Below are 72,089 nucleotides of genomic sequence, written 5' to 3'. Positions count from 1 at the left end.
TGGGCTTGATTCACAAAGCGGTGCAAAGTGTTTGCACGCCTGTGAAAAGCTCTTTATCACGCCTAAACTCAGTTTAGGCGTGATAAGAAGAAACTCGCGCGATCTCCCGCGCGCAAAGTTTTGCGCGCGTAGCGCACCGCGCTGCGCGCGCAGTGTGCCGTGCTTCGCGCGCAGCGTCCATTGAGCCCTATGGGACTTTGCGCGCGCAGCGCGGTGCGCTACGCGCGCAAAACTTTGCGCGCGGGAGCTTCGCGCGAAGAGCAGCACAAATCGGTGATAACTCAGCTTTGCACCGCTTATCACGCCTAAAGTCTTTTAGGCGTGATAACTGAGTTATCACCGCTTTGTGAATCAAGCCCTATGTTAATAGCAAATTAATAGAGGTTAATAGCAAAGCCCCCTTACATGATAGAAACACCAAATTTGCAAGATATGTTAAGAACAATTTTTTTTGCAAAAAGACCTTATCGTTTTTGAGAAAATCGATTTTAATGTTTCAAAGGAAAAAAGTATATATGTAAATGCGATAAATACATTAACTGTCATTTACCACGTTTAAATGTATACTATTTTCCTTTGAAACTTTAAAATCGATTTTCTTATAAACTATAAGGTCTTTTTGAAAAAAATGTTTCCCCTTGTTCCCACTGTTCCACAACATATCCATATTTAACATATCCAGCAAATTTGGTGTTTATAACATGTAAGGGGGCTTTGCAATTAACTGCTAAAGTCGGCGGGTTTTCAGGTAATAATCACGGCTAAATCCGTGATCACGAGCCAGATTTGGACTACGATCACGAGTGCATTCGGAACTGAATCCGTGATCAAGATTGTGGCCGTGGAGAGCAACACTGCTTATCACAATGAATTGATCTGTCTTGTTTTTTCCGCCACTAATTAGGCTTTCTTTGGGTGGTACATTTTGCTAAGAATTATTTTTTTTCTAAATGCATTCTAACAGGATTAACCACTTAAGCCCGAAGGGTTGAAATTTTTTTTTACATCCGAGCAACTTTCACCCCCCATTCATTTGCCAATAACTTTATCACTACTCATCACAATTAATTGATCTATATCTTGTTTTTTCCACCACCAATTAGGCTTTCTGTGGGTGGTATATTTTGCTAAGAGCCACTTTACTGTAAATGCATTTTAACAGGAAGAATAAGAAAAAAATGGAAAAAATTCATTATTTCTCAGTTTTCAGCCATTATAGTTTTAAAATAATACATGCCTCCATAATTAAAACTCACGTATTGTATTTGCCCATATGCCCCGGGTATTTCACCGTTAAAATTATGTCCCTATCACAATGTATGGCGACAATATTTTATTTGGAAATAAAGGTGCATTTTTTCCGTTTTGCGTCCATCACTGTTTAGAAGCCCATAATTTATTAAATCATATTGATATACTCCTTTGACATGAATATTTAAAAAGTTCAGACCCTTAGGTAACTATTTATGTTTTTTTTTTTTTTTTAATTTAAACTTGTATGTGGGTATTTTTTGGTGTGGGAGGTAAACAGGGTTTTTTTTAATATATGTATAGGTTTATTCTTAAAGGGAAGGTCCAAACAAAATAAAAAAATGAGTTTCACTTAGCTGGGGCTTCTACCAGCCCCATGCAGTGATCCTGTGCTCTCGTAGTCACTCACTTCTGCTCCTGTCCCCCGGTGGCAGCTTGCCGACCTCGGAGGTCGACGAGACGCATTGCGTACATTTTTACGCATTCCCGCTAGTGCAGGAACATTAAGACATACATTTTTACGTATTAGTGGTGCAACGCGTAAAAATTTACGCATTGAACCAGTAACACATAAAAATGTATGTCAGAAACAATTGTAAAGTGTGGCGCCTAAGGAACTAGCAGCTGCTCTACCTAGAGTGGGGTGATCCCAAAGACCCCTGATTTGAAGATAAAACTGTAAAAACAATACTAGTATTGTTTTTACAGTTTTATAAAAATGTATGTGTTAATGTTCCTGCACTAGCGGGAATGCGTAAAAATGTACGCAATGCGGCTCGCCGACCTCCGAGGTCGGCATCCTGCCAGCGGGGGACTGGAGCAGCAGTGAGTGACTACAAGGGCACAGGATGGCTGCATGGGGCTGGTAGAAGCCCCAGCTAAGTGAAACTCATTTTTTTATTTTGCTTGGACCTTCCCTTTAAACCTTTTTTTTTTGGGGGTGTAATTTGCTATTTGGCCACAAGATGGCCAGAATCAAAAAGTCCTGGGAGCGATCGATCTCGCTCCCAGGCAGAAGAAAGGAGACCAGAGCTCAGAAGAGACGCTGTCGGCTTTTCTCCGGGGGGGTCCGATCAGCGAAAGGGATTTATAATCCCTCTCACTGATCGGTGGGCTAGCTGCCAGTAGCGGGGGCACGCACGGGGGGGCCCGCGGGCGCGCGCGCGACCCGCGGGAGTGCGCACAGCCCAACTGGACGAGAAATCTTGTCCAGTTGGGCTTAAGTGGTTAAGAAAAAAAATGGAAAAAATTATTTCTCTCTCAGTTTTTTGCCAATATAGCTTTCAAATAATACATGCTACCATATTTAAAACCCACATATTTTATTTGCCCATTTGTCCCAGTTATTACATCATTTAAAGCGGTCCCAAACCAAACTTTTTTTTAATTCAAAATATTTAGTTGCACCACTCTGACACATACAAAGATAAAGAAACACTCCTTCAAGCCTATGAGCATTTCAGTGCATGCTTTTCACCCTTTTCTTTTCATAACTAGGGGTATACAGGTGGCAGCCATTAGCAATTCCTCCTGTGCCAGACACCTGCTACTCCACCAGTTTGCCGGATTCTGTCCCGGCAATATGAAAGGAATGGAGGGGTTCCTCTATTAAATGTAAAATCTATATATATATATAATAGTGTAAGTGCCTCAACCTTCAAGCAAGAAGAAGGAGTAGCGCCCTGCCCCCAGGGCATGCCTCAACCTTCAAGCCAGAAGAAGTACTTTCCATGAGAAAATGTATGCATGCTCAAACAGCAAGTTTAACCCTAGCAAGTCTGGCTTTGCAAATCTGGCCTAATTGACTATTCATGAAGCAATGCTCATACAAATATGCATTTGCTTTCGCATGCCAAACTATGCAGGGTCCAAAAACCAATACCGCAAAGCGGTCGCCCTGTGGGAATTAGTTCATGCTACATTAGCACTATCCAGGAGCGCCATAGGGAGGCTTCCCAATGCCCCCGTACAACTGGGTTGTGAGGGGTTTACAGTAATGTAGGAATATAAAATACTAGCAGACCCGCGGCGTAGCATACGCCGCATAAGAGGGTAGCAGGCAGGAAGGGGGTATTGGGCACATCGGCGGGGAGTGGGGTCAGACCCCCCCCTAACCTGGGTCCCTCATTTGCGCTCCCCCTCCAGCTTAAGCGATGTGGAGGGGGATGGGGGTTCGGACGCCCCCTTCCTTACCTGGGTCCGCCGTCTGCGCTCCCCCTCCAGCTTAAGCTCAGCAGCAGCAGCAGCCACCGCTATTAGTAAGAGGCAACGGGCGGGGATAACTCACCTCTTCCGTGTTCCACTGTCGTCACTTCCTGCAATGCCACCCACTGTATTTTAAGTGGACGGCATTGCAGGAACTGACGACAGTGGAACGCACGCTGGAACACGGAAAAGGCGAGTCCTCCCCACCCACTGCCTCTTACTAATAGCGGCGGCGGCTGCTGCTGAACTTAAGCTAGAGGGGGAGCGCAGATGGGGGACCCAGGTGAGGGAGGGGGGTCAGACCACCCTCCCCGCTGCTGTGCCCAATACCCCCTTCCTGCCCGCTACCCCATCCAGCTCGGCGGCAAGTGTAGGACTGCCCCTGGGGGCAGGGCGCTTCTTCTTGCTTGCTTGCTTGGACCGGCCCTGGGGGCAGGGCGTTACTTCTTGCTTGGACCCAGTGGCGTTCCTAGGGCATCTGACAACCGGTGTTGGGTATTATAAGACACCCCCCCCCCAAAAAAAAAGCAAAAGGAAAGGAGCGAGTGTGGCATACTAAGCGCACCACGGCAGGTAATGTCAGGTATAGGTGCCCCCTGTATAGGTAATATAGTTGCCCCAGTATACATAATAAAGTTGCCCCCAGTATAGGTAGTATAGCTGCTGCCCCAGTATAGTTGCTCCCAGTGTAAGTAGTATAGCTGCCCCCAGTATAGTGCCCCAGGTGGGGTTGGCAGCGCTATAAGGAGGGGCAGTGGAAACATCGGCAGAGAGGGAGGAAATATCCCCCCTCCCTCACCTGGGTCCCCTCCTTCAGCGCTCTATCTCCAAAATGCAGCAAACAGGCAGGCAGGCTAGGAGGAGAATAACTAACCTCACTTCCGCGTTCCAGCCACTGGAACGTTGCATCGCCGTCACGTGCCACATCTCCTCCTCGAATGCCGGTCACTGTGCTTCCGCTCGTAAGGAATAATGCTTCCGCTCATCAGGATGCACCGTGGGCGGCATTGAAGACGCAGAAGTAGCACGTGACGGCGATGCAGCATTCCAACGGCTGGAACGCGAAAGGGAGGCGAGTTATTCTCCTCCTAGCCCGCCCGCCCTGCCGCATTTTGGAGGTAGAGAGTGCTGAAGGAGGGGACCCAGGCGAGGGGGGGGGGGGAATACTTCCCCCCTCCCTGCCACTGTCCCTCCTTATAGCGCTACTTTACCTCCTGCTCTGCCTACCACGGCTGTCGTGGCAACACCCCCTGGCTGTCAATCACCCGGTGTGCCACACCTCCCACCCCCAATGGTAGGAACGCCACTGCTTGGATCGGCCCTGGGGTCAGGGTGCTACTTCTTGCTTGAAGGTTGAGGCACATAGCCTATTATATATATACACAGTGGTGTGAAAAACTATTTGCCCCCTTCCTGATTTCTTATTCTTTTGCATGTTTGTCACACTTGTCAATGTTTCTGCTCATCAGAAACCGTTAACTATTAGTCAAAGAATACATAATTGAACACACAATGCAGTTTTAAATGATAGTTTTTATTATTTAGCGAGAAAAAAAACCCTCCAAATCTACATGGCCCTGTGTGAAAAAGTAATTGCCCCCCTTGTTAAAAAATAACTTAAATGTGGTTTATCACACCTGAGTTCAATTTCTGTAGTCACCCCCAGGCCTGATTACAGCCACACCTGTTTCAATCAAGAAATCACTTAAATAGGAGCTATCTTGACACAGAGAAGTAGACCAAAAGCACCTCAAAAGCTAGACATCATGCCAAGATCCAAGGAAATTCAGGAACAAAAGTAATTGAGATCTATCAGTCTGGTAAAGGTTATAAAGCCATTTCTAAAGCTTTGGGACTCCAAAAACATGGAACAGTGATGAACCTTCCCAGGAGTGGCCGGCCGACCAAACTTACACCAAGAGCGCAGAGAAAACTCATCCGAGAGGCCACAAAAGACCCCAGGACAACATCTAAAGAACTGCAGGCCGCATTCGCCTTAATTAAGGTCAGTGTTCACAACTCCACCATAAGAAAGATACTGGGCAAAAATGGCGCCAACCACTTTTAAGCAAAAAGAACATTAAGGCTCGTCTCAATTTTGCTGAAAAACATCTCAATTATTTAAAACTTTTGGGAAAATACCTTATGGACCGACGAGACAAAAGTTGAACTTTTTGGAAGGTGCGTGTCCCGTTACATCTGGCATAGAAGTAACACAGCATTTCAGTAAAAGAACATTATACCAACAGTAAAATATGGTGGTGGTAGTGTGATTGTCTGGGGTTGTTTTTCTGGTTCAGGACCTGGAAGGCTTGCTGTGATAGATGGAACCATGAATTCTACCGTCTACCAAAAAATCCTGAAGATGAATGTCCGGCCATCTGTTCGTCAACTCAAGCTGAAGCGATCTTGGGTGCTGCAGCAGGACAATAACCCAAAACACGCCAGCAAATACACCTCTGAATGGTTGAAGAAAAACAAAAAGAAGACTGGAGTGGCCTAGTCAAAGTCCTGACCTGAATCCTATTGAGTTGCTGTGGCATGACCTTAAAGAGATCTGCCTATACAGCCCAGCCTCTGTTGCTATCCCAAACCCCCCCAAGGTCCCCCTGCACTCTGCAATCCCTCATAAATCACAGCCACGTTGCTGACAAACAGCTTGTCAGAGCTGGCTGTGTTTATCTGTATAGTGTCAGTCTGCTGCTCTCCCCGTCTCCTGCAGAACTCCAGTCCCATTTCTGTCAAAATAATCCTGCGCTCACATGTATCTCCTCCACTCCGTGTTTGTATCATTCATAAGAAAAAAAGGGGGAGAAACAAAGACATAGCGTGATACTGTTTCAATAGCCTATCACTTATTGTATAAACCAAAAACCTTAATCCACCAACATTCAGTTGATATAGGTTCCCACCATGTGCTACCGCTGCCGAGCCACAGACAGCAGGAAAAACTTTATGCAGTAAGCACGCACTCCAAAATGTCCAAACAGTGAAGTAGACACCCTCACAGTGATTGAACCACAGATAGTCTCACTGGTCCTCACCATCTAAAGTAGCTGCCCAGACACAGACAGCAATAAAGGCATAGACCCACGAGTTCAGTTCACCTCCTCCTGTGTACAAGTTGTGACACCACCACCACTAGCCTCTCACCTTCTTGGTTGCTGTCCAGATTATAAGACAGCAGCCACACTTTAGCTATATCCCCAACACTTTCCACAGCGTTTCTTCAGCGGTACAGACAGATCTCCCAGCTTAAAAGGCTTGTTAGACCTAATGACTGAAGGAGCTTGACATAGTGTAAAACTGTATCATTTATTAAAAAATTAAAAGTAGTGCACTCACATCTTCCCAGTAAAAAATGCGCATATCAGCAAGACAGATCCAGCATGTTGACTCGCCCACGCCTCTAAGCTCCGCCCAACGCGTTTCGTACCTCCGTACTCATCAGGGGCTGGAGGCGTGTGGGTAATCGTGGTTTTTATATCCAGTATCCTTATTCCTTTGCCCTATCGGCATTGTGCCCATCTCAAAAATGGCCGCCATGGGACTTCCGCCCTTAGATTTACCCAGCAGCCTTCCGCTGCTTCCTGCCCAACAATACATTGCCCAATTACAAACGTCCACGTCAGACTGGGCGTGCCTCCGGTCGCCTGCCACTCAACAGCAGAGCTCCAAATCGCCCTCACTCTGGACATAGTGAGGCTCCGCCCCCCGCATCATTCCGTGGACGTCATATGGAATATACGAAAATCAGCTTGTAGAGCCACTTAAAAGCCAAGAGGCAGCTCCTATAAAGTACCAACAAGCTAAGTAAATGGCTATACCCTCTCCTCAAACCCCGATGGGCAAAACGATCTATTTAACACAGCATACACAAATCGATCATAGCATATTAACAATCTACCTAATACATAAGCCAACTAACTAAATATTAATCCGGCAACATTAATAATAATATACCTCCAGACAACATATAACATGTTCATGCCCATTGCAGTGCAAATATACATCAAAATGCAATTTTTAATACAATTTTTAAATAACTATGTTAGAGTTCCACCTATTATACTCCTCCCACAACCCCCAACTCATGGATACATAAGGACATATGCGTCCCCCAATAGGTCAAAGGAACGGGAAAAAAGAAGAAAAAAAAAAAAAGAAGAAAAAAAAGAAGAAAAAAAAAGAAGAAAAAATCTTGTTACAACCCCTCCATTTCCATGTTAATTTCTCTATTCCACAAAACCGCAGCCCTGTCGGGTCCCTTGCATGATGTTCAGAAAAATGTTTGGATAAATTATGTGCCTCATTACCTTTTTTAATATTCCGTACATGTTCCCCCATCCGCTCCCTCAATTTCCTCGTTGTCCTCCCTATGTATTGGTATCCACATGGACACCAACACAAATATACCACGTGATGAGTGTTGCACGTAATACAATCCCTTATCTTATATCCTTTACCATTACTCCATCCCACAAACTGCTGTCCTCTATGCCCCTGTGCCTCCCTACATCCCACACAGTTATGACAAGGAAAGAACCCTTTACTGCCCAATAGGTCTCCCCTTTGTACTCTTGGGCCATCTATGAAACTAGGGACAAGAATCTGCTGCAGATTTTGTGCCTTCCTATATATAAACCGTGGCTTTGCTGGTAATTTTGGTCCCAAAACATTGTCGGCCTTCAGTATGTTCCAATGCCTTTTAAATACCCGTTCTACCTCGTTATATCTAGAATTGTAATCCAGTAATATAGCATATTCAAAGTTAGCCCCTTCTTGTGTTCTGCTCCTACCATTTCGTAGCATCTGTCCCCTATCAATGTTCTCAGTCGCATCCCTGATCTGCAATAGTCTCTCTCTGTCATAACCCTTCTCAACAAACCTGTCAATTAACATGTCTGTCTGTTCTCTAAAGTCAGAGGTCTCTGAACAATTCCTCCTAATCCTATACATCTGACCTTTTGGTATATTGGTGAGCCAATTCCTATGATGGCAGCTGGAGTAGGGAATATACCCATTTCTATCGGTCTTTTTGAAATGTGTCCTCATCTGTAGTCTGTCATGCTTCCTATATAGGTCCAGGTCTAGGAAGCAAATTCTGTCTTGACTATATTCCGCCGTAAGCCTAATCCCTTTCTCATTAGAGTTAAGCCAGCACAAGTATTTCTCGAATTCCTCTGCACCATCACTCCAGATGATGCAGAGGTCATCAATATACCGAAACCAGTTTTTTACTGGCCTGCTCCTACCATTTCTTAATACTTCTCTCTCCCACTTGTCCATAAAAATATTGGCTACGCTAGGGGCGAACTTCGCCCCCATAGCACATCCCGTGGTTTGTCTGTAATAATAACCTGCATACCAAAAATAATTATGAAGCAACACAAATTCCAAAAGACGCAAAATAAACAGAATTTGCTCCCTTTTAAGAGTTCCATCGTCTACCAAAGCATGTTCGACCGCCTGCAACCCTAGGTCATGGGGTATTATTGTATATAAAGATGCTACGTCAGCAGTCACCAGTAGGTCACCCTCTTCTAACCGCAACTTTTCTACCTCCTGAATCATCTGTTTCGTGTCATCAATCAAGTGTGGAAGTTTTCGTACTATTGGCTGCAAAAATCTATCTATATATTCTCCTACTCGTTGGTTCAAGGATTCAATCCCACTTATTATGGGTCTCCCCGGGGGTTTCTCTGAATCCTTATGAATTTTCGGATTTTGATATATGACCGGAATTCTTGGGGTGTCAATCATAAGGTATTTAAATTCTGTGTCATTAATAATACCTGCCTCCAAACCCCCTTTCAGAATATTCCTTAATTTATCTTTATATCTCTTGGTGGGGTCCCCACTCAATTTTTCATAGGTAGATGCATCGCCAACTATTCTGTCCAACTCCTCCACATACTGCTCTTTCCTCATGACAACTACCCCGCCCCCCTTATCTGCCGGTCTTACTAGCAGATCTTTCCTTTCTGCCAATTTTAGGGCCGTCACAAGCTCACTATCCTTTCTCTGGTCCTCCAGTTTTTCCAAATCAGCTACTATCAAACGTTTGAAAGTTTCAACAGTACTTCCAGCACCATTTCCTCCTGGGTTAAACAGTGACCTATTGCGTAAGTCTGTATGTACATACTCCGTTGCTGCATTGCTCCTATTAATAGAATTCCCCTTTCCTATAAAATATTTCTTGACATTTAGTTTCCTCACAAATTTTTGAATGTTAATGTATGTCCCAAATTTATTCAATCCTTGTTTAGGGGCATACTTAAGGCCTTTGTCCAAAATCGCCACTTCTTCAGGTTTCAATTCAATCTGACTGATGTTAAAAATACCATTTCCCTTTATCTCCTTCTTTTTTCCTCTCCCCCCTCTGCACCCTCTTCTATTCCTCGCTTTCTTCCTCCCCCGCCCGGGTCCATCACCCCCTCCCCCATTCGTTGTCCCCTCATCTCGTCCCAGATCCTCCCAAAAAAATCATCCCCAACATCATTTAAAGGGTCATATCGGTTCAATGTGGGCACCTGTTCTGGGGTATTGAATTGCGTATTTTGTGGTTTCCAGTCCCGTCTAGGTCTCTGGAAGTTCGAGGGCGGTCTATATCCCGGGGTTCTGGGTTGGTCATAATGGCCTCTCCGTTCCCCACTCCCACCATAATTACCACCTTTCTCATATCCTGCTCCTCTGTTTCCTCTACCATGGTTTGTATACTGTGGTCTTGGATTTTCTCCCCACCTATATCCAACTTTTGGGGACCTGAATTGTACCTGACGGGGAATTGCCCCTCCTCCCCCTTGCACCACATGGTCATATGGGCGATACTCACCTGGAGGTCTTAGCTCTAATCCACCCGTATTGGCTGTTGTTTTCTCCATTCTTTCCTTTCTCCTCAACTGTTCTACCTGCCATCTATAAGCCTGTTTGTTCTTATAGTCTTGCCAGTCCCGTTGAAAACGGCCAACTTTTGTCTCACCGACTTCTTTGTCCGTTTTCACCAGGTTCTTAACCAATTCTTCTGTCCGCTGTCTAAACTCATTAGTATCCTTAAAGACCTCTAATTTAGTCTTCTGCTCCTCTATCTCATTTTTAATTCTCTCTGCTCTAGCATTTTTCCGTTTCAATAGAATTTTTAATAAATTTATTCCGCACTCATTCAGAAATTCTCCCAATTCCCTGTCATTTTCCTCTCCTTCCTCACCGTCATAAACCATAATATCCCATCTGAACCGCTTAGGGATAATCCCTTCCTTGATTGATTTTTTGAGACTAGCCATGTCCCACCAGGTATTGATCTCCTTGTGCATCAAAGTGTGCATATTCCTAAAACAATTGTCTACACTCCCATTCTGTGGATTACTTTCTTTGGTGAAGATGGTATCTAAATCCATCTGCCCTCTATTGAATACATTAAATAGCTCCATAGCGAGTGTGCTGCACTTCCAAATATGCTTATAAAATAGACAATTACTCAGTAAAAAGTGCGCTCCCTCACTCCTGATACACTCCCAAATTACAGGCAAAATATATACAAAGGTTATAACAAAAATAAAAGTATATATAAAAAAAAAAAAATGATAAAATAAAAATAAAATGTATATTTGGCTCAGTTCATCAGTTTACGTGTCCATGGATCGCAGAATCAGTCACCAAGCATGTAGTGTGTAATCCAATTTCTGTCAAAATAATCCTGCGCTCACATGTATCTCCTCCACTCCGTGTTTGTATCATTCATAAGAAAAAAAGGGGGAGAAACAAAGACATAGCGTGATACTGTTTCAATAGCCTATCACTTATTGTATAAACCAAAAACCTTAATCCACCAACATTCAGTTGATATAGGTTCCCACCATGTGCTACCGCTGCCGAGCCACAGACAGCAGGAAAAACTTTATGCAGTAAGCACGCACTCCAAAATGTCCAAACAGTGAAGTAGACACCCTCACAGTGATTGAACCACAGATAGTCTCACTGGTCCTCACCATCTAAAGTAGCTGCCCAGACACAGACAGCAATAAAGGCATAGACCCACGAGTTCAGTTCACCTCCTCCTGTGTACAAGTTGTGACACCACCACCACTAGCCTCTCACCTTCTTGGTTGCTGTCCAGATTATAAGACAGCAGCCACACTTTAGCTATATCCCCAACACTTTCCACAGCGTTTCTTCAGCGGTACAGACAGATCTCCCAGCTTAAAAGGCTTGTTAGACCTAATGACTGAAGGAGCTTGACATAGTGTAAAACTGTATCATTTATTAAAAAATTAAAAGTAGTGCACTCACATCTTCCCAGTAAAAAATGCGCATATCAGCAAGACAGATCCAGCATGTTGACTCGCCCACGCCTCTAAGCTCCGCCCAACGCGTTTCGTACCTCCGTACTCATCAGGGGCTGGAGGCGTGTGGGTAATCGTGGTTTTTATATCCAGTATCCTTATTCCTTTGCCCTATCGGCATTGTGCCCATCTCAAAAATGGCCGCCATGGGACTTCCGCCCTTAGATTTACCCAGCAGCCTTCCGCTGCTTCCTGCCCAACAATACATTGCCCAATTACAAACGTCCACGTCAGACTGGGCGTGCCTCCGGTCGCCTGCCACTCAACAGCAGAGCTCCAAATCGCCCTCACTCTGGACATAGTGAGGCTCCGCCCCCCGCATCATTCCGTGGACGTCATATGGAATATACGAAAATCAGCTTGTAGAGCCACTTAAAAGCCAAGAGGCAGCTCCTATAAAGTACCAACAAGCTAAGTAAATGGCTATACCCTCTCCTCAAACCCCGATGGGCAAAACGATCTATTTAACACAGCATACACAAATCGATCATAGCATATTAACAATCTACCTAATACATAAGCCAACTAACTAAATATTAATCCGGCAACATTAATAATAATATACCTCCAGACAACATATAACATGTTCATGCCCATTGCAGTGCAAATATACATCAAAATGCAATTTTTAATACAATTTTTAAATAACTATGTTAGAGTTCCACCTATTATACTCCTCCCACAACCCCCAACTCATGGATACATAAGGACATATGCGTCCCCCAATAGGTCAAAGGAACGGGAAAAAAGAAGAAAAAAAAAAAAAGAAGAAAAAAAAGAAGAAAAAAAAAGAAGAAAAAATCTTGTTACAACCCCTCCATTTCCATGTTAATTTCTCTATTCCACAAAACCGCAGCCCTGTCGGGTCCCTTGCATGATGTTCAGAAAAATGTTTGGATAAATTATGTGCCTCATTACCTTTTTTAATATTCCGTACATGTTCCCCCATCCGCTCCCTCAATTTCCTCGTTGTCCTCCCTATGTATTGGTATCCACATGGACACCAACACAAATATACCACGTGATGAGTGTTGCACGTAATACAATCCCTTATCTTATATCCTTTACCATTACTCCATCCCACAAACTGCTGTCCTCTATGCCCCTGTGCCTCCCTACATCCCACACAGTTATGACAAGGAAAGAACCCTTTACTGCCCAATAGGTCTCCCCTTTGTACTCTTGGGCCATCTATGAAACTAGGGACAAGAATCTGCTGCAGATTTTGTGCCTTCCTATATATAAACCGTGGCTTTGCTGGTAATTTTGGTCCCAAAACATTGTCGGCCTTCAGTATGTTCCAATGCCTTTTAAATACCCGTTCTACCTCGTTATATCTAGAATTGTAATCCAGTAATATAGCATATTCAAAGTTAGCCCCTTCTTGTGTTCTGCTCCTACCATTTCGTAGCATCTGTCCCCTATCAATGTTCTCAGTCGCATCCCTGATCTGCAATAGTCTCTCTCTGTCATAACCCTTCTCAACAAACCTGTCAATTAACATGTCTGTCTGTTCTCTAAAGTCAGAGGTCTCTGAACAATTCCTCCTAATCCTATACATCTGACCTTTTGGTATATTGGTGAGCCAATTCCTATGATGGCAGCTGGAGTAGGGAATATACCCATTTCTATCGGTCTTTTTGAAATGTGTCCTCATCTGTAGTCTGTCATGCTTCCTATATAGGTCCAGGTCTAGGAAGCAAATTCTGTCTTGACTATATTCCGCCGTAAGCCTAATCCCTTTCTCATTAGAGTTAAGCCAGCACAAGTATTTCTCGAATTCCTCTGCACCATCACTCCAGATGATGCAGAGGTCATCAATATACCGAAACCAGTTTTTTACTGGCCTGCTCCTACCATTTCTTAATACTTCTCTCTCCCACTTGTCCATAAAAATATTGGCTACGCTAGGGGCGAACTTCGCCCCCATAGCACATCCCGTGGTTTGTCTGTAATAATAACCTGCATACCAAAAATAATTATGAAGCAACACAAATTCCAAAAGACGCAAAATAAACAGAATTTGCTCCCTTTTAAGAGTTCCATCGTCTACCAAAGCATGTTCGACCGCCTGCAACCCTAGGTCATGGGGTATTATTGTATATAAAGATGCTACGTCAGCAGTCACCAGTAGGTCACCCTCTTCTAACCGCAACTTTTCTACCTCCTGAATCATCTGTTTCGTGTCATCAATCAAGTGTGGAAGTTTTCGTACTATTGGCTGCAAAAATCTATCTATATATTCTCCTACTCGTTGGTTCAAGGATTCAATCCCACTTATTATGGGTCTCCCCGGGGGTTTCTCTGAATCCTTATGAATTTTCGGATTTTGATATATGACCGGAATTCTTGGGGTGTCAATCATAAGGTATTTAAATTCTGTGTCATTAATAATACCTGCCTCCAAACCCCCTTTCAGAATATTCCTTAATTTATCTTTATATCTCTTGGTGGGGTCCCCACTCAATTTTTCATAGGTAGATGCATCGCCAACTATTCTGTCCAACTCCTCCACATACTGCTCTTTCCTCATGACAACTACCCCGCCCCCCTTATCTGCCGGTCTTACTAGCAGATCTTTCCTTTCTGCCAATTTTAGGGCCGTCACAAGCTCACTATCCTTTCTCTGGTCCTCCAGTTTTTCCAAATCAGCTACTATCAAACGTTTGAAAGTTTCAACAGTACTTCCAGCACCATTTCCTCCTGGGTTAAACAGTGACCTATTGCGTAAGTCTGTATGTACATACTCCGTTGCTGCATTGCTCCTATTAATAGAATTCCCCTTTCCTATAAAATATTTCTTGACATTTAGTTTCCTCACAAATTTTTGAATGTTAATGTATGTCCCAAATTTATTCAATCCTTGTTTAGGGGCATACTTAAGGCCTTTGTCCAAAATCGCCACTTCTTCAGGTTTCAATTCAATCTGACTGATGTTAAAAATACCATTTCCCTTTATCTCCTTCTTTTTTCCTCTCCCCCCTCTGCACCCTCTTCTATTCCTCGCTTTCTTCCTCCCCCGCCCGGGTCCATCACCCCCTCCCCCATTCGTTGTCCCCTCATCTCGTCCCAGATCCTCCCAAAAAAATCATCCCCAACATCATTTAAAGGGTCATATCGGTTCAATGTGGGCACCTGTTCTGGGGTATTGAATTGCGTATTTTGTGGTTTCCAGTCCCGTCTAGGTCTCTGGAAGTTCGAGGGCGGTCTATATCCCGGGGTTCTGGGTTGGTCATAATGGCCTCTCCGTTCCCCACTCCCACCATAATTACCACCTTTCTCATATCCTGCTCCTCTGTTTCCTCTACCATGGTTTGTATACTGTGGTCTTGGATTTTCTCCCCACCTATATCCAACTTTTGGGGACCTGAATTGTACCTGACGGGGAATTGCCCCTCCTCCCCCTTGCACCACATGGTCATATGGGCGATACTCACCTGGAGGTCTTAGCTCTAATCCACCCGTATTGGCTGTTGTTTTCTCCATTCTTTCCTTTCTCCTCAACTGTTCTACCTGCCATCTATAAGCCTGTTTGTTCTTATAGTCTTGCCAGTCCCGTTGAAAACGGCCAACTTTTGTCTCACCGACTTCTTTGTCCGTTTTCACCAGGTTCTTAACCAATTCTTCTGTCCGCTGTCTAAACTCATTAGTATCCTTAAAGACCTCTAATTTAGTCTTCTGCTCCTCTATCTCATTTTTAATTCTCTCTGCTCTAGCATTTTTCCGTTTCAATAGAATTTTTAATAAATTTATTCCGCACTCATTCAGAAATTCTCCCAATTCCCTGTCATTTTCCTCTCCTTCCTCACCGTCATAAACCATAATATCCCATCTGAACCGCTTAGGGATAATCCCTTCCTTGATTGATTTTTTGAGACTAGCCATGTCCCACCAGGTATTGATCTCCTTGTGCATCAAAGTGTGCATATTCCTAAAACAATTGTCTACACTCCCATTCTGTGGATTACTTTCTTTGGTGAAGATGGTATCTAAATCCATCTGCCCTCTATTGAATACATTAAATAGCTCCATAGCGAGTGTGCTGCACTTCCAAATATGCTTATAAAATAGACAATTACTCAGTAAAAAGTGCGCTCCCTCACTCCTGATACACTCCCAAATTACAGGCAAAATATATACAAAGGTTATAACAAAAATAAAAGTATATATAAAAAAAAAAAAATGATAAAATAAAAATAAAATGTATATTTGGCTCAGTTCATCAGTTTACGTGTCCATGGATCGCAGAATCAGTCACCAAGCATGTAGTGTGTAATCCAATTTCTGTCAAAATAATCCTGCGCTCACATGTATCTCCTCCACTCCGTGTTTGTATCATTCATAAGAAAAAAAGGGGGAGAAACAAAGACATAGCGTGATACTGTTTCAATAGCCTATCACTTATTGTATAAACCAAAAACCTTAATCCACCAACATTCAGTTGATATAGGTTCCCACCATGTGCTACCGCTGCCGAGCCACAGACAGCAGGAAAAACTTTATGCAGTAAGCACGCACTCCAAAATGTCCAAACAGTGAAGTAGACACCCTCACAGTGATTGAACCACAGATAGTCTCACTGGTCCTCACCATCTAAAGTAGCTGCCCAGACACAGACAGCAATAAAGGCATAGACCCACGAGTTCAGTTCACCTCCTCCTGTGTACAAGTTGTGACACCACCACCACTAGCCTCTCACCTTCTTGGTTGCTGTCCAGATTATAAGACAGCAGCCACACTTTAGCTATATCCCCAACACTTTCCACAGCGTAATGGGGCACATAATTTATCCAAACATTTTTCTGAACATCATGCAAGGGACCCGACAGGGCTGCGGTTTTGTGGAATAGAGAAATTAACATGGAAATGGAGGGGTTGTAACAAGATGAGGGAATTATCTAAGCTGGAATCGCGTTGGATATATGAGATGAAAACCCTGCATCCTAGGGGTCTGAACATTGAGTTTGACCTCAACTGCTTTATATCTGATGACCTTTGGTTGGTATCGAGGCCCTTCCTCTCCCCGCATTTCATTCCCTGCCCGATCCCCCTCCTTTCCCCAAAGCCCCCCCCCCCCTTCTTCCTTTCCTCCCCCCCCCCCCCCTCCTTTTTTTTCCTGCTGTCTGTGGCTCGGCAGCGGTAGCACATGGTGGGAACCTATATCAACTGAATGTTGGTGGATTAAGGTTTTTGGTTTATACAATAAGTGATAGGCTATTGAAACAGTATCACGCTATGTCTTTGTTTCTCCCCCTTTTTTTTCTTATGAATGATACAAACACGGAGTGGAGGAGATACATGTGAGCGCAGGATTATTTTGACAGAAATTGGATTACACACTACATGCTTGGTGACTGATTCTGCGATCCATGGACACGTAAACTGATGAACTGAGCCAAATATACATTTTATTTTTATTTTTTATATATACTTTTATTTTTGTTATAACCTTTGTATATATTTTGCCTGTAATTTGGGAGTGTATCAGGAGTGAGGGAGCGCACTTTTTACTGAGTAATTGTCTATTTTATAAGCATATTTGGAAGTGCAGCACACTCGCTATGGAGCTATTTAATGTATTCAATAGAGGGCAGATGGATTTAGATACCATCTTCACCAAAGAAAGTAATCCACAGAATGGGAGTGTAGACAATTGTTTTAGGAATATGCACACTTTGATGCACAAGGAGATCAATACCTGGTGGGACATGGCTAGTCTCAAAAAATCAATCAAGGAAGGGATTATCCCTAAGCGGTTCAGATGGGATATTATGGTTTATGACGGTGAGGAAGGAGAGGAAAATGACAGGGAATTGGGAGAATTTCTGAATGAGTGCGGAATAAATTTATTAAAAATTCTATTGAAACGGAAAAATGCTAGAGCAGAGAGAATTAAAAATGAGATAGAGGAGCAGAAGACTAAATTAGAGGTCTTTAAGGATACTAATGAGTTTAGACAGCGGACAGAAGAATTGGTTAAGAACCTGGTGAAAACGGACAAAGAAGTCGGTGAGACAAAAGTTGGCCGTTTTCAACGGGACTGGCAAGACTATAAGAACAAACAGGCTTATAGATGGCAGGTAGAACAGTTGAGGAGAAAGGAAAGAATGGAGAAAACAACAGCCAATACGGGTGGATTAGAGCTAAGACCTCCAGGTGAGTATCGCCCATATGACCATGTGGTGCAAGGGGGAGGAGGGGCAATTCCCCGTCAGGTACAATTCAGGTCCCCAAAAGTTGGATATAGGTGGGGAGAAAATCCAAGACCACAGTATACAAACCATGGTAGAGGAAACAGAGGAGCAGGATATGAGAAAGGTGGTAATTATGGTGGGAGTGGGGAACGGAGAGGCCATTATGACCAACCCAGAACCCCGGGATATAGACCGCCCTCGAACTTCCAGAGACCTAGACGGGACTGGAAACCACAAAATACGCAATTCAATACCCCAGAACAGGTGCCCACATTGAACCGATATGACCCTTTAAATGATGTTGGGGATGATTTTTTTGGGAGGATCTGGGACGAGATGAGGGGACAACGAATGGGGGAGGGGGTGATGGACCCGGGCGGGGGAGGAAGAAAGCGAGGAATAGAAGAGGGTGCAGAGGGGGGAGAGGAAAAAAGAAGGAGATAAAGGGAAATGGTATTTTTAACATCAGTCAGATTGAATTGAAACCTGAAGAAGTGGCGATTTTGGACAAAGGCCTTAAGTATGCCCCTAAACAAGGATTGAATAAATTTGGGACATACATTAACATTCAAAAATTTGTGAGGAAACTAAATGTCAAGAAATATTTTATAGGAAAGGGGAATTCTATTAATAGGAGCAATGCAGCAACGGAGTATGTACATACAGACTTACGCAATAGGTCACTGTTTAACCCAGGAGGAAATGGTGCTGGAAGTACTGTTGAAACTTTCAAACGTTTGATAGTAGCTGATTTGGAAAAACTGGAGGACCAGAGAAAGGATAGTGAGCTTGTGACGGCCCTAAAATTGGCAGAAAGGAAAGATCTGCTAGTAAGACCGGCAGATAAGGGGGGCGGGGTAGTTGTCATGAGGAAAGAGCAGTATGTGGAGGAGTTGGACAGAATAGTTGGCGATGCATCTACCTATGAAAAATTGAGTGGGGACCCCACCAAGAGATATAAAGATAAATTAAGGAATATTCTGAAAGGGGGTTTGGAGGCAGGTATTATTAATGACACAGAATTTAAATACCTTATGATTGACACCCCAAGAATTCCGGTCATATATCAAAATCCGAAAATTCATAAGGATTCAGAGAAACCCCCGGGGAGACCCATAATAAGTGGGATTGAATCCTTGAACCAACGAGTAGGAGAATATATAGATAGATTTTTGCAGCCAATAGTACGAAAACTTCCACACTTGATTGATGACACGAAACAGATGATTCAGGAGGTAGAAAAGTTGCGGTTAGAAGAGGGTGACCTACTGGTGACTGCTGACGTAGCATCTTTATATACAATAATACCCCATGACCTAGGGTTGCAGGCGGTCGAACATGCTTTGGTAGACGATGGAACTCTTAAAAGGGAGCAAATTCTGTTTATTTTGCGTCTTTTGGAATTTGTGTTGCTTCATAATTATTTTTGGTATGCAGGTTATTATTACAGACAAACCACGGGATGTGCTATGGGGGCGAAGTTCGCCCCTAGCGTAGCCAATATTTTTATGGACAAGTGGGAGAGAGAAGTATTAAGAAATGGTAGGAGCAGGCCAGTAAAAAACTGGTTTCGGTATATTGATGACCTCTGCATCATCTGGAGTGATGGTGCAGAGGAATTCGAGAAATACTTGTGCTGGCTTAACTCTAATGAGAAAGGGATTAGGCTTACGGCGGAATATAGTCAAGACAGAATTTGCTTCCTAGACCTGGACCTATATAGGAAGCATGACAGACTACAGATGAGGACACATTTCAAAAAGACCGATAGAAATGGGTATATTCCCTACTCCAGCTGCCATCATAGGAATTGGCTCACCAATATACCAAAAGGTCAGATGTATAGGATTAGGAGGAATTGTTCAGAGACCTCTGACTTTAGAGAACAGACAGACATGTTAATTGACAGGTTTGTTGAGAAGGGTTATGACAGAGAGAGACTATTGCAGATCAGGGATGCGACTGAGAACATTGATAGGGGACAGATGCTACGAAATGGTAGGAGCAGAACACAAGAAGGGGCTAACTTTGAATATGCTATATTACTGGATTACAATTCTAGATATAACGAGGTAGAACGGGTATTTAAAAGGCATTGGAACATACTGAAGGCCGACAATGTTTTGGGACCAAAATTACCAGCAAAGCCACGGTTTATATATAGGAAGGCACAAAATCTGCAGCAGATTCTTGTCCCTAGTTTCATAGATGGCCCAAGAGTACAAAGGGGAGACCTATTGGGCAGTAAAGGGTTCTTTCCTTGTCATAACTGTGTGGGATGTAGGGAGGCACAGGGGCATAGAGGACAGCAGTTTGTGGGATGGAGTAATGGTAAAGGATATAAGATAAGGGATTGTATTACGTGCAACACTCATCACGTGGTATATTTGTGTTGGTGTCCATGTGGATACCAATACATAGGGAGGACAACGAGGAAATTGAGGGAGCGTATGGGGGAACATGTACGGAATATTAAAAAAGGTAATGAGGCACATAATTTATCCAAACATTTTTCTGAACATCATGCAAGGGACCCGACAGGGCTGCGGTTTTGTGGAATAGAGAAATTAACATGGAAATGGAGGGGTTGTAACAAGATGAGGGAATTATCTAAGCTGGAATCGCGTTGGATATATGAGATGAAAACCCTGCATCCTAGGGGTCTGAACATTGAGTTTGACCTCAACTGCTTTATATCTGATGATTAGGTGGGGGATATGGGGTTAGGATATGGGGTTAGTATATGCCCCCTTTGGTTGGTATCGAGGCCCTTCCTCTCCCCGCATTTCATTCCCTGCCCGATCCCCCTCCTTTCCCCAAAGCCCCCCCCCCTTCTTCCTTTCCTCCCCCCCCCCCCCTCCTTTTCTTCCATCTCCCCATTCCTCCTGTGTGTGTGTGTTTTTTCCCCCCCTTTTTTCTTCTTTTTTTTTCTTCTTTTTTTTCTTCTTTTTTTTTTTTTCTTCTTTTTTCCCGTTCCTTTGACCTATTGGGGGACGCATATGTCCTTATGTATCCATGAGTTGGGGGTTGTGGGAGGAGTATAATAGGTGGAACTCTAACATAGTTATTTAAAAATTGCATTTTGATGTATATTTGCACTGCAATGGGCATGAACATGTTATATGTTGTCTGGAGGTATATTATTATTAATGTTGCCGGATTAATATTTAGTTAGTTGGCTTATGTATTAGGTAGATTGTTAATATGCTATGATCGATTTGTGTATGCTGTGTTAAATAGATCGTTTTGCCCATCGGGGTTTGAGGAGAGGGTATAGCCATTTACTAAGCTTGTTGGTACTTTATAGGAGCTGCCTCTTGGCTTTTAAGTGGCTCTACAAGCCGATTTTCGTATATTCCATATGACGTCCACGGAATGATGCGGGGGGCGGAGCCTCACTATGTCCAGAGTGAGGGCGATTTGGAGCTCTGCTGTTGAGTGGCAGGCGACCGGAGGCACGCCCAGTCTGACGTGGACGTTTGTAATTGGGCAATGTATTGTTGGGCAGGAAGCAGCGGAAGGCTGCTGGGTAAATCTAAGGGCGGAAGTCCCATGGCGGCCATTTTTGAGATGGGCACAATGCCGATAGGGCAAAGGAATAAGGATACTGGATATAAAAACCACGATTACCCACACGCCTCCAGCCCCTGATGAGAACGGAGGTACGAAACGCGTTGGGCGGAGCTTAGAGGCGTGGGCGAGTCAACATGCTGGATCTGTCTTGCTGATATGCGCATTTTTTACTGGGAAGATGTGAGTGCACTACTTTTAATTTTTTAATAAATGATACAGTTTTACACTATGTCAAGCTCCTTCAGTCATTAGGTCTAACAAGCCTTTTAAGCTGGGAGATCTGTCTGTACCGCTGAAGAAACGCTGTGGAAAGTGTTGGGGATATAGCTAAAGTGTGGCTGCTGTCTTATAATCTGGACAGCAACCAAGAAGGTGAGAGGCTAGTGGTGGTGGTGTCACAACTTGTACACAGGAGGAGGTGAACTGAACTCGTGGGTCTATGCCTTTATTGCTGTCTGTGTCTGGGCAGCTACTTTAGATGGTGAGGACCAGTGAGACTATCTGTGGTTCAATCACTGTGAGGGTGTCTACTTCACTGTTTGGACATTTTGGAGTGCGTGCTTACTGCATAAAGTTTTTCCTGCTGTCTGTGGCTCGGCAGCGGTAGCACATGGTGGGAACCTATATCAACTGAATGTTGGTGGATTAAGGTTTTTGGTTTATACAATAAGTGATAGGCTATTGAAACAGTATCACGCTATGTCTTTGTTTCTCCCCCTTTTTTTCTTATGAATGATACAAACACGGAGTGGAGGAGATACATGTGAGCGCAGGATTATTTTGACAGAAATTGGATTACACACTACATGCTTGGTGACTGATTCTGCGATCCATGGACACGTAAACTGATGAACTGAGCCAAATATACATTTTATTTTTATTTTATCATTTTTTTTTTTAATATATACTTTTATTTTTGTTATAACCTTTGTATATATTTTGCCTGTAATTTGGGAGTGTATCAGGAGTGAGGGAGCGCACTTTTTACTGAGTAAAAGAACTCCAGTCCCCGCCTGCATCCCTTCCCTCCCTGCTGATTGGAGGGAAGGGATGGGGGCAGGGACCGGAGCTATGCAGGAGGCGGGGAGCAGCTGAGACTAACACTACAGATGTAAACACAGCCTCACAGCATGGCTGTGATTTATGAGGGATTGCAGAGTGCAGGGGGACCTTAGTGGGGTTTGGGATAGCAACAGAGGCTGGGCTGTATAGGCAGATCCAGCCTCTGTATGCAGATAACATTCTTTAAACACACCTCGGGTTCTCTTTAAAAAGGCGGTTCATGCTAGAAAACCCTCAAATAAAGTTGAATTACAACAATTCTGCAAAGATGAGTGGGCCAAAATTCCTCCAGAGCGCTGTAAAAGACTCGTTGCAAGTTATTGCTGCTAAGGGTGGCCCAACCAGTTATTAGGTTCAGGAAACAATTTCTTTTTCACACAGGACCATGTAGGCTTTGAGTTTTTTTTCTCACTAAATAATAAAAACCATCATTTAAAACTGCATTTTGTGTTCAATTATGTTATCTTTGACTAATAGTTAACGGTTTTTGATGGGCAGAAACATTTGAGTGTGACAAACATGCAAAAGAATAAGAAATCAGGAAGGGGGCAAATAGTTTTTCACACCACTGTAGAGGTTGGTAAACATAGTTCACAGCCATGTTGCGAAGTTCGAGAGCAACAGTTTCCTCAATGACATTTTTCCAGAAGTATGCGACCAATAGAAACAAACAGTTACCTGACGCAGGAATTTGTATAACATTGAAGGAAACGTTGTTTCCATGAAAGACATGTAAAGCGGCGCCATCTTCTATCTGTTGGCAGACTGATAAGGCTGTTTCTGAACGATGCGCTGAGCGGATCACTCAGAAACAGCCTTATCAGTCCGCCGACAGTGCGTACACACGCGCTACTGTCGCCTGAAAGTCCGCCCAGCGGGAGGGTCTGACGGACCAGTCGTTGGCGGCCGTAGTGCGTCTGTACGCACCTTAAGGGCTCAGACACTAAGCGATTTTCTGATCGCTTTTTGGCCATCAGAGCTTTGAGAGCTTTTTCAAAAACGCTCCCATTGACATTAAAATTGCACAATTTTACCACAATCCCAATTTTACTGTAAGTCAATGTTTTTTTTAAAAGCCGATGGTCAGAAAAGCGCTTCTAGTGTGTGAGCCCTAAGTGAATGCTTTTGCACTGGACATTCCAGAGTTCACAAGCAGCATGTGGCCAGTAAAACTAGGGTTTATGTCTGCTTTCCTTTCTGCACAAGTTAGAAGCCGAAATGTGGGTCGGATTCGTGTACCAGTTTTAATTTTAATCAGGTTGCGGGTCGGGTGCGGGTACCAGATTCACCAGAACGCAGGTTGGGTGCTGGTCAAAAAAATTAAATTAATAATCAGACCCGCACAGGGCATCAGGTCAGGTACCTGCAGGTCGCACACTTTCATTCCAGCGCAGATTTGGGTGCAGCCAGCGCCACCATAGGCCGTAATTGGAATTACAGCTATATCGGCGCACAGTGAGTAACTTCAGCGCAGTCAGAAGACTGAGCTAAAGTTACTTATTGCAATTGCTGGAAACCAAATTATTTAATTCCCCACTATCCATGGCGGCCTGGAGGGGGAATAGTATTTAACGTTGCCGAGAACTTGTGCATGAGCAGGATAAGCCATACTGGCTGTATCCTGCGCCCAAGACTCCAGGCGGCGATTCCTCTCGTACACCGTGCAGGTTACCCAAAATGTGGGTGAAAATCAGGTACAAGTTTTGATTTAAGTTGCAGGTCGGGTGCGGGTACCAGAGTCACTAAAAAGCAATGCAGATTGGGTGCGGGAAGCGGGTCTGAAAAATTAGACCCGCACAGGCCTCTAGCACAAGTAATTTTACTAACAAGCAATGGGTGGTTCATGTACCTGCACATACGCAGTTAAGAGGAAGAAAAAAAGACAAAGGCAAAAAAAAAACAAAAACACGATCACAGATGCAAACGCTTCCACAATAGAGCATTTATACCAGGCTGTCAACAGCAAACCTCCTCCTATGCTGTAAGCAGAGTTGTGCCAACCCTGATCCTTTTTCATGCTACCCGGCTGGAAAAAAAAATTCCGAGAACACTGAAATAATTATACAGTCATACAGACACACAAAGCCATGTGTCGATACTCTGTCTCAGTATTTTCTGGATCACTGGCCAGAATAAGCATGTGCATCAGTTGTCCCAGACTCCAGCTCCATGTTTGTGCCTGTAACAATGCTTAAATTATGGAATCCAAGGATTCAAAAGTCAGAGGTGCAACTGGAATTATCCAAACAGGAGCCATACAGTATGGCTGTGCCATATTTTTCTCCCACTTCAGACGTTTTAGCTTGATCACCACATTTCTGCTCAAACCTTGAAAGATGCTTTAACTGAAGATTTCAGATGCAATACTTTAGGAGTCAACGAAGAACAGAACAAAACCAAAAATCCTCAGTTGCAGTTGTAAACTTCCCCTAAAAGTCAGACTGTAGCGGGCCTGTTACAAAAGCACACGTGCATTTCCAACAGTGCGTCAGCATTACAAACCATATTTTTGAACCACATACTCGTTTCTAGACAGAATTATGAAATTGAGTATTCCACTTTGAGTAGTTTCCCTTTGGTCTAATATTAAATGACATCACAATGACCGGAAAAAAAAAATCATTTACTGGCACACAGAAAGAATCCAAAACCACCTTTGTGCATTAAAGGATACCTGAAGTGACATGTGACATGAGTATGTACAGTGCCTAAATAACTAAGCTAATAAGAACTTCCAACTATAAAACCCTTTCCTAGCAGAAAATGGCTTCTGAGAGCAAGAAAGATAAAAAAAAAATTAACATTTATCAGTAAGGGTCACACTGTAGTCACTTCCTGTCCGAGTCAGGCCTGAGTCAGCCACTTACGTACCTGATATTTACCTCTTTCAGGCAGAGAAAGAAAAAAAAAAAAAAAAAAAAGGAGGAACACCGCATAGTTATTTGTGTGCTAGACGCTGTACATATATATAATAATAGTAAATGGTCTCATGTGTATTTTTTCGAAAAATATCAAAATCTTTATTTTTTAAGAGTTATCAAATCACTAAAAAAGTAGGGATAGGGAAAAGGGGTTAAATAAAACCAATAAACACGTTGCGGAGCTATATTCCACTTTGCTGGCCAGCTTACAGTTCTAGGGAACCATTCATACGTTCATACACACAGACATACCAGAAATGAACAGAATTTATCTAGGGTATCTAGGGTAAAAAAAGTTCCTTGCCTTGAATGTAACGAATCCCTGGCCCAATCAAAATTGACATGGGAGGAGACGATCCTGACCATAAGAGAAGCGCAAAGCGGAATGACGTCACACCCTGAGGAAACGCCCCAAGCGGCGTGAAACGCATCGGTGGGCGGAGCTACACCACGTCTGGCCAGAACTGGAAACCCTACGTACAGCATAGGAGGCCTGAAATGCGGAAGACGCTGAAGCGGAGGGGTGATAGCGGAGACCCGGCGTACAAGCAGCCGCCAAAGGGTCCGCACACCGCCGCTCAGCGTGAAACCCTCAGCTAGCTACAGCCAGCAGACAAACCGTCCGTGATGAACAGAAAACGGAGGGAGTGGTGAGATAATTGCCCAGTTTACTGTCGGTAACACTGGACTGCATTTAGTTGCTATGCTTACTCTCTAACAAATAAGAAAACTGCTTGACATCCCCTGCTTTAAAGCTATCCTGCACTAATATCTGCCTAACATCTGCTTATTGCTATAAACTGAACTGAACTTTTAAACGCTGTATGGGATCTAGCAGCTCGATTATGCAAACAGCCTAGGACTACCAAAAACTGATCAGTCAAATACTATTCAATCATATAGTGTGTTTAAGACAGTCTGGTGGTACCACCCTAGATAAATTCTGTTCATTTCTGGTATGTCTGTGTGTATGAACGTATGAATGGTTCCCTAGAACTGTAAGCTGGCCAGCAAAGTGGAATATAGCTCCGCAACGTGTTTATTGGTTTTATTTAACCCCTTTTCCCTACATTCCCTATCCCTACTTTTTTAGTGATTTGATAACTCTTAAAAAATAAAGATTTTGATATTTTTCGAAAAAATACACGAGACCATTTATTATTATATATATATATATGATACAGACTGGTTGTGTATTGAAGTGCAGTGTTGCAATCTTTGCATATAAGTACTATAAAGGGACAGTGAGTCCATAGGAAATAGATGCTGCAGCACGCACTGTCATGCAGATCCATGAGGTTTAGTCGCCTCTATCTTAATAATAATAGACGCTGTACATACCCATGTCTATCTCATGTCACTTCGGGTATCCTTTAAAAAGTACCAAGCCTAAAAATATAAAAAGTTTAATGCAAAAATCTGTGTGAGGGCCTGAGCCCACTGACAGATGTGTTTGCTTTTCAGTTACAAACCAGTGTTACAGATGTTGAAAAGCAGACACAACTGCTTTGGTATGCAAGGATCTGCTAGTGCTAGGGTTAGTAAAGGCCCTCTTCCATGAGCTGTTGATAGGCAGTGAAGAGACTGTGGAGCTCTCAACTGCTTGCTGCTGCTTGGCAAGTCTTAGCTTACCCTGCAAGAGCTTTTTTTTTTTTTTTAGAGCTAGTGATTTGAAAAGCTCTTGCTAATACAATACTATGGGTGATTTTTATAAAAATCACATCCCTCAAGTGAGAACAAACTTATAGCATTACATTAACAAGAGCTTTTAAAGTCACAAGTGCTTAGAAAAAGCTCTTGGAGTGTGAACCTGCCCTAACTGCTCACCGAGCGCACAGTTTAGCCACCTGTGAAAAAGGGCCCCAACTCACCCACAAATCATGAGTGCCAAGCTCCTCCCCCTCAGCAAAACTGCTATTATGGTTTTTGTCCAAAGCGTTCCAAAGCTCTATGGCCACTCCCACCTGTGTAGCTGCGGCCAGCTGAGGGGGTGGGTAGTGTAATGACAGTTTTAAAGCGGGGTTGTCAAAAAAAATTTCAACAGCCACTGCTCTAAGTGCATTAAGTGATGAAGATGCAAATTCTGCATTCAAAACTTTCTGCTGTTATGGTTTGGAGTTATCACATACCTTAGGAGCACTGGCCCTTTAGGTGCTATTGCCAAAGAGTTGCATGCTGGGGGTCTTTTTATCTATAATCTATTCCTCCTCTTACCTTTAGTTCCCCCTCCTAATGACATAAGACCGTGCACTTCCTAGTATAGTCCTCAGTGGGAGTGTTTGAAGACTTTGGGAGGAGGGTAGGTAACGAATATACAATTAGCAAGAGGAGAGAAAGAAAAGTGAGGAGGTCAAAGGTAAAGATGGAACCTGCCTAGAATAAGATTCTCTGCTTTTACTTTATAAAATTCACAGGAATCATTACGTGGATAGCACAATACATCTGTTATGTAAGTAGAACTAGTATTTATCTACTTATTTATGCATTTTTTATTTCTAGGTTAGCATGGGTGTCACTTGTTCTTTAAACAAAATGATTCATGGGCAAGCAGGTAGGTTACTAATCCTAGCTTGACTAACAGCATTACATTCAGAAAAGAATTCATTTTGATAAGGCAATAGAACCTTGATGTTTTATTGCTGCTCACATCCCCTAGGGGGAGTTTTTAAATAAATTTAATGGAGACATTGGTGGTCTAAGGTAAGGGAAATTAGGAGCCACAATAAAATGCTGACAGATGTTCTAGGCTCTTCCCAGTCTGACAAAGACATTAACAAAACCCCTTTGTTTTTTGTAAAGTCAGGCCATTTAAAATGTCACTGCAAGTCACAAGACAGTTTCTTGGACGAAGAGGAAGACAGCGATAACACCATCCTAAAAATCTTTATTCAAAAAATTAATCCACATAGCCTGGTACTGGAAGTTAAAGTGCACCTGAACTCTTGCACAGGACAGAAGGAAATAAAAAAAAAATGAAATCCACCCTGTATATATTTAGAGTTTAGCCTGTATAATTCCCCCTCATCTGTGACTAATCACAGTGTGATTTAATCAGCTTGTCAGCTCAGGAATCTTAGAGCAGCTAATTTGTAAACAGGATGTTAACCCCATGTCTGCTTCCATGAAAGCAGGAAATAGACACTGCAGATTTATTTAGGATTTCTATCAGCTGTAAAAAAAAAAATGTTTTCCCTAAAGGTCATTATGCTGTTGCTCGTCTTTTAGACCAGAGAGGAAGTTCCACTTTCAGGTCCGCTTTAAAGCCCAACTGAATCCAAAAATGAAGGCAGCAAATACGAATAGCAATCATATTAAGTGTATAGTGGGAAATGAAACTATTCTCGTAAGTCAAATGTATTTGCCAGTGCAGTTCAGCTGGTGTTCTGTCCTTTGCAGATTTAGCTGTATTGCCAATGGGACTTCTCCTTTTTACCAAATACTTCCACCACACTGAAGCAAAGCACCACTCCCCACCTAGTATGTGCTGCTTTGGTTTACTGCAACTAATTACATCACAGGGAAGTCTGAGAAATACAATATTATAAGTCTTGCTGACATTGTATCTTCATTAAAGAGCTTTAACTTGATGGCGGTTGCAGCCCATTCACCAGTTTCTGCGACATCGACATGGTTCCGTTGGTGCGGAGATTGTAGGCCTCAGCACAATGTGTACCCGGTACTTGTGTGCTACTCCATCCCTTTGTTGTTGCCGAGTTACAAGTGGAAGGACAGCAGCCCTATGGAAATTTTCCCCCCAAAATGAGTCATTTTAAAGGAAATCTCTGTGAAGTGCTCTTCTATACTATACTAACTCGGTCCAGGGCATAAAAATAAAGCAAAGTAGTATTCTGGCCTGGCAAGCAATGAAGAACACAATATGCATGTGGTTTTCCCAAGTTTATTGGAAAGTATGATACAAACATTTAAACAGCGCCTCGAGGTGTTTTAAAGTTCATTCCCACTGTTGGCTGGGTCACCTGCAAGTTGGACAAGCCGCCAAAGTCCTGAAAATAGAAAGAATCATGGTTTAAGCATAGATAAAAATTGCCTCGCTTATCGTAATATATACATAAACAGATTATCACAACACACAAAACAGATTAGCATGGATATATATTCAAAACTGGCAACTATTAATGTATCTTGCAGCTTTGTTTCTTTTTGTTTTTATCACTAGTTCAGTTTTAAGATTAAGGGCCCATTCACACTTGAGCGTTTTGCAAAGCGCTAGTGTAATAAAAGTTTATGGGCCCGTTCTTACTTGGGCGATTTGCGCTAATCGCCCAAAAACACAAAAGAAGCGCGTTGCCTGCACCATTTTCAGGCGATTTCCTGGCGATCGCGTTTCAGTGCTATAGAAGCGCTAAACGTGATCGCAGAAAAATCGCCGCAGTGTTCAGTGATTTTTCCGCTGAAAAATCACTTTCCGCTTTCAAGTGTGAATGTGCCCTAATAAAGATTTTAAGAAGAGGTCCATGTCAGATATAAGTTGTGTACCGTGCAAAATAGAAACTATTGAGGTGGTAAAAAATGGCTGCCTCAGCTAAGTTTTGCCTAGCATTTGTACAAGTATTCCCTAAACTCCTTTATGCTGGGAATACACAACAAGTTTTTTGGCAAATTTACTGGCCGATCATTCTTCCCATCGATTTCCATTCCCTTCAATATCGAACAGAAAACAACTATTGAAATCAGATCAAACAATTTGCCAACCCCCCCCCCCCCCCCCCCCAAAAAAAAATACATGGCGTATTCTCAGCATTAGGTTGGTTTTACATCCAAAGAAAGCTTTGCAATGCGCTGTCCCCACTGCAAAGCCAAACACTAGATTCATATCTTCACTGCCTAGTGACATACTCCCTGCTGGACAGGAACTATGTCATGTCACTTGGATTCCCAGCTTCCCCATCGTATTTGCATCATCCTGCGCATGCGCATCGCCAAATTTAAAGTTTCAGCGTCAGCCGCTGACTTCCAAGCATTCCGTTGCCCAGAAAGTGGCATGATAATGCGCTGTTGACTTTGCAGTGGGTCAGCGGTGTAACAACACAAAGAAAGTGGCCCAGTGTAACAGGGGCATTAAATAAAAAAAAAAAAAAAAAAAACAGAATGCCTGATCTTTAACCACTTCAGAACAAGCACCCTCTGCCCCCTTAAGGACCAGAGGGTGCTGGTACAGTAAACCGCCACTTCCCAACGAATCACCGCTAAAACCTGCCGCTCCGTCCCCACTGCAGGCTGCTCTCTTTGCAGTCTCTATGACGGCAGAGCGCTGTGCGCCGGTCAGGAGCTGCTTTCATTGGCTCCTGACCCTGTCACTCAATGTAAGCCAATGGGAACAGCTTACAGGAATGACAGGGCCAGGAGCCAATGAAAACGGCTCCTGCCCGGCTCACAGTGCTCTGCCGTCATAGAGGCAGCAGGGCGGCACATTGCGGCGGAGACAGAGCGACGACAGCGACGGGTGGTGAATGGGACGTAGAGTTTACGTCCGGTTAGAACCGCAGCGCCACCCGCCGTAGACTTAAACTGCGTCTGTCCGCAGGTAGTTCACTTACCAGCCGCATGCAGCCATCCTGTGCCCTCGTAGTCACTCACTGCTGCTCTGGTCCCTGTCAGCTAGTTTAGTTTTTGCCGACCTCTGGGTTGGCGGGCTGCATTGCGTACATTTTTACGCATTCCCGCTGGTGCAGAAACATTAACACATACATTTTTACGCGTTAGTGGTTCAACGAGTAAAAATTTACGTGTTGAACCACTAACGCGTAAAATGTATGTGTTAATGTTCCTGCACTAGCGGGAATGCGTAAAAATGTACGCAATGCGGTCCACCGACCCCAAGGTCGGCAAAAACTAAACTAGCTGACAGAGTGGGACCAGAGCAGCAGTGAGTGACTACGAGGGCACAGGATGGCTGCATGGGGCCGGTATTTTTGCCAGATAACTCCTTTAAGGCCGGATCCACACTATAAGCGCTATTGTTAGCGCTTACGTTTGATTAGCGCTTGCTGAGCTCTTGTTTAAAAAAACAAAACAAAAAAAAAATACACACACCCACCCCGTTCCTTCATTAAAATCGTGGTAAAAATCACCACGAGCGCGCATGCAATCGCAGCAATTTTTAATGAAAGCGAATGGAAGCAATTTTTATAGTGTGGTTCTGGCTTAAATGTCAGTAACCTCCAAGCACATGGTTCTGCTCTTTAAAAAGGAGTCATCAGGGAAAAACAAACAACAAATGAGCTTTACTCACCTGGGGCTTTCGCCAGCCCCTTGCAGCCGACTGTCCCACGCAGTCACCTCCTCTCTGCGCACGGTATTCAGGCCAACCCAGAGGTGGTTGTTACTGCGGCTGCGCGAAGTGCAATCATGGTCACGTTGCCCGCGGCGTGCTGCGCAGGCGCAGAACTACTGCACAGTACGACACGGGCAAGGTGGCCACGATTGACAGCAGCGCAGCCGCAGTAAGGTCGGCCTGAATACCGTGCGCGGAGACCGGGACAGCGGCGGGGAGCGGAGGTGACAGCGTGGGACAGTTGGCTGCAAGGGGCTGGAGAAAGCCCCAAGTAAAGCTCATTTGTTATTTTTTTCCCCTAAGGACTCCTTTAACTATTTTGTCAGGACTGTGTTGACTCACTATAGTATCTGTAAATATAAGTATCTCACTTCATGCAGTATACGTAAAGCATTATCTTCATGTAAATACACAAACCATGGCTCAGCAACTTAATAGAAAGCAACATAATAAACAAATGCCTAAGAATAAATAAGTGTTTGAAAGGAACAGGGTTTGAGAAGTATGTGCAACAACCAAACACGGGAAAGTCTTTCAAAATGATGCTTTACCTGCAGTATCAATGACTGGGCCACTAATCAAACCACAATCACTTTCGATGCAGGGTGCCAGAACAATCAGGAATCCATACTGGCTAAAGATTTGAGAATTGTCCCTTTAGGCCATACACACGTGAGGCAAAAGTCGGAAATCAACCAACGCTGCAGAAACTACTTTACTGGCAACTTAGTTGAAACAACAAGTTCTTGCCACACACACACCAATATTACAAACAACCTACTCATTTAAATACTGAGAACAATGTTTAAATGACATTGTGCACACGTGGCCAACTGCACAATATCTCCCCAACAATTGTATGAGTTGATCCACTGGATACGTTTTTGCACAAGATGGTTGTCCAACACGGCAAAGTCTGTTTGTCGGATGTGTAAAAAGACTTTAGCTGAGCGTGTGTACGGGCCTTTAAAGCGGTATTGTCACTATAAAAATCAAATTTCAACAGCAACTGGTCTGAGTGCATTAAGTGATAAAGATGCTAATCCTGCATTCAAAACTTTTTTTCTGCTGTTATGGTTTGGAGTTCAGTGTTCTCCCCAGGCCTAATTAAGTGGGCGGGCCGCCCGGCTGATTTGAATGCCCGCCCACCTGCTTTCCTGCCCGTTTAACTAGAAAAAAGTGGTGCTGTAAAACTGCAGCCATGAGCACTTCATTGCCTGCTATCAGTGGCCGTCTCAGACAACAGCGAAAGTCTCCGCTATACACTGCAGGAGACTTCTCTGCCTGTGTGACCTCCTCCTGGTACAGCGATTGGCTGGGTAGGTTGTAAGGGGCGGGACCATGCTCTGCATACTACGGGTCGGGAGTGAGCTGAGTTTTAAGCCTTGTGGAGTGTGTCAGCATCGGCTTCTCCCTAGTGCTGTGTTTCTACAGTATTTACTCTGCTAGTCCGCCCCACTTTGCTGGCTGCCTGTGTCTGCATTGCATTCACATGTGTTAACGTGCAGGCAGCTCAGCTAGTGGAGAGGCGGCTGTCCGATACACATCTAGTGTGATAGCGTAGTGCAGGCAGGCTACTGCTGTGTGGGGGGAGGGAGGCTCTCTGTGGAGAAAGCCTGAAGCTGCGGGCAGATTCTCTCTCACACCCAGCGAAACTAATGTGTTCCCTCTGTCCTGGGCTGGCTGCATGAATGTCAGCAGCCTGTCCCATCCCTTCCGAATCCACACAGCTCCGAGGCCGACTCAGAGCACAGATAACATCAGGCAGTACATGGCATTGAGCTCTGCCGCCCCGCCCCCCTCTCCAGCTTCTCTTCAACACAAGCTGCTCTGATTTATGCCGCTCTGATGCTCACAGGAACTGGTATGACTGAGATCTATGTGTCCACTAATGAGCAGGAGCACTTTTTATCTGCTATATTTCAGTCTGCAGAGCTTTCAAGCTAGGGGACCTGGGAAAACAAACAAACAATTTAGATAAGCTGACTTGCTGGAGATGGAGGATGGTGCTGAATGCTGTCCGTGTCAGCCTGTTTCATTGCCCATAAGTGCTTATACCTTACTTGATTTACAATTGTAAAAAGTTGGCCTAGAGCAGTAAAACACAAATCTGGCTCTGGTAGTTGGGCAAAGTCTGTTAAAAGTTGCCCACTGATGCAAAAAAGTAAATATGGAACACAGATCCTGTGTTGAAGGTGTATGCAGGCGGCTTGAAAGGGCAGTGTGTGGGTGGGGAGTGATTCTTGCAGAGTTCACATGCATGTAATTTCATATGGATGTTATTTACTGCTGTGGTCCAGCAGTATTGCAGATAATTTAGTATAATACTGACCCCTGTGCACTATCTGCAATACCCCTCGACACCAGCAGCAAATAACATCCATATAAAAAGCAAAAATTCCCCCCCCCTCCTTTTGAAATGCAACAAACACCCTTGTATGATTTGTGACTTATTAAATGCAATGATCACCCCTAATATGAAATGCAACTATAACAGTGACCAATATTCAGTGTTCTCATCAGGCACTTTTACAGGGGTGCTTCACCCAGCTAATTTTGGTAAGCACCGGCTGTCATCGTTTTTCCTTCTCATCCTTTGCGGTAAGCAGAGTTGCATCGGCCCTGAATTCCCCTGTCACACCCCACCCGGCTACTTTTTAATGCCACCCGGCTGGAAAAAATTTCTGGGGAGAACACTGGAGTTATTACATACTTTAGGAGCACTGGCCCTAGCGCCAAACAGTGCCAAAGAGTTAAATGCTGGGAGTTCTTTTGAATGCTGGGAGTTCTTTTTATCTATAATATATTCCTCCTCTTCCATTTATTTCCCTGCCTAGCTGATCACTTGTGTTTACAAGCAAGGCTGAGGTGACTCAGTGATTGGATGTGTAAAAAAAAACAAAAAAAAAAAACAAGACTCTGGGAGGAGGGCAGCTAATGAATACACAATGAGCAAGAGAAGGGAGGGGGGAAAACAAGAGTCAGGGTGGATATGTAAGCATTAGCTTGGCAAGATGGACACTGCCTAGAAAAGGATTTTCTGCTTTTCCTTTGACAAATTTACAGGAAACATTACGTGGATAGCACAATACATCTGTTATGCAAGTAGAGGTAGTATTTATCTACTTATATATGTGTTTTTTATTTCTAGGTTAGCATGGGTGTCGCTTGTTCTTTAAAGTGAATGGGAACCAGATTTAAAAAAAATGAGATAGATACTTACCCAAGGAGAGTGAAGGCTCTGGGTCCTATAGAGCCTTCCGGCTCCTCTCCTGGTCCCCTCGTTCCAGTGCTGGCTCGCCCGGTAGCAGTATTTGACTAAATTAGACAAATACTGCTTTACCCGGCCGAAGGAGGCTTCAGAAGTCTTCAGGGAGCCCGAGTGCTCCTGAAGAAGGGCCGCCCTGTACTGCGTCTGCACAAGCACGCTCACGTGTGTGCAGTATGGAGCCGCACGTCTTCAGGAAGACTTCCAAATACCCTTTTGACGGGGGAATGAAACGGGTGGGTGTGGGGGGGATGCCAGTACAGGATAGAGAGCACAGAGAGGAGAGTGAAGGCTCTATATGACCCAGAGCCTTCCCTCTCCTTAGGTAAGTATTTGCTTCATTTTTTTTTAAAATGCGGTTCCCATTCGCTTTAAGATCACTCAAACCACTATTGAGCATAATTTTACCAAAAGTAATTACACTTACCAGCAACTTCAGCATTTCCTTGGTGTCAGGATCAACCTCAATAATCTCTTGATCCAAGGCCGATACCTAAAAGAAGAAAATATAGCCCAAATAAAAACAATGCATATTACACACCATTAGACTAGAGCAAAGGTTAGCACTAAAAGCAATTGGGACCCATCAAAATATTTAATCTTCAGCATCCACCAGGGAAGGCAGGATAGGACAAAAAACAGAACTAGACATTGACGGCTGCACATTTGGCTTATTCATTCCCATCATCTGACAACTAACTAGGCAGTCTAAATAAAAATCTCAAACAACTGAATTTAGTGAACCTTGCTTTGACACCTGGCAGCAGCCATGGGGGAGATTGTGAGAATTGGATTGTCAGCAGGCTACGCTAAACAAAAATGACTTTCTAATTGGTTTTCAGAATGGGGTATTATGCAACAGTCAATCTGCATAAAAGTTGCCAATTTCAGTGTCTAATAACTGGTACACACAAGGAGATTTTCTGGCAGATAATTTCCAACAGGTTCGATATGATTTTTAAACGATTTTCCGTTTTTTTCCTATGAAAATCAGATCATACCTGTTGGAAATAATCTAGAAGTAAATCTCATTTTGTGTACCAGGGGAAAAAAAATAAAATAAAAAAAAAAGACACTTGCATCCTAGAGCCATTTGGCTGTGCAGTTCTTCTTTATAAACATAGGACAAGGTACATATGGCTGCAGTGTACCCATATGATGGTTCTGAATTGCTGGCAGAGCAATTTGCAGGAGTGTATGGGAGTAAAACAATCTGCACCCAAAACATAGTAAAAATCAATGTAAGCATGCAAACTGCATTGCTAAAGTGATGGATAGATGTTAAGTGCTAAAATGATTGCCATATTTATATAGTACTGACATCTACAACGCTTTATAGTGCATCTATGGAATAGCCTTTCAGATCTTCACACCCACCCTTACTGCCCAATTAGATGCAGCAAAAGTGGAATATTCTTACAACCCAATTAGCAGGTGAGAAATCACTAAAATGTTCGAAAAACTGCACAGAGGGATTCCTAGTTTGCCTTCTACATTTGTACTCTCACTATAAGTTAAATAAAAACAAAACTGGATACATCAGTATTCTCTCCAGGCTTTTAGCCGGGTGCTCCACCCGGCTAGTTTTGGTGAGCACCCGGCTGTCATCGGCTGACCACCTCCTCTGCTGTAAGTAGAGAAGCAGCGGCCCTGCATTCTCATCTCGCCCCACCCAGCTACTTTTTCATGCCACCCAGCTGGAAAAAAAATTCTGGGGCGAACACTGAACATATTTCCTGTTAACAATCACAGCTCTATACACTGACTACATCAACCAATTTATCAGAATCATTATTACAAAAAAGCTAGAAGTAGAAGAATGCAGGCTAAGTGAGCTAGATTTTCGTTGTCCACAACAATCTAGTATGTACAGGTGCCCGTAACAGCAGCTCTCCTCCAATGTTCACTTGGCTCTGCTCACTGCTACTGCAATTCCAGCTGTGAGCTGCAGTGGGACACCTTACTCCCCTCTGGACAGAATGTACTGCTCAGCTGTACATTATTCATAAGTAAATATTGTGCATCCAATGGACACAATGGTCGGAATCCAGATTACCATGATGATGCGGTGCTCAGCATTCAGAAATCGCTTAAAGGACTTAACCTCTTGACGACCAGCTAACGACGAATGGCGTTTACTGGTTGAGGGTTTTTCCATGTCAGTTCACGGAGGGTGTCTCCGTGAACAGCCGGAGAGCCGCCGATCGCGGCTCGCCGGCAAAATGTAAACAGGCGGGGAAGAAATCCCCGCTGTTTACATCATACGGCGCTGCTGCACAGCAGCGCCATAAGGCAGATCGGCGATCCCCGGCCTCTGATTGGCCGGGGATCGCCGGCATATGATAGGCTGAAGCCTATCCTTCAATGCGCAGGACGGAAATCCGTCCTGCGCAGCTCACAGGGGGAGGGATAGGAAGGGAGCGGACAAGACGATGGAGAACGCTGCGGAGGGGGGGCTTTGAAGAGCCCCCCCCCGCTAAGCAAATGCAGCCGGCGGTGATCAGACCCCACCAGCAGGACATCCCCCTAGTGGGGAAAAAAGGGGGGTAGTCTGATCGCCCTGCTGCACTCCTGATCGGTGCTGCGGGCTGTAGAGCCCACGTAGCACCGATCACTGAAAAATCCCCTGGTCGGCAAGTGGTTAAAGGCCAAATCAAAAAAAAAAAAAAGTTAAATACCTGCATCATATTTGAAGGCACGGAGGACACCGGCTGCGCCCTCCGTGCTGTTCTGCCGGGTCCCCGCTGCTCAATAGCCCCCTGGGTCGGCTCCCGACCTCAAGGCCCGGGTCGGGCTCTCCTGACTCTACAAACATGGCCGCATGAGCTGGCTGCGGCTGCGCAGTCCGCATAGCCGCGAGTGTGGCTGCGCAGCTCTAGGGCCAACCCCCCGATCCACGCTACAGGCTGTTTTGTGAGGTCGGGAGCTGGCCCGGGTGGCTATTGAGCGGCGGGGACCCAGCGGAACAGCACAGAGGGCGTCCTCCGTGCCTTCGAAAATAATGCAGGTATTTAACTTTTTTTTTTAATTTGGCCTCGGAAGTCCTTTAAAGCAGGGGCCCCCAACCTTTTTCGGCGCAGGGACCGGTAACCGTCCAAAATGTTCTCTGGGGCCCGGGAAGGGGGGGGGGGGTGCAGCTAGTATAGTGCCCCAGGATAGCTAGTATAGTGCCCAGTGTGCCCCAGGATAGCTAGTATAGTGCCCCAGGATAGCTAGTATAGTGCCCCACGTGCACCAGTTGCCTGGCTATCCTGCTGATCATCTGCCTCTAATACTTTTAGCCATAGACCCTGAACAAGCATGCAGCAGATCAGGTGTTCCTGATATAGTCAGATCTGAAATACATATGGCAGCCTCCATATCCCTCTCGTTATAGTTGTCCTTAACCTCCTTGGCGGTATGAAAAATACCGCCAGGAGGGAGCGCAGCAGGTTTTTTTTTAAAAAAATTTTTTAATCATGTAGCGAGCCGAGGGCTCGCTACATGATAGCCGCTGCTGAGCGGCACCCCCCCGCCCGCTTCGATCGCCTTCGGCGATCTCCGATCAGGAAATCCCGTTCATAGAACGGGATTTCCTGGAGGGCTTCCCCCGTCGCCATGGCGACGGGGCGGGATGACGTCACTGACGTCGGGACGTCATTGGGAGTCCCGGGCCACCCCTCGGCGCTGCCTGGCACTGATTGGCCAGGCAGCGCTGGGGTCTGGAGGGGGGGGGGGGGCCCCGCGCCGCAGCAGATAGCGGCGATCGCAAAGGGGCCGGCGGCGATCAGAGTGCTGGCGCAGCTAGCAAAGTGCTAGCTGCGTCCAGCAAAAAAAAAAATTATTAAAATCGGCCCAGCAGGGCCTGAGCGGCACCCTCCGGCGGCTTACCCCGTGTCACACACGGGGTTACCGCCAAGGAGGTTAATAATCTGGCATGCTGGATAGTAAATCACATTGTTCCCACCTTCACTTACCCATTTGGGCCACTCCATATTACAGCCTGTCACCCCATTGAATACATTGTTCAACTGTTGCTTAGCAACACTGTATAGCATTGGGGCCCATGCATTGTCACCTGAAAGAAGGGCTGTGGAGTCTAAGTTGAGAAGAGCAATTTTTGCATACCTGGAATTGGAGGTTTCATAAACTGAGGAATCTGAGTAGGATGATTTATGTACTGGCACTGCCAGGGCTGCGGAGTGGGAGCAATTTTTGGGCACCTGGAGTCAATGGTTTCATAAACAAAGGAGTTGAATGATTTTTGTACCTACTCCACAGCCCTGTCTGCAGGATCATGTTCAATCCTGGCGAGCAACACAGATTGAGGAAAAATTGTTCCTGGGCAGACACCTTTATGGACACTGAACAAGTGTGACCTGATGAAGGTGGAAGCCCCTAAAACGCTGCAAAGAGTATACTCCCGTGGGATGTTGTGTAGAAGCTTTCAGCAGCAGTTGCTGCTGGTCTGACTTCACATCTTGCGGCTCTACTGGCCGCTGTACTTCTGCTCAGGTCTTCTATCCTAGCCAAGTACGCTGTGCTACACTTTTCATAAGAGTGCAATAATCTGTATTTGCCCGTCAGACCTATTTTGCAGAAAATCTAGCGTGTACAGCCACCCCGATAAGTCACTTATCGCAAATCATACATTTTTCCTTAACCTGCCTGCCAAAAGCCATGCCGGTGTCCATGCTACCACTTCACAATAACAAAATGCATCTTCAGGCATATGGCACTATGCTGTGGCTGGTTAAGGGCTCTGCCCCTGAGAGTTCAAATCCTGGCTCTTCCTGTTCTTCTATAAGCCAGCACCTATTCAATAAGGAGTCCTTCAGCAAGACTCTCTAACACTAATGCTTTGAGTCTGCAGAGAAGAGCAAGAAATAAATGTCTTGTCTTGCTGTGAACGGTCTCCCGAGGTATTACATCCTGACCCTGCAGTTGACAATCACTGTGCATGTGTGTGTACCAGTAGTGTCAGGCAGAGGACACCAGTCTCCGTTTTCCGCGCAAGTTTTCCTGCACACCAAGTAGGTTTCTATGCAGGAAAAGCGAGTTTTTTCCCCTCAGTTTTTCTGTGCAGAAAACGCGTACGAAAACAGTCAAGCGTGTTCCCTGCCTCAGCAATCCTGTCTGTTCAGTTACAGTCTGATAGGCGTACACATGCTATACTAAACTCAGTCAAGACTCCAGAGTGTACAGATGTCTTGCAAGCTAATGTCAAGATCCAGAAGACCAAATCTTTAAAGAGACTGAAGCGAGAATAAATCTCGCTTCAGACCTCAGTTTGCAGGGCGCCGTTATCCCGCGGCTTAACGGGGGGTCCCTTACCCCCCGAAATACCCTCCGTCCAGCCAGGGATCTCTTCCTGGTTGAGGCAGGGCTAACAGCCGCAGCCCTGCCCCACGCGCGTCTGTCAGCGCGTATCTCCGCCTCTCCTCAGTCTTCCTTCACTGAGAGGGGCGGGGGAGAGGCGGCGATGCGCCGCTTAGACGGCGCTGAGAGGCAGGGCTGCAGCCGTTAGCCCTGCCTGAAGAGCAGCAAAATCTACGACCAGTTTGGTCGTTGATTTTGCGGGGAGGGGGGGGGGGGGGCGCGGGATGAAGGGACCCCCGTTTAGCCGCGGGATAGCGGCGTTTTAGCAGGGGCACACCCCTGCTAACTATGAGCTCTGAAGCGAGAATTATTCTCGCTTCAGTGTCTCTTTAAAAAGAGTGACCCCTTCACTCATCTTCACCCCTCTTATACCGCCTGCCAGAAGTTGCTCCGTTGCCCCATCTCCCCTTCCCCATAGAAACAGTACACATCACGTTTGACCAAACTATTTTGACCAATTCTGTCTATGTTCATTCAGGAAGCCTCACTCTCCCCTCCCCATTGATAAGCGAAAAGACAGTAGTAGGCAGCACCCAACCATCCAAATGCAACATGCTCTGGTCGTTGTCCCTCTTGTCTCCAGGAACAGCAAATTGCAAAGAGAAAGGACCAAGCACCGTCCTCAAATGCATTCAAGCTCTTTTCATTAACTAAAGGCCTACTTAATGAAAAATAGCTTGAATGTATTTGAGGACGGTGCTGGGTCCCTTCTTCGCACTCCCAATAGATACATGCTGCTAGGCCGAGTCAATATAAGTGCGTATACTTTTATTGCCTGGCAGCACACTACGCAAATGATCATTCTGTCCAGCACATGACCTGCACTTGTTAAATGTAAGGAATGTTTCTAATTTCTACAACAGCATAAACAATGAGGACTAACCAAGACTGAACTCCCTACCAGCACATCTAATGATTCTCACATATACACAGCTAATATGTTATTCAAATGCAAGGCAAATGTATGTTGCAAATATTCCAAAAGAGTAAACGGTACATATTCCAAAAGAGTAAACGGTACTAGGAAAAGAAACAGACAACGGGTGCCCAAATTGTGCAGTATGTCACAGATGAATGGGTAGGTATAGGTGTTCAAAAAAGGGAATACTCACAAAGGTGGGTTGCACACGGGGCAACCGACCACTTAAAGCAGGTGGAGTGTCTTATACCTGACTCCACTCAGGTAAGCCAGCAATCCTGGAGACGGTCGCTCTCTTGTTGAAAAACCTCAGAGAGAGGCGCCCCGAACACGGCTGTTAGATTGCATTAGCACTTTATTTGGCCTGAGGAAGTGGGTGAGATTCCACGAAACGCGTTGCCTGTGCTTGTTAATTAATATTTTCTACTCTAAGTGAGTTGTCTTCTATGAGGTACGCCACCTCAAGCTTTAGTTTTTAGTGTGTTTTTAAACACTTTTACACTTCATTGGGCGCCTCTTTCCCCCCCTTCTATATTCCAAAAGAAATCAGTGGGCCTTCTTACCACAGCTATTTCTTAGGCCTTCTTACCACACAGAATTTTATAAACGGGAGAGGAATTATAACCCTTGGGAATTTTTCCAATTGTCTGCTGTGTGCTCATTGGAAAGACTGTCCAAACAATTTTGATTGGCCAATCACGGGCTGATTTTACCTCCTCCATGTAGTATGAGGGCCAACAAAGTTTGAATACTATGAACATTGTGTAGATAAGCTCCCATACAACATGGAAACTCTAAATTTTGCCAATCAAAATTGGACGTGTGTGCCAGACTAAAGCCTGGTACACAATTATGATTGGCCAAATCACAGATCAATGTTACTACCTCCATACAGTATAATAAAAAATTATAGTTTTGGCGGAAATGTGGTAATGGTTAAATCTCTGCTCGATTGTTACTGCTGTCTGGGATCCTGAATGGAAAAATTCTCACTTCTGACCTCAATAAGAGAAGCACACAACAGGAAGTGAAATGTCTCCCTGTAGGCTACGGACAGCAATAAACACTTTAGCAGTATAAGAGGTTTATCGCATATCAGGATTTATACCAATCTGCCCTATGTGAGAATATGCCAATCACTTTCTATCCCAAGGATGCTCAGGAGTAGACACAAGGGAATATTTCAAAAATGGATACACAGGCAGCAAACAAACAAAATTACATTATAGAATAGTTCCTAGTGTTAAACATTTTGGCTGGCATTGCTCTTGTCCTTCAGCCTCCCAATTATGTAGCAGACAGTACAACAGTGTTTTGGCAAGAAGAGAATATACCCAGAGTAACAGGAGGCTGACAATGGCTGAAAAGCTATCCAAAGCAAAGCATTCAAGTGGAACGGAAACTCCATTTCACAACACCACACCATTTTGCCATAAAGATCAAGTAGGGATGAAAGGACGATCAAGTAGGGATGAAAGGACTCAAGATTGAAATAATTTGCAGAAAGCCCAACAGTAAAGAAAAACTATACCAAATACCGCATGCAACACCATGACACCTGCAATTCTCTCCAGACGTTTACGCCCATATATGCAATGATAATCTGCCTATATTCCCACCAGTGCAAACTATTTTATTTATTAGCCCAAACCTATTCATTCCTTTTACTTCAAACATAGCACCTCCTAAAAATAAATACTTAAAATTCCATTACCTATTAAAAGCCACTGCAAAGTACAATGTATATACTCACCTCAGGAACGTAGTTATCCCTCCTCTCTCTCTCCTCCTCCTGCAGTTTGATGGAGATGCCTCTAACAGGGCCTCTCTGGATGCGCTTCATAAGATGTGTAACGTAACTACAAAAATTAAACAGGCAAGTTAATATTTCACACTACAAATGGTTATGTATCATATCTGTACATTACAGGGTTTGATAAGCACCTTAAAGGGATACTGTAGGGGGGGGGGGGCGGGGGAAAATGAGCTGAACTTACCAGGGGCTTCTAATGGTCCCCCGCAGACATCCTGTGCCCGCGCAGCTGCTCACCAATGCTCCGGCCCCGCCTCCGGTTCACTTCTGGAATTTCTGACTTTAAATTCAGAAAACCACTGCACCTGCTTTGCCGTGTCCTCGATCCCGCTGATGTCATCAAGAGCGCACAGCGCAGGCCTAGTATGGGTCTGTGTCTGCGCAGTACACTCCTGGTGACATCAGCGGGAGTAAGGACACGGCAACGCAGGCGCAGTGGTTTTCTGACTTTAAAGTCAGAAATTCCAGAAGTGAACCGGAGGCGGGGCCGGAGCATTGGGGAGTGGCTGCGCCAACACAGGATGTCTGCGGGGGACAATTAGAAGCCCCGGGTAAGTTCAGCTCATTTTCCCCCGACCCCCCTACAGTATCCCTTTAAAGTGGTTGAAAGATGAACTTTTACAATTGCATAATTGTGTTCCTTTCCTATTGTTTATAGGGCATGCCTCAAGCCAAACACTTTTGTTTTAATACTCCAATTCCCTATAAATTGAACAAGCCTCACCCACAGGTTTTCAGAGAGCCTTGGCATTTTCAGACAGTAGCAAGGGCTCATTGGAGCTGAGAATGGGCCGGAGGGGGAGGTATTACTAGCCAGAGATTTCAGAGGCAGAGGGGAGGAGGGAGGATTAGGTTTTTTTTTTTCACAGGCTGAGTGCTGTGTGTAATGCTTACAAACAACATGGCTGCTGTCGTATCACAGGAAGAAATAATCATATTCTATTAAAGCTGTTTGCAGCTAGATTTGCTGTGGAAACTATCTAAACTTTAGATAAGATATATAGACAAGTTACGTTTTATAGTTAGTTTTTCATCTCTGATCCGCTTTAACATCACAGGAACAGAAAGCTGGCAGAACAATCTCCCTGCAGGGAGCAGGTCACCAGAAAATCCCTATTTTTAGGGACCGTGCACATGGTTTCTGTCTCAGGCATCTGATACACATTTTTAAAGCCAGTGAAATGTCCCTTTAGCATTCTGCCTGCACATTACAGTAAAGAAATTGGGCAGCCCTCACGCTTCAGCTTTGATTTCAACCCAACTTCTCTGTTGCTTTGTAATAAAGCAGCTAAAGTAAGAGAAATATGGAGGTTGTCATATTTAATTAATTTTATACAATGCAGATTGCCTGGCTGTCCTGCTGAACCTCTAACTATAATACTTTTAGCCAAAGTCCCTGAAGTAGCATGCTGATGAGATGTTTTTGACTGAAATCAGACTGGATTAGCTGCATGCTTTTTTCAGACCGCTTCCACTTAGCCAGTGAACACGCAGTGAAAAGAACCAAGTGTGTGAAGGCTACAGGGTTTGGTAGCTAGAATGGTCAGACTCCAAACACGGGAAAGGTCTTCACATGATACTATTCCTGCAGTATCAATGACTGGGACACAAACAGTACCACAATCACTTTCGATGCAGGGTTGTGCCACAGGCCTCACATAAGTGCCAATATATCACAAAGTGCTCAAGCTTGACATGCTTACATATGTCTTTTGTACGAACACAGAAAAAATAAAAAAATAAAAATAAAAATAGAAGAGACACTCTTAATGGACAACTGTAACAATAGGTATATGGAGGCTGCCATATTTATTTCCTTTTAAGCAATACTAGTTGCCTGGCTGCCCTGCTGATCCTCTGCCTCTAATTGTTTTAGCTATAGACCCTGAACAAGCATGCAGCAGATCAGGTGTTTGACATTATTGTCAGATCTGACAAGACTAGCTGCATGCTTGTTTCTATCGTTATTCAAACACTACTGCAGCCAAATACATCAGCAGGGCTGCTAGGCAACTGGTATTGAGTACATGGAAATATATATGACAGCCTCCATATCCTTTTCACTTCAGCTGTCTAAGATTCTGTAGTCCAAAAAATATTTAGAGAGATACATTCAGGTGACAGTTTAAAAAAAACAAAAACAAATACTTGGCTCTGTGGAGAGAAGAAAAAAAAATAAAAAAAAAAAAAAAAGTTTGAGGTCAAGGGAATGGCACCCCATGCTTGAACTTCAAAGGAAGTTCCCACAGGAACAATAGCAGTCCTGGTAGCTCACAGACATCAAGAGACTCTTGTACACAAACATCACATTTCTTGCTGAGAAAAACTAAAGTGTGTCAACATTTTACAGGGAACCTTAACTGAGGGGAGTTAAGGAATTACACTTACCTGGGGCTTCCACCGCCCCCCTGCAGACATCTTGTGCCCGCACCTGGACAAACCAATCCTCCGGTTCCCCACTGCAAACCAGTTTCGATTCAGGCGACTGGCCAGTCGGCAGGCCACTGCGTCCTTGTTTATGAGACTGGCCAGAACCACAACTAGCTTGCTGTGGGGGACCAGAGTATCATTGAGGGGCCTATTTCCACTTGTGCATTTCCGAATCATTACAAAGAGAATATGCATGCGATTCCCTCTATCCATACCATGCACAGCTACGGGGAAATCACATATGACAAGAAAAAAAAAATTCCAGCACGTCTTCTTAATTTCCCCCTACATGCAATTCGGATGGCAGTCTTGATTTCAATAGTCTGCATTTCCCCATTCGAAATGCATCCCGGGAAAATGCTGCAAATTCACAGCATTGAAAATGGGCCCTCATTCGCATGGTGCAAATTTACATAAAAGTCACTATCCTGCAATGGAACAAAAGTTGTAAGGGCAGTTTTTTTTAAAAGCTTGAGATACAACCCCATTCACCTCAATTGCACGGGACTGTCAAAGCGCTGTCACGTACTGATAAGGGATGTGGAGTCTGAGATTTCACAAACTGACAAGTCGGATGAGTTTGTACAAAATCCACAGCCCTGGTAAGTATTATACTAAGGAGTCGGAGTCATTTTGGGTACCCGGAGTTAGAGGTTTCATAAACTGAGGAGTCTGAATCGGAAGATTTGTGTACCGACTCCACAGCCCTGGTACTGATACAGGCTATCACTAAAGTTAACAACTCCAAACATCTGCTCTTATTTCATAATATTGGTACTGTACTGCATCACAAAGAAAATAGACATTACAGGTAACATGCAAACAGGTACTGGTATTTGGAACACTCTTACCCAGCAATCTTGTTGCGCAACTTTTTGCTGGGGATAATGGCGATTTCCTCGCACACGCGCTTGTTGGTGTGGAAGTCATTTCCCAGCCGGGTATAATATTTTTCAATGATGACCCGCGCAGCCTTTTTCACGGTCTTTGTCCTGACGCGTCCCTAAATTATTGACATGTAAAATAAATACAAGACACCACTGATATAACCACACATCAATTTAGAATACAAACCACAGAAAGAATATCCAATGCAACATGACTTACGCACCACAACTCAGCTTAGGCACCACAACTCAGAATACCTACCACTCAACCAATGAATATGCAGTCAAAAGAGCCAAGTGTGTGAAGGCTACAGGGTTTGGTAGCTAGAATGATCAGACTCCAAACACGGGAAAGGTCTTCACATGATGCTATCCCTGCAGTATCAATGACTGGGACACAAACAGTACCACAATCACTTTCGATGCAGGGTTGTGCCACAGACCTCATAAGTGCCAATATTTTACAAAGTGCACAAGCATGACATGCTTACATAAAAATGAACGTCCCCCACACAAAAAAACTAGACGCAAGGGGCATACATGTATGGATAGAGTTGCTATTTATCACTGACAAACATTTAGGCTAGGTCCAAACTAGACCCGGTTGCAGGACGGACACTGCAGTCCGGATCAGGGGAAGTACCCACCGTACTGCAAAATGATGAAAGTGCATCAGTTTTCGTTCAGGTTTTTCCCTGACAGAAAACATCTCCATCATTAGGAAGGAGTGGGAGGATTTTTTTGGGCCAATCATAAAGCTCAGGCTATCCGTTTTAACATCCGTTTTTTGCCTGTGGAGCTGGAGATGCGTTTTCTCATAACTTTCAAAACCCCTGCGTGTATCCGTGGTCCTGATCCGTTGCGTGAAAATGCAGCAGATCCGGACGCAGACGGATCCGTTTTTTACTTGGGTGAGGCTGGCTGCTATTTTCAACATTAGTATCCGGGACTCAGTTTTTCATCAGGTTTGAAAAACGCAGCCACGGATACGTTTCCGGACCTATACCCAATTTTCCAACCATCTCTCTTCTACTAAGCTGAAACCAGAAAGAAAACTAGCTTGCACAGATCAGGAAGAGGTATTTGATGCTACCTGAATCTATGTAGGAAAATAACCTCACTGAGGCCATTGAATCAATAGGAACAGTGGAGAAATGTCCCAATACATACTGCTTTTCTGGCTAATTTGCCTTCTTTGATCAAACTTGCAGAGAATCTAGATTCCAAAACATACAACAGATTATTTTTTTTCTAATAAGTATTGGGCATTAAAAAATAAATAAAGGGTGCATAACACGGCTATAAATCTCAATTAAGTAGGCAGGAGAAGTAGTAGTAGTTCAACAACTTCATTGGCACTGTACTGAATCAAGTGGCAGGCTTACCGATCACTCAGTGCTACCTGGTCAGGTTTCGATCAAACCTTAGTAAGGCTAGCACACAGAGTCATAGACAGCAATAGAATCCCAGAGCTGCTAACACTTTACCCATCAGCCAAAAGAAACACTTTACACTGTACTTCGAATTTGTTTCTCTACAGAAAAAAAAGTATGAATTGTACAACTCTAGTAACCCAACCCTTTTGCTTTAAAAAAAACAAACTGCCATTCACACATAGCATTTACATGCACAATATAGACATATAACGAGGATTCTCTCTTCTCAATGGCAGATCCGTACCCGACAGGAAATGAGAGCTCCGTACAGCAGCCGCCTAGACAGGGTGAGGAAAGGCCACAGCCCTCCTCTGTAATACAGAAACAGCCCGGCAAGCAGCTATGCAGCACCGACAACGCTACATGGCTCCCTAGCAACATTCCCGAACTTCGCCCAGTCACCGCGGTGCAGAGGACCGTGCAGGAAACAAGCAGCCGAGGCTCCATTACGCCGCTCTCATTCGTCGCCGGCTTATACTCATATGGGGCATAAACCGCCGGCAATATTCACGGCAACAGGACACTGAGGGAACCATAAGACCTGCACCGGAGCCTAGGAGCCACCATTGGGAGCTACGAGACAGGATGGCAAAGGATTACACTGCACACACACTCGCAAAAAAGACCCACCATGTTGGACCGAGCTGGTAGAAGAGGGCAAAGGATGCCGGGAGCGAGACTATAAACAGGCGGAAGGGATAGAAAAGAGACATCCAGCGCTAGCGGCCTCTAGTGGCGCGGAGGATAACTAACTGCTAGGGCTAGGTATTCGCGTTACACTGTGTTAGCAATCAGTATATGGAGGTTATCGTTGATTAAAATAATGCTTATTGCCTTGCTGTTTCTAGAATAGCTACTCTTTGTATTTCAGTATGTTTGTTGTTTAATAAGGCACTTGAGTGACTTGACACATCACTTTTCCACCACGACTAAAGCCTGGAACACACATCCAATTCTGATTTATTTAAGTATTTATATAGTGTCAAGAAAAACAAAAGTTTGCTTTCCTAAAACAGAAAGAATTTGCGATAATTCAGGTTGGAGTGAGCTTGAGATGTCTCCCAGAGCAACACTGCTGAATATATGCAAATTTACCATTGTACCCTTTAGAAGCTAAACCCACCTCCAGAACCGCTGGAATGCAATGATGTGTCAGTTTGTTAATTTGTACAGAGCCATAATAATCCAACATGCATACAGACTGTTTCGGATTGTTTGATCCTCATCAGTGCATGGCATGGATTAATTTGGCTCTATGGAGTAGGGCTTGTAAATCCTAGAGGTACAGACTAATCAGCAAGCTCATGGTGACCTAGAACTCACTGGAGTGTGTAAGGGACTACAATGGTCCTAAAAGCCCCCTTACTAAGATGTTAAGGAAAACAAAAGTTTGCTTTCCTAAAACAGAAAGAACTATATAGTGTCAACATATTACACAGTGCTGTACACAGTATATTGTCTTGTCACTAACCAGAGGCGGGACAAGGTCCTCCAGCACCCAAGGCTGAGACACCAAAGTGCGCCCCCCCCCCCCTCCCTCCCACCTCAGCTGCCATACACTCATTGCTATTACACTAAGAGGTGCCACAGGGTCCAGAACCTCCCCAACATCTTAATATCTAGTTATCTGGCTTGCAGTCACTGCTATGTATCCCCTTTTCTTATTTCTTTCTGCTTTAAACACAATTAGGAATGACAGCTGAATGAATTGTGCGCCCCCTCCTACACTGCGCCCTGAGGCTGGAGCCTCTCCAGCCTATGCCTCGGCCCGGCCCTGTCACTAACTATCCCTCAGAGGAGCTCACAATCCGGTCCCTACCATAGTCATATGTCTATGTATGTATGTATCGTGTAGTGCATGTATCTCCCAGGTCTTTTCCACGAAAATGTTTTATTTCTTCTCAAATAATCATAGTCTAGGGCCAATTTAGGGGCAATCCAATTAACTTATCTATATGTTTTTGTTTTTTTTATTCACATACACATCCCTTTCCTCTCCAACAACAAAGCTTTTGGCAGGGATCTGAATGCCTCTTTTTCCCTCCCAGGTCTTTTCCATGAAAATGTTTTATTTCTTCTCAAATAGATCATCAGGAGGGGGTTTGTGTGGCTGATATTGGCTATCATTCATAAAGCGGAAATGCTAAAAACAGCTTACTTTACCGAGCACATGGCAAAATGTGTATTCATAAAGGCTGTTTCCGCATGAGAAGCTGACATTTCCGAGCACAGCGATAAATTACCGCCTTGTGCGGTGATTATCTTAACAAATGTAACAAAATGTCAATTCATAAAGATTAGAGCAAGCAGTATGCGGACGGGAGATACCGCTCCCTTGGAAGTAGCGATAAGCATGCGGAATACATTAAACAGGATCTGTAACATGAAAAGATCCCCTGGGGGGTACTCACCTCGGGTGGGGGAAGCCTCCGGATTCTAATGAGGCTTCCCACGCCGTCCTCCCAGGGCCGGTCCTGGACTTTCTGCTGCCTGAGGCAAAGATCGTAAAGGCGCCCCCCCCCCAATATTTCTACATAACATGAGCGGCGGCCGGCGGCAGCCAGCCTTATCATCATCATCGACACGTCGGCGGCGCTCGCTGCTCAGTGACTGACCGTGACAATCAGCCGCAGCCAGGGCAGCAGAGCGGGCGGCAGCCGCCGCCATCAAATCAGCAGGCTTAGGCACTAGGCAGCGTCACCAGCATGCAGCCTTGGAGGAGACAGGAGAGGCCGCAGAGCTCAGAGTCATCGGACTCGGAGGCCGGCGGCAACAGTGCAGTTTCTAGGCTAAAATGCACCCAGGGCGAGGGTGTAAAAATTGCGCCCCCTCCCTGGTATAGGTAACCAGCTATAGGTCCCCCCCGAGTATAGGTGGCCAGGCATGGGTGAGCCAGTAAAGTTGCCCCCAGTATAGGTTAGCCAGGTAGTTGCCTCCAGTATAGGTAGCCAGTATAGTTGCCCCCAGTATGTTAGATAGGCAGCCCCCCCCCCCCGGTATAAGTTAGATAAGTAGGTGCCCCCAGTACAGGTTAGCTAGGTAGGTGCCTCCAATATAGGTAGCCAGTATAGTTGCCCCCAGCATAGGTTAGATAGGTAGGTACCCCCAGTATAGGTTAGTTAGGTAGGTGCCCCCAGTATAGGTAGCCAGTATAGTTGCCACCTGCATAGGCTAGCTAGGTAGGTAGGTGCCCCCAATACAGGTTAGATAAGTGCCCCCAGTATAGGTTAGATAGGTAGCTTCCCCCCAGTATAGGTTAGATTAGGTCGCTGCCCTTCAGTATAGGTTAGATTAGGTAGGTGCCCCCAGTACAGGTTAGATTAGGTAGGTGCCCCCAGTATAGATTAGATAAGTAGCTGCCCCCAGCATAGGTTAGACAGGTAGCTGCCCCCCAGCATAGGTTAGATAGGTAGCTGCCCCCCAGTATAGGTTAGATAGGTAGCTGCCCCCCAGTACAGGTTAGATTAGGTAGGTGCCCCCCAGTATAGGATAGATAGGTAGCTGCCCCCAGTACAGGTTAGATTAGGTAGGTGCCCCCCAGTATAGGATAGATAGGTAGCTGCCCCCAGTATAGGTTAGATAGGTAGCTGCCCCCCAGTATAGGTTAGATAGGTAGCTGCCCCCCAGTACAGGTTAGATTAGAAAACATATGGAGAGACAAGAAAAGATCTGGCACTATAGCTTTAATTGTGGCAAAAATAGACAAGTGCTAAAGTGCTGTAGTGCAGTAATACATTGAACAATGCAGGATCGTGATTGATCAAAAAACATTGAAAAATGGCAATAGCACAAGGTGGTTTGCTAACCTGAGTGTCAGGGAGGTAGCAGGTGTGGGTGCCAATTGGTGCACGGCCTTACGCCGTTTCGCAGGGCAAACGCCAAGCTTCTTCCGAGGAGTGCACAAAGTTACTGGGTGAAAATCGGGGATAAGAGCGCGTCTGTCGATGACGCACTTCCGGTCCGCTGTGCTCGTCCCGCCCCCACTGTCTGATTGGCTTGCAGTCTCGCTGTTGGCTAGGGGCAAGATACTATACTGCTGTGCAAATAGGTCGCGTATGCGCGTCATATGACGCCGCATTAACGCGGCCAATAGCAGGGCAGATGCGCTGTAGGTGGCGTGATTGAAATATGCTGTAAGCAGCAGCGTATACAAAGTAGCTGCTATGGCAACATGAGATGTCCCAGCCTGACTAACCAGATGCTGGGGCCACCTCAGTGCACAAAGGCAACCAATGGGAGTATTCTCCCATTTAAAAGCTTATTAGCTATTTAAATCCCATGCCTAAAGCGGAGCAAGGAAATAGCATAAAGGGGCAGGAAAAAAACGTAGGGAACCCCCAAAGGAAATGAGTGTCTTCTCTTTTGAATTTTCCCCTATGGCAAAACAGATTCAGTGGGCCTTTAGCAAGAATTGGTCTCTTTTGCTGGAAGACCCCATCCTAAAAGATAGATTACCTGCCAAACCTACAATAGCTTTCAAAAGAGCACCCACTATTGGTGACATTTTGGTGCACAGTGATTTTCGTGAAAATCCACGGCGTACTTGGCTGAGCGAATTAGCACCAAGTGGCAACTATAGATGTGGCTTTTGTAAAGCATGCCCCCTCATGAAAACTGGCACATTTTTTCAGCTCGGCCCCATACAATGCAAAGTTCAGTTTTTTTGTACTTGTAGAACCAAATTCGTGGTGTATGCACTATGGTGCCCATGCCAGCGATTCTACATTGGCAAGACCACTAGAATGGTCAAAGAACGAATTTTGGAACATGCTCGATTGTTGCCTAAGGGTAAAGGTTGCCCGAGGATAGTCGAGCATATGTCCGCAGTTCATCATAGCAACCCCAGTTCACTCTCTTTTGCGTGCATTGATGTTTGTAATACTCCACGCAGAGGTGGAGACAAAAAGAAACTTTTGCTCAGACAAGAAGCACATTGGATTTTGCGCACCCATGCTATGGGAGCCTTAGGTCTCAACGATTACATTGACCTAGCTTGCTTCTTAGATCCATAGCTATTTATAGGGATCTTTTCCTCTATCTTATGCCTATCAAACCACCGATTGTTGCCCGGTAGCTTCCATCATGGCGTTTGTCCTTAAAAATATTAAAAATTTTATCTTTTTTTCCCCTTACTTACGCCCATGTTAAAACCTACGCCTTTTTGGGGGGCCTTTTTGGGGAGGTTTTTTAATTTTAATTATAAGGACGACCTTAATCTACTAATACGTGTACAGCCCACAGATGCGCCATGATGGAACCTATTTTCAATTTTATATGTATCTCTGGGCTTTGGTTCTTAATCCACTGGCTTATTTCCTCTCCTCTCCCTTTTGTGGGAGTCCTCTACTTCTAGTGCTTTTCACTCACCTTTTTTCCATGCACTGTTCCCCTATCCCCTTTTCTCTCACTTACACTCATTTGCACTAATGCTTTATCCTGCCCCTTTATGCTATTTCCTTGCTCCGCTTTAGGCATGGGATTTAAATAGCTAATAAGCTTTTAAATGGGAGAATACTCCCATTGGTTGCCTTTGTGCACTGAGGTGGCCCCAGCATCTGGTTAGTCAGGCTGGGACATCTCATGTTGCCATAGCAGCTACTTTGTATACGCTGCTGCTTACAGCATATTTCAATCACGCCACCTACAGCGCATCTGCCCTGCTATTGGCCGCGTTAATGCGGCGTCATATGACGCGCATACGCGACCTATTTGCACAGCAGTATAGTATCTTGCCCCTAGCCAACAGCGAGACTGCAAACCAATCAGACAGTGGGGGCGGGACAAGCACAGCGGACCGGAAGTGCGTCATCGACAGACGCGCTCTTATCCCCGATTTTCACCCAGTAACTTTGTGCACTCCTCGGAAGAAGCTTGGCGTTTGCCCTGTGAAACGGCGTAAGGCCGTGCACCAATTGGCACCCACACCTGCTACCTCCCTGACACTCAGGTTAGCAAACCACCTTGTGCTATTGCCATTTTTCAATGTTTTTTGATCAATCACGATCCTGCATTGCTCAATGTATTACTGCACTACAGCACTTTAGCACTTGTCTATTTTTGCCACAATTAAAGCTATAGTGCCAGATCTTTTCTTGTCTCTCCATATGTTTGCATATACTACTCCTTTTTTGATCTTGAGCACATAGCTTGCCTGAGTGAATGTTGTCTGGTTCTTCTACAGCAAACCCTGAGTGCCTGCCAAACTCTCTGAACATTTTACAGGTTAGATTAGGTAGGTGCCCCCCAGTATAGGATAGATAGGTAGCTGCCCCCAGTACAGGTTAGATTAGGTAGGTGCCCCCAGTATAGATTAGATAGGTAGTTGCCCCCAGCATAGGTTAGACAGGTAGCTGCCCCCTAGCATAGGTTAGACAGGTAGCTGCCCCTTAGCATAGGTTAGACAGGTAGCTGCCCCCCAGTATAGGTTAGATAGGTAGCTGCCCCCCAGTACAGGTTAGATTAGGTAGGTGCCCCCCAGTATAGGATAGATAGGTAGCTGCCCCCAGTACAGGTTAGATTAGGTAGGTGCCCCCCAGTATAGGATAGACAGGTAGCTGCCCCCAGTATAGGTTAGATAGGTAGCTGCCCCCCAGTATAGGTTAGATAGGTAGCTGCCCCCCAGTACAGGTTAGATTAGGTAGGTGCCCCCCAGTATAGGATAGATAGGTAGCTGCCCCCAGTACAGGTTAGATTAGGTAGGTGCCCCCCAGTATAGGATAGATAGGTAGCTGCCCCCAGTATAGGTTAGATAGGTAGCTGCCCCCCAGTGTAGGTTAGATAGGTAGCTGCCCCCCAGTGTAGGTTAGATAGGTAGCTGCCCCCCAGTATAGGTTAGATAGGTAGCTGCCCCCCAGTATAGGTTAGATAGGTAGCTGCCCCCAGTATAGGTTAGATAGGTAGCTGCCCCCCAGTATAGGTTAGATAGGTAGCTGCCCCCCAGTATAGATTAGATAGGTAGCTGCCCCCCAGTATAGGATAGATAGGTAGCTGGCCCCCAGTATAGGTTAGATTAGGTTGGTGCCCCCCAGTATAGGATAGATAGGTAGCTGCCCCCAAAACAGGTTAGATTAGGTAGGTGCCCCCCAGTATAGGATAGACAGGTAGCTGCCCCCAGTATAGGTTAGATAGGTAGCTGCCCCCCAGTATAGGTTAGATAGGTAGCTGCCCCCCAGTACAGGTTAGATTAGGTAGGTGCCCCCCAGTATAGGATAGATAGGTAGCTGCCCCCAGTACAGGTTAGATTAGGTAGGTGCCCCCCAGTATAGGATAGATAGGTAGCTGCCCCCAGTATAGGTTAGATAGGTAGCTGCCCCCCAGTGTAGGTTAGATAGGTAGCTGCCCCCCAGTGTAGGTTAGATAGGTAGCTGCCCCCCAGTATAGGTTAGATAGGTAGCTGCCCCCCAGTATAGGTTAGATAGGTAGCTGCCCCCCAGTATAGGTTAGATAGGTAGCTTCCCCCCAGTATAGGATAGATAGGTAGCTGGCCCCCAGTATAGGTTAGATTAGGTAGGTGCCCCCCAGTATAGGATAGATAGGTAGCTGGCCCCCAGTATAGGTTAGATTAGGTTGGTGCCCCCCAGTATAGGATAGATAGGTAGCTGCCCCCAAAACAGGTTAGATTAGGTAGGTGCCCCCCAGTATAGGATAGACAGGTAGCTGCCCCCAGTATAGGTTAGATAGGTAGCTGCCCCCCAGTATAGGTTAGATAGGTAGCTGCCCCCCAGTACAGGTTAGATTAGGTAGGTGCCCCCCAGTATAGGATAGATAGGTAGCTGCCCCCAGTACAGGTTAGATTAGGTAGGTGCCCCCCAGTATAGGATAGATAGGTAGCTGCCCCCAGTATAGGTTAGATAGGTAGCTGCCCCCCAGTGTAGGTTAGATAGGTAGCTGCCCCCCAGTGTAGGTTAGATAGGTAGCTGCCCCCCAGTATAGGTTAGATAGGTAGCTGCCCCCCAGTATAGGTTAGATAGGTAGCTGCCCCCCAGTATAGGTTAGATAGGTAGCTTCCCCCCAGTATAGGATAGATAGGTAGCTGGCCCCCAGTATAGGTTAGATTAGGTAGGTGCCCCCCAGTATAGGATAGACAGGTAGCTGCCCCCAGTATAGGTTAGATAGGTAGCTGCCCCCCAGTATAGGATAGATAGGTAGCTGCCCCCCAGTACAGGTTAGATTAGGTAGGTGCCCCCCAGTATAGGATAGATAGGTAGCTGCCCCCCAGTACAGGTTAGATTAGGTAGGTGCCCCCCAGTATAGGATAGATAGGTAGCTGCCCCCAGTACAGGTTAGATTAGGTAGGTGCCCCCCAGTATAGGATAGATAGGTAGCTGCCCCCCAGTATAGGTTAGATAGGTAGCTGCCCCCCAGTATAGGTTAGATAGGTAGCTGCCCCCCAGTATAGGTTAGATAGGTAGCTGCCCCCCAGTATAGGTTAGATAGGTAGCTTCCCCCCAGTATAGGATAGATAGGTAGCTGGCCCCCAGTATAGGTTAGATTAGGTAGGTGCCCACCAGTATAGGATAGATAGGTAGCTGCCCCTAGTACAGGTTAGATTAGGTAGGTGCCCCCCAGTATAGGATAGATAGGTAGCTGCCCCCAAAACAGGTTAGATTAGGTAGGTGCCCCCCAGTATAGGATAGATAGGTAGCTGCCCCCAAAACAGGTTAGATTAGGTAGGTGCCCCCCAGTATAGGATAGATAGGTAGCTTGCCCAGGTAGGTGCCCCCTCATAATGGCGGAGGGGGGAGCCGGAGCCGCGGGGAGGGCAGCCCGACCTCTCCCTCCCTCTCCCCGGGCCGCCCTCCATGCTCTCCCCTCGGACTTTAGGCAGCAGAGTTAGCGCGCAGGGAAGCGCTGCTGTACACAGCCTGTTACTCACCTCCCTGGATCCGATCGCCGCTCCCGCCCTGCTGGTCTCCTCTCTGCCTAGCCGGCTGATACACACGCGGCTGCTTCCTGTGTAAACAGGAAGCAGCGTGTGTAATGTATCAGCGGCTACATTGCAGAGAGGAGACCAGCAGGGCGGGAGCGGCGATCGGATCCAGGGAGGTGAGTAACAGGCTGTGTACAGCAGCGCTTCCCTGCGCGCCAACTCTGCTGCCTAAAATCCGAGGGGGGAGCATGGAGGGCGGCCCGGGGAGAGGGAGGGAGAGGTCGGGCTGCTCTCACCGCGGCTCTGGCTCCCCCCGCTCAGTCACAGCCACTTCATCTGGTGCCGCCCCTCCACTTCCTGCCGCCCGAGGAACCCGCCTCACCCCGCCTCATGGGCCCTGCGTCCTCCATCCGTCAGGGGTCTCGCTGCAGCCCTCCGTGGAGTCCGTGCAGCGGTGACGTCAATATTTACCTTCCTGGCTCCTGCGCAGGCGCTCTGACGGCTGTCGGCTCCGAACTACACGGAAATACCCGATCGCCGTCGGATCTGCTCTACTGCGCAGGCGCAAGTTTCCTGCGCCTGCGCAGTAGAGCAGACCCGAATGAGATCGGGTATTTCCGTGTAGTTCGGAACGGAAAGCCGCCACAGCGCCCCCGCTGGAGCCAGCAAAGGTAAATATCGAACTGACAGTCGGCACAGTCGCCGGCTGTTTGGAGGGCTGCGGCGAGACCCCCGTGGGACAGAGGACGGCGTGGGAAGCCTCATTAGGATCCGGAGGCTTCCCCCACCCGAGGTGAGTACCCCCCAGGGGATCTTTTTAATGTTACAGAGTCTCTTTAAAGTTAATGGAGACAGACCTCCCAAGCAGCAGCAGTGAGAGCAGCGCACGGAAGGACTCAGGCAGCTTCTCCTGTTACGCCAGCCTACCGACAGCCTAGAGCCAGCCTAGTTCGAGAAATCACCGCACTGCTATCGCAACTGGCAACATTTTTATGAATGAGCACCCAGAAGTCTAAAATACTGAAAACGGTATTTTCCCGCACAGATTTTTGTTACCGAACTCACTTTTATGAATTATAGCCATTGTGATGAAACCCCTCCCACAGTGTAATGTCATGAACATGGTCCTGACAGTTTACTGTCTGTGAGACTTGTTGCATTCCAACTGCCAAGCTAGCAATATCTCCCTCTATGCATAGAACGCTCAGTAATGAACATTCAGTACAGATCACCTGGAAAGACTAAAGCTGTGGCCACCTGTGATAAATTTCAGAATGTAAATCAGGAATAGGAAAGATTTACAATGGGAAAACACTGACTAAATAATCTATAAAAGAATATTGTAAAAAGTACCGTAAGCAATTTTATTCAATATGTTATTTTCACTACAGTTCATCTTTAAAGCACACCTAAACTGAGAGGCATATGAGAAGGCTACCATATTTATTTCCTTTTACAATACAAATACAATACCATACCAGTTGCCTGGCATCCTGCTGATTTCTATGGCTGTAGTAGTATCTGGATCACAAACCTGAAACACGCATGCAGCTGATCCAGTCAGAAAGACAGAAACATCTGATCTGCATGGATGTTCCGGGTCTATGGCCCAGTGCGCACCGAGCGGTTTTTGGAGCGATCCGCCGGCCGCATCCGCCTCTAAAAACGCTTGTCTAATGTATTGCAATGGGATGGTGCACACCGTCGGTTTGCGGTTTTTGCCAAGCCGCAAACGCGCCTCCTGCTGCGCGTTTGCGGTTTTTGGAAGCGTTTCGTCCTCAATGTAAAGTATAGGAAAAACGCAAACCGCTCTGAAAAACGCTAGTTCAGAGCGGTTTGCCAGGCATTTTTGTTACAGTAGCTGTTCAGTAACAGCTTTTACTGTAACAATATGTGTAATCTGCTACACAAAAACGCACGCAAAACCGCTAGGTATGTTTAGAAAACCTCTCTAAACATACCTAGAATCGCTCTGAAATCAGCTCCCAAAACCGCTAGCATATTGCGGATCTGCTAGCGGTTTTGGTGTGCACTGGGCCTATGGCTGAAAAGTATAAGAGGCAGAGGATCAGCAGAACAGCCAGGTAACTGGTATTGTTTAAAAAGAATTTAATATGGCAGCCTCCATATGCCTCTGACATTAGATGTCCTTTAAAGGACAACTGAAGTGAGAGGTATATGGAGGCTGCCATATTGATTTCCTTTTAAACAATACCAGTTGCTTGGCAGTCCTGCTGGTCTATTTGGCTGTAGTAGTGCTTGAATCACACCAGAAACAAGCATGCAGCTAATCTTGTCAGATCTGTCATTGATGTCTGAAACACCTGATCTGATGCATGCGTGTTCAGGCTCTATGGCTAAAAGCGATAGAGACAGAGGATCAGACAGACAGCCAGACAACTGGTATTGCTTAAAAGGAAATAAATATGGCAGCCTCCATATCCCTCTCGCTTCAATTGTCTTTTAACCTCCTTGCCGGTTATCCCGAGCTCAGCTCGGGGTAACCTGCGCAGGAGAATTTCTCAGGCCGATTTTCACAATTTTTTTTTATTGCACGCAGCCAGCACTTTGCTAGCTGCGTGCATATCTCGATCGCCGCCGCTACCCACCGCGCTGCACCGCCCCCCCCCCCCCCCCAGACCCCTTCCGCAGCCTGGCCAATCAGTGCCAGGCAGCGCTTAGGGGTGGATCGGGACTCCCTCTGACATGACATCATCGCGATCGTCGCCATGGCGACAGGGGAAGCCTAGCAGGAAATCCCGTTCTGAACGGGATTTCCTGCTTGCAAAGATCGCTGGAGGCGATCGGAGTAGGTAGGGGGATGCCGCTTGTCAGCGGCTATCATGTAGCTAGCACTAGGCTAGCTACATGAATTAAAAAAAAAAAAATTAAAAAACTGCTGCGCCACCCCCTTGCCGACATAATTGAAACGGCAAGGGGGTTAAGACAATGTGAACTTTGCTACAATGGGTTGCAAAAGTATTCGGCCCCCTTGAAGTTTTCCACATAATGGCTATCATTCATGAAAGTGCTGTCGGTATGGAGGATCAGTGCGGGAAAACACCGCTGGCGGTGTTTTAGACTTCTGGCTGCTGATTCATAAAAAAGTATTCAGGTGCGGTAGCAGTGCGGAGATTCCCCGAACTAGGCTGGCGGTAGGCAGGCGGTAGGCTTGCGGAGACACGGAAGCTGCCGAGTTGATACATTTCTCCGTGGTCCGCTCTGCTGCAGCTGCCTGGGAGGTCTGTGTGTCTCCATTCACTTACATTGTTATCGCCACATCAGAGGGAGCGGTACTTCCCGACCTCACACCGCTTGCGGTGATCTTTATGAATTAACATTTTGCTACATTTTTTACGATAATCATGGCACAAGGCGGTGATTTATCGCTCTGCTCGGTAAGGTCAACTTTTCATGCTGAAGGAGCCTTTATGAATGCTGAATTTGCTACGTGGGGGGTAAAGTCAGCTGTTTTAAGCATTTCCGCATTTATGAATGATAGCCTTTGTCACATTACTGCCACAAACATGCATCAATTTTATTGGAATTCCACATGAAAGACCAATACAAAGTGGTGTACATGTGAGAAGTGGATCGAAAATTATGCATCATTCCACACATTTTTTACAAATAAATAACTGCAAAGTGGGGTGTGCGTAATTATTCAGCCCCCTGAGTCAATACTTTGTAGAACCACCTTTTGCTGCTATTACAGCTGCCAGTCTTTTAGGGTATGTCTGTATCAGCTTTCCACATCTAGAGACTGAAATCCTTGCCCATTCTTCTTTACAAAAGAGCTCCAGCTCAGTCAGATTAGATGGACAGCGTTTGTGAACAGCAGTTTTCAGATCTTGCCACAGATTCTCGATTGGATTTAGATCTGGACTTTGACTGGGCCATTCTAACACATAGATATGTTTTGTTTTAAACCATTCCATTGTTGCCCTGGCTTTATGTTTAGGGTCATTGTCCTGCTGGAAGGTGAACCTCCGCCCCAGTCGCAAGTCTTTTGCAGTCGCCAAGAGGTTTTCTTCCAAGTTTGCCCTGTATTTGGCTCTATCCATCTTCCCATCAACTCTGACCAGCTTCCCTGTCCCTGCTGAAGAGATGCACCCCCTAGGCATGATGCTGCCACCACCATATTTGACAGTGGGGATCAGGGCCGCCGTCAGAAATTGTGGGGCCCCTCACACATCATCAAGCTTGGGCCCCCCCTCCCTGGGCCCACCCACTGGTGTTTGTGTCCGTCCCTGTGCCTCTTTTGTCCACCCCTGTTCCCCTGTGGCTCTTTTCCCCCCCTGTGTTACCTCTTGTCCCCTTCTGTCTCAGCTCATCCCCCTTCCCTAGCCAGGGGTAGGTGCCCCCAGTATAGCTTTCCAGGCATTGGTGCCCCCAGTATAGGTAGCCAGGTATAGGTTCCCCCAGTATAAGTAGCCAGCTATAGGTGGTGCCCCAGTATAGGTAGCCAGGTTTAGATGCCCCCAGTATAGGTAGCCAAGTATGGGTGGTGCCCCAGTATAGGTAGCCTGGTATAGCTGGTGCCCCAGTATAGGCCAGCAAGATACAGGTGCCCCCAGTATAGGTATTCAACTATAGGTGGTGCCCCCGTATAGGTAGCCTGGTATAGCTGCCCCCAGTATAGGTAACCTGGTATGGGTGGTGCACCAGTATAGGTTAGCCAGGTATAGGTGCCCCCAGTATAGGTAGCAAGCTATAGGCAGCCCTAGCCATGTATTGGTGGTGCCCCAGTATAGGTAGCTAGATATAGGTGGTTCCAGCCCCAGTATAGGTAGCCAGGTATAGGTGGTGGCCCAGTATAGGTAGCCTGTAGCCAGATATAGGTGGTGCCCCAGTATAGAAAGTCCCCTGTAGTGGGCTCACGCATCTGCTCCCCACATTCAAGTGCTGATGTCACTCTTCTCTCAGTGCGGGTGAGTGAGCCACAGGCCTACAGCCAGCACATGCGGCTCTTCCAGTGCTTTAGGGGGCCCAGGGCCCTCAGAAGTCATGGGCCCCTCACTGCAGTATCATTTGTCCCCCCCTGATGGCTACCCTGGTGGGGATGGTGTGCTCAGAGTGATGTGCAGTGTTAGTTTTCCGCCACACATAGCGTTTTGCATTTTGGCCAAAAAGTTCCATTTTGGTCTCATCTGACCAGAGCACCTTCTTCCACATGGTTGCTGTGTCCCCCACATGGCGTGTGGCAAACTGCAAACGGGACTTCTTATGCTTTCTGTTAACAATGCCTTTCTTCTTGCCACTCTTCCATAAAGGCCAACTTTGTGCAGTGCATGACTAATAGTTGTTCTATGGACAGAGTCTCCCACCTGAGCTGTAGATCTCTGCAGCTCGTCCAGAGTCACCATGGGCCTCTTGACTGCATTTCTGATCAGCGCTCTCCTTGTTCAGCCTGCGAGTTTAGGTGGATGGCCTTGTCTTGGTAGGTTTACAGTTGTGCCATACTCCTTCCATTTCTGAATGATCGCTTGAACAGTGCTCCGTGGGATGTTCAAGGCTTTGGAAATCTTTTTGTAGCCTAAGCCTGCTTTAATTTAAATTTCTCAATAACTTGATCCCTGACCTGTCTTGTGTGTTCTTTGGACTTCACGGTGTTGTTGCTCCCAATATTCTCTTAGACAACCTCTGAGGCCCTCACAGAGCAGCTGTATTTGTACTGACATTAGATTACACACAGGTGCACTCTATTTAGTCATTAGCACTCATCAGGCAATGTCTATAGGCAACTGACTGCACTCAGATCAAAGGGGGCCGAATAATTATGCGCACACCACTTTGCAGTTATTTATTTGTAATAAATGCTTGGAATCATGTAGGATTTTCGTTCCACTTCTCATGTGTACACCACTTTGTGTTGGTCTTTCATGTGGAATTCCAATAAAATTGATTCATGTTTGTGGCAGTAATATGACAAAATGTGGAAAACTTCAAGGGGGCCGAATACTTTTGAAACCACTGTATGCTTAAAGTATACATCCAGCAATGTAAAAAGAAAAAGTAAATAGATTTACTTATCTGGGGCTTTTGCCAGCCCCTGGAAGCCTATGTGTCCCTCACCGCAGCTCTTCTTTTAGGCAGTGTCCCGGGGTCCCCTCCATAACAGGCGCATAAGGTACGGGATCGCGGTTGTACGCTTGTGCATACGCATAGCCCGCTGACCTGGATAGGTCGATGGTTGTTACGGAGGGGACCTTGGGAGACTACCTGAGAATGGAGTTGTGGCAAGGGACACCTAAGCTTCCAGGGGCTGAAGGAAGCCCCAGGTAAGTAAACCTGATATTTTTTTGCATTGCCAGATGTTTCCTTTAACCTCAGTAGCGGTATGCCCGACACTGTGTATGGGCATGCCGCTCAAAAGGTTTTACTGGCCTCAGGAGTCTCCCTCTCTAAGTCTAATAGGTTATCCGGCTATATAAGATCATAGCTAGCACTAGGCTAGCTAGTACATGTGGCCGGCACCCCCCAATTGCACGCGATCCCCCCGATCAGTCTGCTTATACTTTACCCAGCCAGGCTCCAGTGATCGCTGCAGCCTCCCGGCACAGCTCCGGTCTTCTCAATGGGGAGGATTGGGTATGCGCATGACGTCATGTACGATCCTCCCTATAGAGAAGACCGGAGCTGTCCGGGGAGGCTGCGGCGATCACTGGATCCTGGCTGGGTAAAGTATAAGCGGACTGATCTGCCAACCACATGTACTAGCTAGCCTAGTGCTAGCTATGATCTTATACAGCCTATTAGTTTTAGTGGGGCAGACTCAGGCTAGCAAAAACCTCCTGAGCGGTGTAACCCTCAGGAGGTTAAAGACTGGCTTCCCCAAGGTTAATATACTTTCAGTTACTGTATTCTAACATTTAATACAGAGTTCATAGAGTGGGGTATTGACTGTATTAGATAGGCCTAATGCTGGCCATACAATGGTCAATTATTCAAACATAGCAAAGAAATGAACAGCGCTACTTAAAAACAGATGAATGCTTACCTGCAAAAAAGTGCAAACCCCACTCATGGGATAAAATACACAATGAGCATACACATGACCTGTCTACCACTTGGAGGATGTTAGTTTCCACTAACAGCTTGCATGCAATTTGTTAGGTACTCGTCCCTCCCACTGTCGAAGAAGTCTTTCCTCCACGGGAGGGGACCTAACACTAACTAAATTCTACCTATGCATATGCATAGCCTGGGCGCGCTACCAGTAAAATTGAGAATTGCGCAAAAAAAGTGGGATCAGCACATCACCAGGCCGCCTCTGAATGGCCTCAGCTCAGAGATGCGCTGAGCCCCCCCAGAGACTACAAACGCACCTTGAACCCAAAATGGTCAATTATTGGTCAATCTATTGACCTATCGATTCTTAGAATGGATTCAAAATAAATGAATCAATCGAACATGAATCGATTTTTTTGCCCATAAATTAGGGTCGATTTTTGTTCCATTTTTCCACATGTAATCAATCGGAGGCTATTTTTGAACTCAAAATAAGCACCCTGATGAATCAGATCGAGTAAATAATTAATACATAATGAAAAGCTCTCAATTCTTGTTCCATCGATTGAAATAACCCAACATACTTGATCGATTCGTTTTAAAAATTCCATTGAATATCGGCCGATAATAATCAATCCTACTTTGAAATGACAACTCGATTTCTGATTCCATTTGATTAATTTATCAGTTATAATAATTAATTAAAGTAAAAATCGACTAAAAATGTTCACTTATCCAGCATCAGTCGATCACTGTCGGTTCTGGATAACTGAGACTCTACTATAGTATGCAGCAGCTGGAAAAAAAGGATAGAGAGAGTGCAAAGTGCCATCTTGTGGTAAATTTGAAAACTGTTACCTAACAATTCAGGTATATACCAAGCGCTGAAAAGTTTTTACCACACTACTGATCTTCTAGTGATTTTCCAGTGACAAGTGGAAGCTCAAGCATAGATATCCTCCTAGGGCCTGAGCGCACTGACGCAGTTGTGTTGCTATTCAGTTACACATCAATGTTAGAGATGCTGAAAAGCGGACAGAAGCAGATACAACTGCGTCAGTGGGCTCAGACCCTTAAGGTCTCACTAAACTTTGTCAGGAAGATCACCGCAGCCGCAGCTCCCCCCCCCCCCCCCCCCACACACACACACACACGACTCCTGTGCATAATTAAGGCCTGGTGCACACCGAGCGGTTTTTGTAGCATTTTCCAAACCACTTCCGCCTGTGAAAACGCTTGGCTAATGTATTTCAATGGGATGGTGCACACCAGCGGTTTGAGGTTTTTAGCAAACCGCAAACGTGGCTCCTGCAGCACTTTTGCGGTTTGCAGAAGCGTTTCTACCTCAATGTAAAGTATAGGAAACGCTCAAACCGCTCTGGAAAACGCTAGATCAGAGCGGTTTTCCAGGCGTTTTTGTTACAGAAGCTGTTCAGTAACAGCTTCACTGTAACAATATTTGTAATCTGCTACACAAAAATGTTTAGCGTTTTGCGGATCTGCTAGCGGTTTTGGTGTGCACTGGGCCAAAGAGAGCTTCTTCTGCTAGCAATCTGAGCAATCTGGCACCCATTCAATTGAAATGTGCTTTAATCTGATGGAAAAATGATATTTGTATGGCCATCTTAAAGGACAACTATCTTGTAAAATTCTAACATTTAAAATACATGGTGTGGTCTAGATACTACTTCAGCCTTCAACAGGAATACTGTGCAATTGGTATAGTTTAAAGGGAACCTGAAGCAAATGTATGTGGAGGTTGCCATATTTATTTCCTTTTAAATGATACCAGTTGCCTGGCAGCCCAGCTGATCTGTTTTGCTGCAGTAGTGTTTGAATCACATACCTGAAATGAGCATGCAGCTAATCTTGATAAAAGTGTCAGAAACACCTGATCTGCTGCATGCTTTATTGTAAGCTCGCAAGGGCAGGGCTCTCTCCCCTTTTTGTGTCTTGGAAATTATTATACATTTTATCCATCATGTTACTTTTATTACCAATTCTGTATTTTGTATTCTGTATTTTTGTGTCTTTTTTGTATTTTTGTCTCTAATTAGGTATCTTGTATATTGGTGTACACCATTGTCTGTATTATTATGTACTCCATATTCGTTCGTAATAATAATACTGCTTGATAGAGGATCAGTAAGACTGCCAGGCAACTGGTATTTCTTAAAAGGAAATAAATATGGCAGCTTCCATATACAGTACCTCTTAAAGGTTTCCTTTAAAAGGAAATAAATGTAGCCAACTCCATATCCCTCTCAGTTCAGGTGTACTTTAAAGCAGAAGGTATTTGCTATTATTCAGCTTTGTGTGAACAAGAAAGGTCTCCCATGATGCATCACTGCTGAAAATATAAATAAACCCTTTAGGGCTTGTTCACACTAGGGGCGTTTTTGACAATTTTTAAGCGCTGGTGATTTTCAAAATCGTCCTGAAAGCGCTTGTGCAATGATTTCCTATGAGAGAGTTCACATCTGAGCAGTTCGTTTCCGATCCGCTCAGATAAGCGGTGCTTGGGCCATTGTTGAGGCGATTCCGCCTTAATGGAAGGTATAGGAAGAAGCAAAACACTCAAAAAATCACTTTGTGCAGTGATTGTGTTCATGCTTTTAAGAATAAATACATTGTTTACTATTGAACATCACCCTATCAAGCAGCTCCCTAAAGAAACAATCAAAACCCGTCCCCTGAGTAAATTAACACCGGAGAGGATAACTGCCAACCTGGATTTTACAAATCTGCTCCACAGTCAAATGGACCCAAACACTCTAGTAACCCAGTACAACACCACGATATATGAAACACTTGACAGTATTGCCCCATGGCGCACCAAATCAGCAACCAAAAAGCAGAAAGCTAATTGGTTTGACAAAACCATCATGGATCTAAAAAAGAAAGGGCGCAGACTAGAAAGACAGTGGCGTAAATCAGGGTCTGAGGAGCACAAATCTAGCCTAGTTCAACACCTCAGACAATACCAACAAGCAATAACCAAGAAAAAATCAGACTTTATCTCGCACAAAATATCTACAGCCAACAACAGAGCTGCTCAACTCTTCCACACAGTGGAATCACTCTGCAATCCTTCCTGCCTAAAAGCCCCAACCACATACTCCAGGGAAAGGTGTGAAGAATTCTCTGCCTTCTTCACAAACAAGGTGTCTACCATCCGTGCCAGCATTACACCAACTACATCAATTGACCACTGGACGTTGCATATGCCTACTACTGTACCACCATGGCAAGTCTTTGACACTCTGAGTGTAGAAGATTTTGGAATTCTCATTCAAAGTCTCCGCCCCACTACCTGCGACCTGGATCCTGGCCCAACTGGATCCTTAATGCAGTGCCCAGAGCTGATCAGGCCAGCACTTCACAAAATCACTCAGTGCTCCTTGCAAAGTGGTCTTTTCCCAGAAGAACTAAAGAAAGCAATCATAAAACCCCTCCTGAAGAAACCATCACTAGATCCTGATTCTGTAACCAACTACAGACCTGTGGCGAACTTACCATTCCTATCAAAAGTTATCGAGAAAGCAGTCGCCAACCAGCTAGAAGCCAGGCTTACAGATAACAACATCTTTGATACTTTTCAGTCAGGATTCAGGAAAAGGCACAGCACTGAAACAGCATTAGTCCGAGTAATGAATAATCTACTTACTGCAAGGGACAAGGGTGATTGCTCAGTTCTGATTCTTCTTGACTTGTCAGCAGCATTTGATACTGTGGATCATGAAATTCTTATCCAGCGACTGAAGAATTACTGTGGCCTAAGGGGTACTGTTCTTAGATGGTTTCAGACCTTCCTATCTGGCAGGACACAGCAAGTATGTCTGGGCACACACTACTCTAATCCAGTGCCACTTGCCTATGGAGTTCCACAGGGTTCTGTACTATCACCATTACTCTTTGCAGCCTACATGCTCCCACTGGGCAAAATAATCCAGAACTATGGCCTAGGATACCATTGTTATGCAGATGACACACAACTGTATCTGTCCTTCAAGCCTGGCGCCCAAGACCCATCAGCATCCATAAATGCGTGTCTAGTGGATTTACAAAATTGGATGAACACCAGCTGGCTGAGGCTGAACTCTGACAAAACAGAGGTGTTGGTGGTAGGTGGTCCACACATGATGGATAAAGTTCAAAACGCTCACCACCTCAAACTAGCAATTGGGGGAGATACTGTACAGTATAAAGACTCTGTGCGAAACCTTGGGGTGATCCTGGATGGAAATCTAAAACTCAGACAGCAGGTATCAGCTGTCGTCAAGTCTTCCTTCTTCCATCTAAGAAATATAGCGAAAATCAAACACCTTATCCCAGCTGAAGACCTACCTGCCCTGGTTCATGCATTTGTATCCTCCCGCCTAGACTACTGCAACGCCCTGTTCATCGGATCTACAGATAAGGCTCTGCGCCCCTTACAGCTAGTACAGAATGCTGCAGCCAGACTCCTAGCCAATGCCCCACGCAGCTCACACATCACCCCAGTACTGCAAACTCTTCACTGGTTGCCAGTAAAATGGAGAATCAATTTTAAGATCTGCCTGCTGACATTCAAGGCTCTACACCACATGGGACCCAAATACATAGCGGATCTATTGGAACTTTATGCCCCTTCACGCACCCTCCGCTCTGCCAACAAGATGAAGCTGGTTATTCCCAGGATACACTTAACATTTGGTGCTCGGGCCTTTTCCTACGCAGCCCCTACTCTATGGAACTCACTTCCACAATCAGTACGAGAGGCTCCTTCTCTGGACAGCTTTAAAAAAAGGCTAAAAATTCACCTCTTTTCCCGAGCCTTTGAGACTGCATAATGCAGGGTCGCAGCGCTTTGAGTCCCCAGGGAGAAAAGCGCTATATAAATATTATTGTTATTGTTATTGTATTTATTCTTTTCCGGATCAAAGAGTTCGCTTCCTGACTGACGTCAGGAAGTGAAAAAATGCAATTGCTCTGCAAAAGCGCTTCGAAAAGCGCTCAAGAAAACCGTCCAATGCAGAGAAATCGAAAAAGAAAAAACGCTTCAAAAAACCGGCCAACGTGGACAAAGCCTTATGCTCTAAAAGCCAGACACACATCAAGAACTGCTGGAATGCAAAGCGTACCTATATGGCGTATTCATTTTACATACAAATCAAACATGCATACAGCCGTTTGAAGGTGGTTGCTCCAGATCAGTGTAAAGCATGGATTAATAGGGCTCTATGAGGTAGGACTTGGGCAATCAAGTGACACAAAGCCACTAGAATATTATAACCAATTATAATCCCTCTTTTGGATACTGTGGCAAAAGATGTAAACAATTTTGGTTGAGCACAGCCCCTGCTTGGTGAAACCTGGCTGACCAATAGCCAATTTATAAGAGCTGGGATGTGGAGTTTATACTGTTGGAGGTTGTTGTTAATATTGTAGGAGAGATGTACAGAATCATTCAAAGAATATTGCTTCTAGGCCAAGGCCCAGTTGGCCAGGCCCGGCCTATGCACAGCCTAAATGAGCAGCTGCTCCTCACCAGAGTTTGAAGCCTTATATACCATAGTATGCTGTACGGCAGATAAGTTATGTTGAACCTGAATCTTTCATGCCTACTGGAACACATTCTGCAACTAGGTACATGAAAGGTGAAGCCTGCTATGTAGCCTTTTTCATGCTCAGGAGGTGACCCATGGGGGTGCACTCCATGTTGGTGCTGAACTGTGTGGTAGCTCTTGAGGGTTATACTTCCTTGCAGTCTTTTGGAAACTGTGCCAGGTACAATATTTCTATGAATACAAAGTTCTGTTTATTACATTTGCCCAGGGTTGTGATACTTGAATTTTGTTGCTTCTGCGGGACAAAATAGACCTACTTCCATGGGACAAAGCAGTCCTATTCCACCATTAATGCAACCAGGGGATTCATCTAATCCAGGGTGCATCACTAAGCCCTCATATTGGCCGGTTTTCCTCTTGGTTTTGCAATATGGCAGCCCCATGGAACAAAGACAATACATTGTGATGCTCTGGCCAGTAAAGTGAAATAACAGTTTGCATTAGTGAAACAACATTACTTTAGCACTCACTACATGGAACAAAGGACTTCAAGCTGATGAAAGTTTAAAGTTTCATGCTTTAATGATATTAAACTCTGAGTATATAGACAGTGTAATTAAAATACTCAGTTGATATCCAACATCAACTTTTATTGAAGAAAAAACCCACACTATATTTAAAATGCATTTTGGTGGAGAAATATCCTGAAATGCACATCACTGATGCCATTACCTACAGAGCAAGGAAATGCAAAAGACCATGTTTAGAAAGTAAGTGAAGGATGACTGTAAGAGATCCTATACATGGCTGAACAGCAATCACATTCTCCCTTAGTGAAAAGAAAATATGTTTGAGTTGCTTTGGTTGCAGTTCAATTTTTTTCCCCACAAGGAAATGGCCTGATCTTCAGTTTGAATTACAGTAGATAATATTATTAGTAACCAAATTGAAATCCAAGGGAGATTAATTTTAGATTTGTCTTTGTAAATGTATGCAGCTAATTTATTAGTCTGACCGTATTATCCATAGATTTAATGCGGTTATGTATGGTGTAGTTAGTGCCACATAAAGCCCAGGCATTGAATGAACATTGTGCTGATTACTCCTTTCGACATGTAATGCTGGGAATACACGGCTCGATTCAATTTCTGAGCCATTTAGATGGCTCGATAGATAATTTCCGACATGTCTGATCTCCTGCCCGATCGTTTCGCCACTCGATTCTGCATTGAGGACAATTATTATTATTATTATTATTATTTAGTATTTATATAGCGCTGACATATTACGCAGCGCTGTACAGAGTATATATATATATTGTCTGGTCACTAACTGTCCCTCAGAGGAGCTCACAATCTAATCCCTACCATTGTCATATGTCTATATTACGTAGTGTAAGTACTGTAGTCTAGGGCCAATTTTAGGGGGAGCCAATTAACTTATCCGTATGTTTTTGGGATGTGGGAGGAAACCGGAGTGCCTGGAGGAAACCCACGCAGACACGGAGAGAACATACAAACTCTTTGCAGATAGTGCCCTGGCTGGGATTCGAACCAGGGACCCAGCGCTGCAAGGCGAGATCGCTAACCACTACGCCACCGCCCTGAAGATACGCTACTGTTTGTTTGTTGTTGGCTAGACAGAATCTCGTGTGTTTAACCGTTTTATTCGCAGGATTAGTCAGTCAGTTAGTGGGCCCCACGGTCCCATAGTAACCGCGGTGGTGGCAGTTTACTCTGAACCAGTAGGTGACGTTGTAATCACCCGTGTCTCACAGGCTCCCTTCGGAGTTGTCTGCGGCTAATTCTTAACGGTTCCTGCGCATTGACTGCGACCAGAGTTCGCACGATCTGTGCGCTGGCACCGTTTAGAAGGCTAAGTGCGGTCAGCCACTGAGGGCTCCTGTGACAGTGGAAAATGCAAAAAGATAAGAAAAACGAGCAGAAGATAAGAGAATCGCCTGCGGAATCGAGCGGGGAATCAATCGAGCGGGAGAATGGAGCGGCAAAATCGAGCCGTGTATTCTCAGCATAATGGGGAATAGAAGGAGATCATCTGAAAACATGTTGGAAGCAATTATGTGGCCTTGTTATTTTGCCTAGAATCTGAAGCGGGCTTGAGTACCTCACACAATGACCAGAACTGAGCATTTGATGGGCAAATTACTTCTGTTTTTCCCAAGTTCTTTTATAGACTGTAAACTGTAATACATGTTATTATTTTGTTTTTTTAAGTCCAACTACACCCCAAAACAGAGTTGTTTAATTTTGAAATAGCACATATTGTCTAGTGTAAATTATTGGTTTTGCCACTGCATTGTCTTATGTACAAAAGTCCCACTTTTTCATGTGTTGCACCCAATTTTCAGATGACTTTTCCCATTTGTAGGCTTGCAGCCACCCATGTTCCACATCAAGACATTCCTTTGAGCAACCCTAGGCCTATGTGGCTTTTACATGCCAGTGCACTTTACAGGGCTCCAGCACACCTCCACCCAGCCTGTGGCCTCTGTTATACATGCTTATCTTCCACTTCCAACTTGCTCACTCTGTGGCAGGCCATTGCACTCAAGTGTTTGGACAATGCGGCAACATAACTTGGCTAGAAGCAATCATCCTGTGTCATGGGCAGCATCTCATCGTCACCACCCCACGTTGTCAGTAATTAGACAAGAGGAAACTACAGAGTTAGAACACTGCCATCCGC

At 45.2% G+C, this 72,089-nt stretch overlaps 1 protein-coding gene and 3 non-coding genes across 4 annotated transcripts; all 4 read right to left on the bottom strand.

Moving 5' to 3' along the window:
• Window positions 1-29,432: 29,432 nt before the first annotated feature.
• On the bottom strand, window positions 29,433-48,656 carry RPS17 (ribosomal protein S17). Its single transcript, XM_068275641.1, has 5 exons — window positions 48,585-48,656; window positions 46,483-46,634; window positions 43,142-43,247; window positions 35,539-35,604; window positions 29,433-29,552 (listed from the first exon to the last, which is right to left on the bottom strand). The coding sequence occupies exons 1-5, from the start codon at window positions 48,585-48,587 to the stop codon at window positions 29,472-29,474; spliced, it is 408 nt and encodes a 135-aa protein (XP_068131742.1). The 5' UTR covers window positions 48,588-48,656; the 3' UTR covers window positions 29,433-29,471.
• Window positions 32,320-32,449, bottom strand: LOC137564852 (small nucleolar RNA SNORA71). Its single transcript, XR_011030916.1, has one exon. It is a non-coding gene; the product is annotated as a small nucleolar RNA SNORA71 (small nucleolar RNA).
• On the bottom strand, window positions 44,710-44,841 carry LOC137564855 (small nucleolar RNA SNORA71). The gene has a single exon (XR_011030919.1). It is a non-coding gene; the product is annotated as a small nucleolar RNA SNORA71 (small nucleolar RNA).
• LOC137564853 (small nucleolar RNA SNORA71) lies at window positions 46,817-46,948 on the bottom strand. Its single transcript, XR_011030917.1, has one exon. It is a non-coding gene; the product is annotated as a small nucleolar RNA SNORA71 (small nucleolar RNA).
• Window positions 48,657-72,089: the final 23,433 nt, after the last annotated feature.

The sequence above is a fragment of the Hyperolius riggenbachi genome, chromosome 3 (genome assembly GCF_040937935.1).
Source record: "Hyperolius riggenbachi isolate aHypRig1 chromosome 3, aHypRig1.pri, whole genome shotgun sequence".
Taxonomy (NCBI): domain Eukaryota; kingdom Metazoa; phylum Chordata; class Amphibia; order Anura; family Hyperoliidae; genus Hyperolius; species Hyperolius riggenbachi.
Note: the sequence above shows the minus strand (reverse complement) of the source record. Positions and strands in the feature narration are given on the sequence as shown.

What these genes read in the sequence shown, in the direction of transcription:
- RPS17 (XM_068275641.1), bottom strand. An exon ending in TTGCGCAACAAGATTGCTGG is followed by an intron (nt 43,248 to 46,482) that starts GTAAGAGTGTTC and finishes TAATTTTTGTAG; the next exon opens with TTACGTTACACATCTTATGA. An exon ending in AGGAAATGCTGAAGTTGCTG is followed by an intron (nt 29,553 to 35,538) that starts GTAAGTGTAATT and finishes TTCTATTTTCAG; the next exon opens with GACTTTGGCGGCTTGTCCAA.